Below are 60948 nucleotides of genomic sequence, written 5' to 3'. Positions count from 1 at the left end.
AGAACTCATAAGAGTCTGAGAGGCTGAGTGATATTCACGCTATTTCCATTTGCAGCCATAGAAACTTCTCACAGGACTTTTTTCGAACACTTGGTGAGCAACACAACCCAGCTCTAATATCAAAAATGTTGGGAAAAGAAATTAAACCAGCAACAACAAACAACTTTAACAAAGAATAAACAATAAGATATATGGGAGAAATCATCAAGAAATTGGCTTTATGTTGATCTGAAATGAAAAAGCCTATTTATAGGCTTACATAGAAACTAAAGGACTTAAAAATTAGAACATGATCTGCCCACTAACAAAAAATATGCCCACTATCAGATATTGCAACTAATAAATAAGAGAAAAATAAGACACTAAGTAAAGACCAAGTCATAAAACACCCAGCTGTAATTTTGAATTAATATTCAACACCAAGCTCATAAGTGGGTTCTACAATAGCAAAATCTGCACAATAGTTTGCTAGAAAAGCTTTGGCATAAGGTTTCAAAAAGAACGCAGTTTTAATTTTTCCACTTGATATAGCCTTTGCAGTGCCAGGAATTGTGGCTATGTTTTTGACATTATTTAGCTTGAACCCTAAAACTCTCACAAAATGTTGGATAACAAAGGAACTTCTATCACAGCCAACAGCAGCATTTTCCATCTTGAGCATATTAATGTCTATTCTAGATGGTGTAGAATGTGAAGTGATCATTATAGAAGTAAGACTTTCTGTGTAAGTTGATGTAACTACTAGCATCAAGAATAACCATGGTGCCAGAACAAATTGTGTTAAACATCTAGTGGTGTAGGAGGGGGAGCGTGAGGCGAAATATCATCCACTATAATTATATAAAATGCACCAGTTAATGCTCAAGAAAGATGTTGGAATCACAATGGTCTCACTTAAGTATCACATCCTTAGACAGCATTTCCTAGACATGCACTTCATACAATCCTTATAGAATCAAACCACTAGTAAATACTGTATTCCCATAACACTCCCACGGTATTAAGGATTTATGCCACGAAGGTATAGATAGACAGGAGTCGCCACCAGGGTAAAAACCGGGACATATTTAGTGTTTCTTCCGAGGGTCATGGATGGCAACTTACTCCTTGCAGAGTTTCCACAACCGTCATTACCATAGCCCAATGTCTAGGTTTGGAATAGTGGGTACGTAAGGAAAAGGTGTTAGGCACCCCTTACACCTGGTCTAACCTCGTTAATTCAAGTGCCAATCTTCTGCTAATATTTATAGAAGTCTTGTTTATTATTTCTTTATTAAACTTTATCCTAAAATTGCAATTCTAATCCTACACACGCAAGTAATTCACAAAAGGGTTGTTGTTTACAAATAATTTTCATGCAAAAGTAATTTCAGTCTATGGGGTTGCTAATTATTTAAATGATATTTATCAGATGACTAAATTTAATTTATTATTGAGAATTTAATTTACAAGCAAATTCAATTTCAAATAACCCTAAGTTTCTATTTAACCTAATTAATTAATTTTTCACCAAGTTACCATAAGGATAATTAAACTAAATTAATTATGTACATGTGTAATTTATTCTAATATCACATAAGGTCCAAATAATCACAACCTAATAAAGATTTCTAACATGCAAATTTATTTTACAATTACTAAGTGCTAAATTAAATTTATTTTACATGCCAAGGTTAGTTTAATTTATAAACAAGATTAATTTTAATTTACAAAGTATTTATTTAAATTAATTACATGCAAAAGTCAGTTAAATTAAAAATAAAGTTAATTTTAATTTACCAAATAAAAATCCTATTATTACTACAATTTCATGCCAATGGTTATTTTAGAAATTTATGATTACTTACTTGTTAGTAATTGTAGTTGTCATTGGGGCAAACTACTCTTAAAAAATGGTCTTCTCTTCTATTATGGCAATGATATCCCTAGCTTACTCCCGTTTAGCTCCATGTAAGCTCCACGCAAATATCCTTTTTGGTACTTATCTTAGGGCTACTTACCAATTTTGTTTGTAATAAAAATAAAGAAACTAAAAAGTAAAGAAACTAAAGAAAATAAGAAAATACTAATGGCAATTCTTGTTGGATTCTAACTCTAATCTTCTAAGGGGTTAAAATTCCTAATTAGTTAGAACTATCTAAGGGTTCAGGTCTTCTAACATGATCCAAATACTTCATAACACTTATTGAATTAAGAGAACTCAGAAAAATAAATCAAATATCAATTAGAATTCAAGAACACACAAAAACATACATAAATATATAATTCTCAAATTCTGCCAGATTGTAGTAGCAAGAAATTTAATTTTTGAAAAATAGTTGGACATACCTAAAAGTCATGCAAAAATTACAGAAGATAGCCAAAACATCATACAACATTATAAAATTCATAGATTAATCAAAGCCCCAGCCAAATAATCTATACATATCGTAAATTTTCCTAATGATAGAATCGTACTACTTTTTTGTAAAATTCAAAACTCACCAACCATAACAGATATGAATGCAAAACTAATTGAAAAAGATTCATAAGATTTATAAGATTCCAAACTTAATTTTAGACACAAGATTTACACAAAAATATTAAAAAATAAGGGAGATATGGGCTCCACAAGTTGGGTATCCTGCAAATCAGATTTTATAGGAACCCTAAATTCAAACAGTCATAACTTATAAAATATTAAAGCTTTTTTAGTGATTATTGAACCTAAAATTAATAGAATTTTGTGTAGAATATGAATATAATTTTTTCAAACTTTTTACATATTCATAAAATAATGAAAAATAATAAAAATATGAGAGATAGAAAAGTGAATATGTGCAGAGTTATGTATCCCTCAAATTAAACATGATTACATGATTCATATGAACATATAAAATAAATTAAAAACAAGGAACATAGAATTAAACATTATATAGCATAGATCTTGAAAAGAAAATAAAAGAACTAACCTTTAAGAAATATCGCAAGAAAGAAAGAAGAACTAAAAGAATTTTGACTATTTCTCTCTTTAAATTTTTTTTTTTTTTTTTTGTCTTCTCCTCCTCCTCCCTTTTTTTTTTCTTTCTCCAGTAGGGTATTTATAGGGTTTTGGGAGAGAGGTGTGATAGGGTTTGGAGTCCTAGGGTGATAAAATTCAGATAACTTAAACAATTAGAATTGCAGAATTTGGGTGAGACTGAGATATGGATAAGGTGTTTCAACCAATAGGAAGAGAGGGGAAGGGGAAGGCACCAATAGGGAGTGAGAAAGAGGTGTGGTAGGGTTTGAAGTCCTAGTGTGATAAGGTTCAGGTAAATTTCAATAACTTTCCCTGAACTTATATGGTTGTAATACTACAGTCCTTAAACTTTAAAACGTAACATAAAACCCCCTAAACTTTCAAATTTTGCATAGTAAAATCCCTTTAACTTTCAATTACTGATTTTTCAGTTGAAAACTAATGTGAACAGCTCCTGCATGGCTCTTAGTCAATATTTTTCTCTCCTTTCTTATTTAAATTATAAAATTATTCTCTCTACACTTAAAAAATCCTTCTGCTTACAGTGAGAAAAATGATTTAATTTACACATAACTTGAGAGAGAAAAGGAAAATATTGACTAAGCTCTACGCTAGAACTGTTCAGGTCAGTGTCTAATTGAAAAATCGACAATTAGAGGTTAGAGAGATTTTACTGTACAAAATTTGAAAGTTGAAGGAGTTTTATGTTACATTTTTAAGTTGAGGGACTATAATGTTAAACTATATAAGTTCAGGGACGATTGTCAAAATTTATCTGATAAGGTTCAGATAACTTAAACAACTGCGATTGAGAAATTTGGGTGAGACTGTGATATGGGTGAGGTGTTCCAACCAATAGGAAGAGAGGGAAAGGGGGTGACACCAATAAGAAATGAGGAAGAGAGTAGGGCCAAAATGGGAGAGAGAGTTTGTATGGGAGAGAGATAGAGAAAAAAATATTTTTTTATTTTAATTTTCAAAAAATAAATTAAATGGGTCATATTTAAAATTACTAACTAGGTTTTCTTATACCCATGAGGCTCAATTAAACTTAATTAGGTACATTTAAAAACTACCCATATTAAATTTAAACAAAATAAAATTTTATTTAAATTTAATTAAATTCATTTCCAAAAAAAAATATTATTTTTTTTAAAGATTGTGCCACGGAATTAATAATTCAGCTCCATACTTCCAATTACATCTTACAGTCGTATAATTTTTCATCATCGGGTTTCTCACAGTCTTAATACACATACTTATTACAAAATAAGAGTCTACAATTGGGTATTTCTCCTACGAAATAAAGTCTATATAATTCAAGAAAAATTTATCCATAATGTACTTGAAAGGATAATTCAGCAAAAGATGGTAGATTTTTTACCCTGCCCAAAATGGAGGGCTGCAAAAACGAACGATATAACAGTTCCAATTTGTTTGGGAGGTGAATCCCTACTTTCACTACTATGGTTTTGATATTCAATAAGCCAGACAAGAAAACCAGTGAGCAAACTCATGGCAGCCATGATAAACCACATCCCTCGAGTGAAGGGGCTCATGAACAACCAAGGTTGAGATTTATCTGATTTAGTTGTGACTACCATCAGAAGTCCTGTATCAACATATGATTGCGAGAATTCTACAAGCTGATACCCTTCTGCTCTTATTACTATATCACCAATAGCTGCATCAAAAGTCTTAAGACAAACAAAAAATTTTCAATATTTTTTCTTATTCTAGAGTGAGTTTTACATAGCATACTATTTTCATCAGGATAATTCTTGGTTAATGTTATAAATATTGAATAATAAAAAGTAATGATGGCAAAGATCTGACCTTGAGAGCAACTTTCTTAAGCAAATCATCATAATCACCATAAAACGGAACTATTTCAAAACTCAATTTGTAGGATAGAAGCTTGACAGCTGCTTCAAACACATCAACTGTAAACCTAGTGATTTGTTTTTGAACAGAATGTTCTTTTACAGATTCCTTGAAAATTGATCTCATTGGTAGGCCAATCTTTAATCATTTCTTTTCGACGTTGTTCATTAAAGATTTTCCTGATGAAAACCGAATATAATATGTTTCATGGATGATGCACTTGATTTCAGATTCATAACTGACCAAAGAATTTGGATTATATTCTCTCCTCAAGCGACCTATCAAATATCATATTCTCCAAAATTGTTAAGGAGGCCTTTGCAGATAAATTAAGATAATCAAGAAAGTAAGTGATGGTATTTGTTATATAACCTCTGCTGCCACATGGTATTGATATCAGTACGTCTGGTACTCCTTGCACCAACTCTTTATCTTTGGTTGTGTTTGGAAGTGGAAGATAATTCTCTAGTTCTGTACATATTTCAGTGAGAAGTAAATAAATAACTAAACAAACTTCTAATTACCAAATAATTCATACTATCCAGTGGTTTAATGTGTACTGTGTTGCTATGTTTGAATACCAGCAATATAAGATTATTCCATCATTCATTCTGTTATTTTTTTCAACTCATTGATCACAGCTTCTGAAATAAAATCTAAATTTAGTTATTATGAGTTTCTTTTTTGCTTGGCACTGACATAGGAGAGTAACCAAGGAGAATGGGTTCATGATCAATAGTCAACCAAGATGGACATGAAAACACTAGAATTGAAATATTGAATCATTACGGTAAGTTCACAGGTCTGTTGTAGGGAATAAAGCAGGATAAATTTTAACAACTATCTATTATAATCCTTTAACTTCAAAATGTAACATAAAACCCTATAAACTTTTAAATTTTGTACAGTGAAATCCCTTTGACTTTCAATTATTGATATTCCAGTTAGAAACTGATGTGAACAGCTCCCATATGGTGTTTTGTTACACGTGAAAAATTATTCTGTCTATAAATAGGATAATGATTTAATTTACACATTGCTTGAAAGGGAAAAGAGAAATGCTGACTAAGTTTCATACTGAAATTGTCTAGATCAACGTCTAATTAAAAAACCAGTACTTAGAGGTTAAAGGGATTTTATTGTATAAAATATGAAAGTTGATGGGGTTTTATATTACATTTTTAAGTTGAATGACTGTAATGTTACAATTAAATAAGTTCAGAGACGATTGTTAAAACTTATCCGAATAAAGCATTTATGTATTCAAATAGCTTTTAAAGATACGAAAAAAAAGATTACTTAAACCTGATTCATTATGCACCAAAGACACATTGTGAGTCCCACCCATCAAGCATTCTTGCTGGTAACAAGTAGAACAAGACGTATGAGAAGGAGCAGCTTCTATTCCACATTGTAACGATTGTGAAAAAAGAGCGGTAAGGAAGAAGCTAACAAAAAGAAAATCCATTGGTTTTTCTGCAGAAACTTGTCTTTTAAGTTGTTAATTCCACAACCTGTAGCCTTGTTTTTTATCCATAGAAAAGTCTTATAACACGGTATTTTCCTCGTTAGCGTTATGGCTATTTTTTCATTTTTGTACTTTCCTGGAAAATTCTCAAAACTAGTTGACTTTTGAAAAGCCACTGCAAGGACGGAGGACCCACACACAATCGCAAGAGATGAGAAATTATTAAGTTTACCAGGTGTATATACATTATCTCACACAATTACATGAGACCCATTCTTCATATTATAAGAATGGCTCATTTTCTGTGAAATTTTACGCGCTTTCTTCCCAAAGGACCTACATCACGACCCTCTGTGGAGTAATTCACTATATTTTCTAATATTTACTGGAAAAAAGTAATTTTGAATCAGTTTCATGTAGGTCCGATTTTGAGGACTTTCTACCCCATTCGCATGATGCATTAAGGATGGAATCTTAATTAATTAAAAATATTATATTTTCACTTATTATACTAATTCTATTGGATTAAAAATGTAATTGGCGTAGTACCACTTTAAGATATCTGAATGTATAGTTTGGACAATTAATAATCGAGACACGAAATATCTTATGATTTAAATTTGTTAATGATTCAGCTTTGAAGTGATATGATCTGAACACTAATAGATACGTCTAACTTAATGATGGAATACAAATTCAATACAAATATTATCCATTGAGATAAAGATATATTCAATTTATCTGAATTTCGAATTCTTTAGATTTTTTTTTTTAAATAAAAATTTAATAATCCTAATAATAATCAAAATTTATTCATATATCTTTTTTGGTCATTTATGTCATATTGAAAATAAAAAATCATTTATGGTCAATTGTATATCTTTTTCTCCCTCTCAATGCGTATGTATGGACATAGAAATAATATAAAAGATGGAATAATGAATTATTTTTTTGAATTTAATAATCTCTCAATATGTCACACCCAAGTAGTGCTAAACGTAATAGGTAAGCAACTTTTATTAAATAAAAATAAAATTAAGTGGTAATGATAATAAAAAATTGAGGTCATATAATTTGGAAAAAAAAATCTATATAGTAGTCAAATCTGATAATAATTAAAAAAATATAAGTTAATCGGTGTTTGCTTTGACTTATGAATTAAAAAATTACTTAAGTCAAAAGTTATAAGTAATAATATTTTTATTATGATTTATTTATTTATTTTTAAATTTATTTTTAATAATTATAATACTTAATGATATATTATTTTTAATTATCTTGATAAATTAAGTTTATTTTAAATTTTTTTAATTAAACACTTAAATTATTTAAAATTTAATTTAAAATATTTTTATTAAATAATTGACTGGAAATTAAAACTTATGTTACGATGCTTTCAGGCAACACACATCAATTGGCAAACCCAGTTAGTGGAATAAATAGCTAACCTTAAATAAAAAATAAAAAAAAAAACTTTGCTTATTGCAATGATATTATGCACTGCAAATTATTAGATTTCTTCTTTATAGGTGTTATGTATAATAAATCTCTATATCATATGGATCATCATCAAAATTAATACCATGCCATATCATCATTTCTTTAGGGAACATTAATGCCATATCATAATTAATTTGGGTCACTTGGAAAATTTTTATAAACATCTTGTCATGGGAATATAAAGGTAGAGATGGTAACCCATCAAGTAATTTTAAGTATTTAATACCATCAAATTTTATTAAGATAGATTTAATATTATATAATTGAATTTAGAATGAATTTAATTTAAATAATATTTCCATTAATTTAAATTTTATATATTCCTTATTTTAAATTATTTATTTAAATAATTAATTAAATATAAAATATATATTTTATAATATATAAATTTTTATATATTATATTTTAAATAAATAAAATTTAAATATTTTATAGAATTATTAAAATTTTAAAATATAAATTATTAATAAAAATATTTTTTTATATAAATTATTAATTAAAATGTATAAGCTAAACAGGTTTAGATATTGTAAGGTAATAATAATAAAATATGAGACGGATCGCACAGTGACAGCCGTTTACTCATTTGGTGCAGTGATGGATAGTATTAGGTAGGATGCAAGGAAGATAAACGTCAGTGCTCTGTCTTGCTTTGGTATCTGGATAACCTTTGCAATAATTCAAGCACCAGTTAATAGTGAGAGCGGCAAAACCCTAGTTGGTGGAGTAAGCAATAATAGTTTCCATGATTTCTTTTGTAATAATTCTAATGTTTTGGTGAACCGTTGTCCTCCCTTTTTTGGTTATTAATTAACATGCTTCAACACAGCTAGTTCTTCATCTTCATCCGCAAAAATGTAATGATTAATGTTAAGATCAGAATTATCAATTCCTTTCCATTATTTCAATTTGACATGGGAATAATAACTCCTCTAGGCTCTGACTTCGCGCCACCATTTCAAGCTATTACCATTTTATGAATTCTTGCAGCATACAATTTAAGGTACTAGGAGTCTGAAAGGTAGTGCAAATCTTTCAAATCGAAATATACTAATTGCAAAGGGCCGCTTGCCAATAGAAATTACTAGGCATGAGCTGCGAGGATACTACCTATTTCTATCCTGCAAATTTAATAATGTTAAGATACAGATACTGCATTTCTTTTTACCCTTCTCTTTGAAGAATTGCCAGCTGAAGTTCATTTCTTGTTTGCCTTGCAGTGAAAGGGGTTGCCAACCATATCCAAAGTCCTCTACCCATTAATGCTTCTCCGATGTTTATCATTCTTTCCCAATGTTGTCTTGATAGATGAATGATTGTTATTATTAATGCAATTCCAGAAGCACTGCCTGATATATTGAACAAACCTATAAAGGGTTCAGGTCCTAAACTTTGGCTCTGGTTTGCGTCAGAACCTGAAGCTGAGCAATTGAAAGAGGAGAGCATTTTTTCCTCTATTAGCTGCAATTCCCCACTTTCCTTTAATTTCAAAAATGCTTGTGACATGTCTGATGCTAAATCAGAACCTTTTTGAAACGCCTGCAAGATAAGAGCAAGAAAGTGAATAGAATTATACAGAGTAATGAATTTGTCAGTCTAAACAAGGGAAGTATATGAATCACATTACAAAGCCAAATCCGCCAAGCTCATAGGTGGGTTCTACAATAGCAAAATCTGCAAAGTATCTTGCTAGAAAAGCTGTGGCATAAGGTTTCAAAAAGAACGCAGCTTTAATTTTTCCACTTGATAGAGCCTCTGCAGTGTCATGAATTGTGGCTATGTTTCTGATATTATTTGGCTTGAACCCTAAAACTCTCACTAAATATCTGATAACAAAGGAACTTCCATCACAGCCAACAGCAGCATTTTCCAGCTTGAGCATATTAATTTCTATTCTAGATGGTTTAGAATTTGAATTGATCATCATAGTGGTGAGACTTGCTGTGAAAGTTGATGTAAGTACTAGCATCAGGAGTAACCATGGTGCCAGAACAAATTGTGTTAAACATCTTTTGGGTGTTTCTCCTGCAAAATAAAATCTATATTATTTAAGAAAAGTTTATCAAGAATGAGCCATTGGGAGGATAATTAAGCAAAAGATAATAACCCTTTGTTAATTATCTTACTCTGCCCAAAATGGAGAGCCGCAGAAAGGAATGATATAATAGCTCCAATTTGTTTGGCAGATGAACCCCTACTCTCACTACTATGGTTTTGATGTTCAATTAACCAGACAACAGTACCAGTGAACAAACTCATGGCAACTATTATAAACCACATCCCAGGGGTGAAGGGACTCATGAACAACCAAGGCTGAGATTCATATGTTTTAGTTGTGACAACCATCACAAGTCCTGCGTCAACATATGGCTGTGAGAATTCTACGAGCTGATACCCTTCTGCTCTTATTACCAAGTCACCGACAGCTGCATCAAAAGTCTTAAGACAAACAAAAAATTCAGTATTTTCATTTCTACTTGGAGTAAGTTTTATAGGGCATAGTGCTTTTCATCTGACAATTCTTTCATCAATTGGTTAATATTATAAAATATTGGAATAAACAAAAGTAATGAGGACAAAGATCTAACCTTGAGAGCAACTTTCTTAAGCAAATCATCTTCATCACTGTAAAAGGGAACTATTTCAAAACTCAATTTGTAGGGTAGAAGCTTGACAGCTGCTTCAAACACATCAAGTGTAAACCCAATGATTTTTTTCTGCACTGAAAATCCTTCTATCGATGGCTTGAAAATTGATCTCACGCCAATCTTTAATCGTTTCACTTTGATGTTGCCGATTAAAAAATTTTCTGACGAGAACCATGAATCAAATGTTTCATGGATGGAGCTCTTGATTTCAAACTTATAATCAAACTAGGAATTTATGTACTCTCCTCCAGCGGTCTGTTATATTCTCCAAACTTGTCAAAGAGGTTATTGCAGTTAAATGAGATAATTAAGAAAGCTAGTGACGGCATATTTGATATAACCTCTTTTCCTGGTTCCCGGCAGCCTTTCCCGGTGGGAGCCATGCTCCAACTCTTTATCCTTTGTTGTGTATGGAGGTGTAAGATACTTTAGTTCTCCAAATATTTCAGAGTGAATTTAGAGAGAAGTAGGACTTCTACAAGAACTTCTACACATGTATTCAAACAGCTTTTAACTACAAAAGCATTCTTGCCGAAAACAAGTAGAACTAGACGTACCAGCAGAAACAGCTCCTGCAAGAGTTGAGTTGCCTGATGAATATTGGAGAATCACCGTCTCCAGCGAGTTTAGAATCATCATAGTCGTCTCCGGTGAGCTTATCTCAGTGCAGACGAGGACAATGTTGCTGGAATTCATATCCACACCAGCAAAGTCAATGGACTTTGGTATTCTATCTTGTAACGATAGTGAAAGACGAGTAGCAAGGAACAAGCATATAGCAAGAAAATCCATCGCTATTTCTGCACAAAATTTTTCTTTTAAGTTGTAAACTCCAGAAAATCTAAATTATATACAAAAAGAAAATAATTTATATATTATTTTAAATCGAATGAACCAAATTTGATTATCTCATCGAATATAAAAGGCTGCAACCTATACCAATAATGAGCTTATTTAGTCCTCCTTAAATATATAGATAATAAGCAAGTAGAAATACAAATTCGTTTCTTTAAGCAGAGAGTTGAGATTGGGTTCTTAGTTTACTTGGTGCGCAATTGCCTACCATATGCTATAGGGACTACGTCCGGTTCAACCCATTTTGTCTTTTTGTTCAAGGAAGGAGAGCATCTAATTTCATCAAGCATTTCAAATTTTAACTTACATGAAGATAAATAATTAAGAATTTAAAGTTTAATAAATTTTACTAACGAGTCTTAGTGATTTTCAAGCGGTTTTTTAAATTGTGAGTTCTTAAATTTAAATTTTAATAAAAATAGTTATACTAAAAAAAAAAATCTAGCAACTTGACTCGAGTCAAGTGATCGGAACCCTAACTTGGGAGTAGCAAAAAGCTTGGTAGACCATGAAGATCCCTCACTCGAACTCGACACTCGCCTGAATGCTTCAAACTTGGCAAGACAAGTTGACTTGGAAAGAGTAATTCATAGCGACCACATCCTCAAAGAGCGCGAGACACTTGGGATTGATTAGTAAGTCGTCAAAATGACGCCAACGCCTATAATGAGACAATAAAAAGAGCTAAAGGCCGCCGGACAAAGTAAATTTTTGCATCTAACAAGAAATTCCTATTTGATGTCCCAAAATATGTCCAAGAGGGGGGTGAATTGGACTTTAAAAACAATTTTCGGTTCTTGCTCAAAACCTTTGAAAATTGCAGCTAAGTTCAACTTAATTAACTAATGCTAAATATGAACAATATAGCTCTATTGACAAGTTGACTCAAGGTTAAGCTGTATGCAATCAGTATACTGATATAACAGACTATATAAGCATTCAGTAAATATATCAGTAAACTGAATACGTTTTTATCACAGCAACTAGAGCATTATACGGATATCCTATCCGTAAAGACTGTGAGATAACCAACAGAATATATCAGATATCAGCAGATTTTGCAGTAAACTATTTTTCTCAGATAGCAGCAAGATCAACAGCATATGATATCAATTTTCATATCAGCAAAAGTATATCATTCATAAAGCTAAATTGCAAAAATGTAAAGAGCAAGGGTTGAGAAAATGAACACTGGAATTTTTATAGTGGTTCGGCTTTAACTAGCCTACATCCACTCTCTCAAAGATCCCACTTTGAGTCTTCACTCCACTATTCTTCTCTTTTCAAGGCAAGAGACAAAGCCCTTTACAAATCTTCTCAACAAAGCTTTTACAAGTAGCTTCACACTTCTACCAAGTGTTATCCCAAACACTTATCACAACTAAGCTTCAATAGGTGCTTGAATGACCTCTCACAAATGATAATAATGTGTTGAAAAAACTCACTCTCACTCAATTACAACAGCAACTATAAAGAAGAGTTGAGTAAATAAGCCAATGAAGAGCAATAAATCACTTTGAGCACTTTGAATGAAAGCTTTAAAGATTTTGAACAAGAGAGGACTTTCATTAAGTGCAAAATGGCCAAAGGAAGGTGTATTTATAGCTTTGGAACGTTTTTACCGTGCAGAACTCATTTGAACGTTACGATACGAATTTCAAGAAAATAGCCGTTATTTTGTCGTTTCTGCGATGTTGTGCAGAGTTGAAACGATTAGCGATTTGAGAAATTAGCAAACCAGTTAGCGTACTAAAATCAGTAGCAAACCAGTTAGCATACCAGGAAAACTTTTCTGCATAACTTTCAAAACTATAAAACTTTACACCAAATCATAGTCAAACACTTTTTAGGCCAGTAATGATATTTAAAAAGAAAATCTTTTGAGGGATTAAAAATAAGCATCATTGACTTTTACTCCTCAATTCTTTTCACAAGAAATCCTAAGAAATAAAACTAACTTCTATACTAGATGTACCTTCAAATCTGATTTTCAATGCAGCCTTGGAAGGTAACCTTTTCTTCTTTTATCTCTTTTGCTTCGTCTTGTGTTATCCTTAGAATGTCATCTTTTCTTCATAAGGACCAATCCATCATAAAATCCTTTTGTCCTTCTTCTTTGAGATACACAACACTTAAAACAATGTTAGTTTGATTCTAGTTGAGTTTTGGTATCATCAAAATCTATGCTCCTTTGAGCTTGTGGGGTCAACAATCTCCCCCTTGATGATGACAAAACTCAATTGAATCACCAAGTAAATGTCAATAAGTGTGAGTATGTGTATGAATGTGTATGTGAGAATAACTCCCCCTATGTATGTGCTTATATCAACAATTAATCACAAATAACTCCCCCTTAATAATTTCAATAAAACATTCATAAGCATTTTCTTAAGGAGTCAAGTGTGACTAAAGATACTAACTAAATATGCACAATATACACACTAATCACAAATTGTATATATCATTCACAAGTGATATCAATAATATGCACACCATAAAATTATATCAACAATATGCTATTCACAAACTATATCATGCACCATTAATCACAAACTATATCAAGTATCAAGATTACCATTCATTACTTTTCTCCCCCTTTTTGTCAGCATCAAAAGAATATGGGAGAAATCATGCATGTGTGAATAAGTCAAAATTCAGTTTAAGTGCAGTGAATAAACAGTCAAAATAGTAACTGATATAGCAAACTAATTAAAAGTTCAGAAAAACCAAAAGTAGCAGACTAAGTAGCAAACTAACAGACAGACTGTTAGACAAAATTCAATTAAAATTCAGTTCATCCTTTCAGCCTAGAACTTCTTCTGATTGGTTTTGGAGCACCCATTTTCAACTTTTTGGGCTTGATAGGTTTGTCACTCAAAGTTTGAAGAATTGCAGCAGCCAATTCAGTCCCGGGTGTCAAAGGAACAATAGGCCCAGCTGCTAACTCAGTAGTACTGCACTCAGTGCAGACTTTTGCCGCTTTAGTCTTTTTGCGGTGGGTTTACGATTTCCTCTTTCTGTTTGCGTCTTTGTTCTTGTTGAGCTGTTTTGCCCTTTCCTTTTGCAGGAGCAGCAGGAGCAGGTGTCTCTGGTTCTACTTCAGACTCTGAGTCACTCTTATCTTTTCTACTTCCCTCTTTGCTGCCTCCAGTACCATTCTCATCATCAGATTCATCTTCATCTTTTTCTGCTTCAGCTTCTTCCTCTTCCTCCTTTTCTTCCTCTTTCTCTTCTTCTTCATCTGTTTCTTTCTCTTCTTCTTCTTCTGATTCTTCTTCCTCTTCCTCTTTTTTTTCTTCTTCTTCCTCTTTTTATTTCTATTTCTGCTTTTCTGTCACTTTATCGGCTAGAGGAACAGATCCAAGAGCAACCTTATCGGTTTCTCCAAATTTCGATGGTTGAAATACCCAAATGGACTTTGATTTTAAACAACTCTTCAACAATCTTGTACATTAGCATCAAAGATCCATCAACCTTGGAGTCAAGAGCATTCATAAGAATAGTTTGAAAACTTCTAAATTTTTGTAGCTCTCCAAGTTCCATCTCAACAAATTCTCTCAAATTGTTTACTTCCTCCAAAATACCTTCAACATTTAAAGTGCCACTTGCACTATCTTTGGAGTTAGCACCTTGCTCAAATCTAAGCTTTCTACCATCATCATCTTTTTGCAAGCTAGTGATTGGAATCATATTGGTCCTAAGTTTCTCGGATTCCAAAGGTATCCCAAAGTCTCTAAATAGACCATTTAGAAGATGAGCATATGGTAGCTTGTAGGGTGGCTTCCATTTCATGATTTGTTTCAGCATAAAATAGGCAAGATTAAACTCAATTTGGTTCACTATATGCCAAATTATGCAGAGGTCAAGGGTACTCAAATAGTTGGGACTGCCGGTTCTAGGATTCAACACATAAATAATAAAACTATGCAGAATTTTAATGTGTTGATGAGCATGAGTAATGCTTGTCTTATCCTTCACTTCTCCTTTAAACACTTCACCCTCAAAATCCCTTTTGTTGAACCCACCAACAGCAAAAACATCTTTGTGGGAGCAGATTTTGTTTCCACTATTTGGAATTCCTAGGGCTTTAGCTAATCTAGCTACTGTCACTTCATAAATTGTCCCTTTCATTTTCACTTTAAAGGACTCATCTTTTTCAGAATCATCAACCCTCAAATTTTTATAGAATTCTTGCACTAAGTCCACATACACTCCTTCAGTATCAGAACACAGTTTATCCCATTTTTGATACTCAAACAAAGATTGCAAAGGAACGGAAATTTCAACAAAAGCAGGCCAGTGAATATACCTTGGCTCATGAATAGCCCTCTCCATATGCACAACTGGAGCTTTTAAAATCTTTTTCTTTTTGGTTCCCCTTTCTTGAACTGGCTCACTTGTTCTTTTCTTGGTCTTTTCTTTTGGTTTACCAATTATCAGAGGAGCATCCTTTTGTGGAGGTGGTGACGCAGGGATACTTGCGTCAGTTGAGTCTGAGGATGAATATGTGGTGATTTTGGCTTTCCCTTTTCCTTTGTCTCGTGCCATAACCAATCTTAGAAATAAATTAGGCCGAAATGACAGAGAGAACTGAGATTGTAAAATAAGTGATGTGAGCAGCCAATATATATATATATATATATTTATATATATAATCAATTTAAGCATATCAACATTCATTTTTCACAACAGAGCGCAATGACAAAATAGAACAGACAGCAAAAAAAAAATATTAGAGTTCTTATAAATCCATAGCTGTCGAGTTAATATTATGTATCATATTTTACGAAACGTTAATGCCCAAAAATTAACAACAGAGCGCTAGAACAGAACAAACGACCGAGAGCAATAAAAAAATTATCAGCATATTACAAAAGCAGAGTAAACAGACAAGAGCAAATCAAAATATCAACCTATTACGAAGGCAGAACACACAGGCATAGACGAATATGGAACACGATTCCATTAAAGGTTTAAGCTTTATACCTGAAATATACTGAAACAGAGAGTGCGAATCGACAAAGAAAAATAACCAAAGCCAAATGATTTCTTTCGGCAGATTTAACGGAGACGAAAAACTTTGGGGATTTTCTTTCTGTAAATAATCGATTTAATCGATTCACTGTCAAAGGTTTTCGGAAGTATTTACGAACGATGAAGGGAGACGAACGCTTGAAGTGGTGCGACCGAAACGGGTTAGCAGGTGAAAAGAAAACGGTTGCTCGGTTCTCGGGGAAACGAGGCGACGGAAAGAAGGGTTTTGAATTTTAAAACTTGAAAGGACACAACTGTAGGTTTTGCAGGGAATAGGTAGCGTGTAGCAGAGGAGAGACGGCGAGAAGACTGATGGTTCAGAAGAAAAAATTAAATCCCGCGCAAATCAAAGTGTTAAAAAGTCCATTTTGCCCTTAAATACATAATGATGCAATACTTTAAGTAGAGGGGTATTTAAGTCATATGGGCTTTAAACATGCAGAATAGGCGCTTCGAGAAAAAATAATTTTAGAGTTTTAGAGCAATCAGACCTGACTTCGGTTGCCAAATAAAAAAGTAGGAAGCGATGGTAAAGCGTTTAGCAAACAAGAAAATTAGCAAACGGATTAGTATGCCATCGAGAGCAAATTCGCAGACATCGCTCATATCCGATATAACCTGGAATTTTTCAAATTGCACCAAAATATCGTAATGCATTTTCAACATCGCAAATAAACATATATCACTTCATTTTCATATGGAAACATGAGAATACATCAAAACTTAATCAAAAGCATCAATCATACCAAGTTCTCTTCTTATTTTGCAAAAAATTTCCTCACTAAGTGGCTTTGTGAAAATGTCAGCAAGCTGTTTTTCCGAAGGGACAAATTCGATTTGAATATCACCATTTTGAACATGATCCCTAATGAAATGATGTCTAATTTCAATATGCTTGCTTCTAGAGTGTTGAACAGGATTTTTTGATAGGTTTATAGCACTAGTATTGTCACATCTTATGGGAATGTGATCAAATTTAATTTCAAAGTCTTCAAGCTGTTGTTTCATCCACAAAATCTGTGCAACACAACTTCCAGCTGCAATATATTCAGCTTCTGCAGTAGAAAGTGCAACAGAGGTTTGCTTTTTACTGTGCCATGAAACTAATGCATGACCTAAAAATTGACAAGTTCCAGAAGTGCTTTTTCTGTCTAATCTACTACATTCAAAATATGAATCAATATAACAAATAAGATAAATTGATTCACATTTTGGATACCATAAGCCAATATTGTGAGTGCCAATAAGGTATTTAAAAATTCTCTTAACTGCTACTAGATGAGATTCTTTTGGACATGATGAAATCTTGCACATAAACATACACTAAAATGAATATCCGGTCTAGATGTTAAGTAGACTAAAGAACCAATCATACCTCTATAAAATTTGTTATCTACCTCTTTACCTTTTTCATCTTTCTCCAATTTAATTGTTGAGCTCATGGGAGTTCCAACACTTTTCATATCCTCCATTTTGAACTTCTTTAACATATCCTTTATGTACTTGGACTGATTTATAAAAATTCCATCTTTCATTTGCTTAATTTGCAATCCAAGGAAGAAAGTAAGTTCACCCATCATACTCATTTCAAATTCACTTTTCATCATGTTGGAAAATTTCTTACAAAGAGAATGGTTAGTAGCACCAAAAATAATATCATCTACATAAATTTGCACAATAAGCATGTCTTTTCCAATTTTCTTAATGAAAAGAGTAGTATCCACTTTTCCTCTTTTAAAATCATTTTGAAGCAAGAATTTACTAAGTCTCTCATACCATGCTCTAGGAGCTTGCTTTAAACCATAGAGAGCTTTAGTAAGCTTGTAAACATGATTTGGAAAGTGAGGGTCTTCAAAACCAGGAGGTTGAGCTACATAAACTTCTTCATCAATATATCCATTTAAAAATGCACTTTTAACATCCATTTGATAAAGCATGAAATTCTTAAAACATGCAAATGCACATAACATTCTAATAGCTTCAATTCTAGCAACCGGGGCAAAGGTTTCATCAAAATCAATACCTTCCTCTTGGTTGTATCCTTGAGCTACTAGTCTAGCTTTATTTCTAACTACATGTCCTTTTTCATCCATCTTATTCCTAAATACCCATTTAGTTCCAATAACAGTGTGCTTTTTAGGTTTAGGAACAAGTGTCCAAACTTTGTTTCTTTCAAACTGATTTAATTCCTCTTGCATAGCAAAAAGCCAATTTTCATCATTTTGAGCATCATCATATGTTTTGGGTTCAAATTGAGAAACAAAAGCAACATTACCAAAATATCTTCTAAGTTGAGCTCTTGTCATCATTCTTTGTGATGGACTATCAAGAATGTCATCTTTGGAATGATTTCTATGGTACCTCCATTCTTGTGGAATATCTTGATGTTGAGGTTCCTCAATTTGTAGTTCTTCCACATTTGGTTGGGAGTCATCTTGAATTTCAACATTTGTGGAGCAAGGGAGTTCTTCTTCTTTATCATTTTGATCATCCTCCACTGGTTCTTTTGATTCAAGCTCATCATTATTCGACTTCTTTGAATTCAGAATCTGCTCAATTTCATCATCACAAGAATCTTTCCTTTGCAAGGAAGTGTTAGCATCATCAAAAAGTATATGCATTGATTCTTCCATGGTCAATGTTTTTCTATTGAAAATCCTATATGCTTTGCTATTTGTTGAATACCCTAGAAATATTCCTTCACAAGATTTAGCATCAAATTTCTTAAGATTGCTGTCTTTGTTATTCAAAATGTAACATTTGCAACCAAAGACATGAAAATATGCAATATTGGGTTTTCTTCCTTTCCAAAGTTCATAAGGAGTTTTCTTTAAAATAGCTCTAATGGAAACTCTGTTTAAAATGTAGCATGCTGTATTTACAGCTTCTGCCCAAAAATATTTTGGTAAACTGTTTTCATTCAGCATTGTTCTTGCCATTTCTTGCAAAGATCTATTTTTCCTTTCAACAACTCCATTTTGTTGTGGAGTTCTAGGAGCTGAAAATGTATGATAAATACCATTTTGAGAGCAGAAATTTTCAAACAAATTATTTTCAAATTCTTTTCCATGATCACTCCTCAAAGATGTAATGCAATACCCTTTTTCATTTTGAGTTCTTTTGCAAAAAGCTTCAAATATATCAAAGGTTTCATCTTTATGAGCAAGAAAGAAAGTCCATGTGAATCTTGAAAAATCATCAACAATTACAAATGCATATGCCTTGCCTCCTAGACTTCTAGGTGTAATTGGACCAAAAAGATCAAGATGCAACAATTCCAATGGTCTAGACGTAGTTACAACATTTTTTGATTTAAAAGATGATTTTGTATGCTTACCAAGTGCACAAGCTTTGCATTGAAATTCTTTTTCAAATCTTAGCTTTGGAAGTCCTCTAACAAGGTTCTTTCTAGAAAGTTTAGCAAGTGTACTCATGCTAGCATGTCCTAATTTTCTATGCCATAACCATGCACTATCATCTGAAGTCATAAAACATGTTTCACAATTTTCTTCAAGACTTGTTAAATCAAGTAGGTAAATATTATCTATTCTAGCACCAGCAAACATAACATTATTTCCATGAATTTCACAATGTGTTGAAGTAAAAATGACTTTAAAACCATTGTCACACAATTGACTAACACTTAAAAGATTATACTTTAATCCTTGAACTAATGCAACATTCTCAATACAAGGATTTTTACCAATAGTTCCACATCCAACAATTTTAGCTTTACTTTTATCACCAAATTTCACATAACCTTCTTCTTTCAAGGTAAGAGAGGAAAACTTGCCTTTATTTCCTGTCATGTGCCTAGAGCAGCCACTATCAATGTACCAATGTTCTGTTTCCAGCATACTCCTTAGGCAGACCTGAAATCAGTTAACTGTTCTTAGGTACCCAAGCAACTTTGGGTCCTTGAATGTTAGTAACATTAGGTAGGGTTCCTTTAGGCACCCATACTTTCTTTGCCTTAAAGGTTCCTTTCCTAATAGGACAAGCATTAATCATATGACCATTGTGATTGCAATAAAAGCATGTAATACTTGGTTGAGAAAAGGATGTAGCTTTAACAAAAAATTGTTTGTATTTTCCATACTTCATAAATCCATCATATCCAATTCCAGATTTTTCATTTGTAAATCTTTGATTCCCAAGAAGTATATCAAGTGTTTCTTTTCCTTTTGTAAATTTAGATAAATCTCTTGTCAAAGATTCAACTTTTTCCTCAAGAATTCTGTTTTTCTCAAGAAGTTGTTCACATACTTCTTTTGATCTTTGAAGCTCATCATTAACTTCCTTAAATAATTTCATTTGAGATTTATAAAATTCATTCTCTTTTGAAGCCATACTCAAGGAAATATTTTCTGATCTTAAAGCACAATTTTCATGAACTAAAATTTTGCATTTCTTTTTAAAAGTTCTATATTTATCATATGTCTTCACAAATGCAAGTTCTAATTCATCAACATTAGAAAGTTCAAGATTTACCTCATTTTCACTATCTTCGATGTGTGAGCTTTCACCTTTTTCTTCAATTGCCATCATACAAGTGTTTGCAGCCTCTTTGTCACTTGTTTCATCATTTGATGAAGAATCACTGTCACTCCAAGTTGCTGCCATTGCCTTTTTGCTTTTGTCCTTTCTAAACTTATTTTTCTTCTTCAATGTAGGACATTTTGGCTTAATGTGGCCTGGTTTGTTACACTCATAACAAACTATTTCACTTGAATGATTTGGAGTCTTTGGAGCATATTTCTTTGTGAACTTCTTGTATTTGCTTCCACCTTTTCTAAATGCTCTTTTGAATCTTTTGACTATCATAGCCATGTCTTCATCATCATCACTTGAAGCACTTGAATCCTCACTTGAACAAGCTTTAAAAGCAACATTTTTCTTTTTCTCATCTACCTTTTCGGATATGAAAGCTATGCCTTTCTTTTTCTTTTGATCACCTTCATTCTCATCTTTCTTATAAATCATCTCATGTGCAATGAGAGAACCAATTAGCTCATCATAGGTGTATTTTCTGAAATCCTTGGTGTCTTGAATAACAGTAGTCTTTGCTTCCCACGTCTTCGGAAGAGACCTCAAAATTTTCTTTACAAGTTCTTGTTCTTCAAATCTCTTTCCAAGAGCTTTAAGTAGATTTACAAGGTCTGTAAATCTAGTACTCATCTCAGCAATAGTTTCACCAGGTTTCATCTCAAATAATTCATAATCACGGATGAGGAGGTTTGCCTTTGACTCTTTTACCACATCAGTTCCTTCATATGTGACTTCTAGTTTGTCCCATATCTCTTTTGCAGTTTGACATCCTGAAACACGATTATACTCATTAATATCAAGAGCACAATGCAGAATATTAATAGCCTTGGCATTTGTAGAAATTTTCTTCCAATCATTATCATCAAATTCAACTTCAGCTTTAGGAATTTGTACAGTTCCTTCACTGGTTTTATAAGGAATATAAGGACCATCTTTAACTATTCTCCAAGCATCAATGTCAACAGATTGTATAAAGTTTCTCATTCTAGTTTTCCAAAAGGAGTAATTTGTGCCATTAAAAAGTGGTGGTCTAGTGATGGAATAACCTTCACTAAGAGGCGGAGTATACAGTGAAATTTCTAGATGAACTAGCCATGTGTGTGGATCACTCTAAGGGGTTTAATCCTCAAGCAAGAGAGACAAGCTCTGATACCAAATTGATGTCCCAAAATATGTCCAAGAGGGGGGTGAATTGGACTTTAAAAACAATTTTCGGTTCTTGCTCAAAACCTTTGAAAATTGCAGCTAAGTTCAACTTAATTAACTAATGCTAAATATGAACAATATAGCTCTATTGACAAGTTGACTCAAGGTTAAGCTGTATGCAATCAGTATACTGATATAACAGACTATATAAGCATTCAGTAAATATATCGATGGCCGAATACGTTTTTATCACAAAGAACTAGAGCAAAGATACGGATATCCTATCCGACAAAGACAACAGATAACTAGCAGAATATATCAGATATCGCAGATTTTGCAAGAAACTATTTTTCTCGGATAGCGTGAAGATCAACAAAGATATGATATCAATTTTCATATCAGCAAAAGTATATCATTCATAAAGCTAAATTGCAAAAATGTAAAGAGCAAGGGTTGAGAAAATGAACACTGGAATTTTTATAGTGGTTCGGCTTTAACTAGCCTACATCCACTCTCTCAAAGATCCCACTTTGAGTCTTCACTCCACTATTCTTCTCTTTTCAAGGCAAGAGACAAAGCCCTTTACAAATCTTCTCAACAAAGCTTTTACAAGTAGCTTCACACTTCTACCAAGTGTTATCCCAAACACTTATCACAACTAAGCTTCAATAGGTGCTTGAATGACCTCTCACAAATGATAATAATGTGTTGAAAAAACTCACTCTCACTCAATTACAACAGCAACTATAAAGAAGAGTTGAGTAAATAAGCCAATGAAGAGCAATAAATCACTTTGAGCACTTTGAATGAAAGCTTTAAAGATTTTGAACAGTAGAGGGACTTTCATTAAGTGCAAAATGGCCAAAGGAAGGTGTATTTATAGCTTTGGAACGTTTTTTACCGTTGCAGAACTCATTTGAACGTTCTGAATACGAATTTCAAGAAAATAGCCGTTATTTTGTCGTTTTCTGCGATGTTGTGCGAGTTGAAACGATTAAGCGTGCTTGAGAAATTAGCAAACCAGTTAGCGTACTAAAATCAAGAGCAAACCGGTTAGCATACGGAAAACTTTTACGCATAACTTTCAAAACTATAAAACTTTACACCAAATCATAGTCAAACACTTTTTAGGCCAGTAATGATATTTAAAAAGAAAATCTTTTGAGGGATTAAAAATAAGCATCATTGACTTTTACTCCTCAATTCTTTTCACAAGAAATCCTAAGAAATAAAACTAACTTCTATACTAGATGTACCTTCAAATCTGATTTTCAATGCAGCCTTGGAAGGTAACCTTTTCTTCTTTTATCTCTTTTGCTTCGTCTTGTGTTATCCTTAGAATGTCATCTTTTCTTCATAAGGACCAATCCATCATAAAATCCTTTTGTCCTTCTTCTTTGAGATACACAACACTTAAAACAATGTTAGTTTGATTCTAGTTGAGTTTTGGTATCATCAAAATCTATGCTCCTTTGAGCTTGTGGGGTCAACACTATTGATCACTAAAATCCTTTGATCTCTATCATTCTCTAACTTAAAAGTTGAAGTCATTGCCATTAAGCTGCCGACTTCATTTTTTTTGAAGTAAGAAATATATATTACTCAACAAAAAGAAAAAAACAAGAAGGAACTAAGTAGAGGATCTATCTAAACCCCGGTCAGCAGACCGTCCCCGTACACCCAAACCTAGAGACCCTTGCTCAAATCCAGAAATAGAATCCGAATAAAGCACATGAGAAAGTAAACTAGGAACATCAAACCATAATTGAAAACTTGCATAAAACTTAACTACCCTTGCTAACGAATGAGCCGCTAAGTTGGCAAGTCTACTAGTCTAATGGAAGGACAAGCTCAAAAAACTGTTACGAAGAGCTAAACAATCTTGAATTAAGCTGCCCACCTCAGAAAAAATTCTCTTCAACCGACGATAGACCAGTAAATAGAGATAAGCAGTCCATCTCGACGTCAACATGATCCAATCCTTGATTGTGCAACCAAAGAAGCGTTTCGCGAAGAGCTAAGGCCTCTGCCACAGGAGGAGAGAAGTTGCCACTTCGAAAACCAGACATTTCAAGGACAAAATGGCCTGTATCATTGCGAACTACAGCTGCGAAACCTGTTAAATTTTCTCCTACAAAAATTGAAGCATCAAAATTACATTTAATTCTACCCAGCACCGGCTTCTGCCAACCTTCAGCTCTCCCACCCATATCCGCTACATAGAAAAGTTGCCAATCGTTACTCTTGACCAGGTTCCATTCTTGGCGTAAAGTGGAAGCCAAATGAAGCACGTGAGCAGACTGATAAGATTTACCACGCCAAAGAAGAGAGTTACGGTGCTGCCATAAACTCCACGCCATCGAAACAGCTTGCAAAAGTGCAGAAAGATCATTTGTTCCAGCAAACCTGAAAGAAAATCAACAAAAGAAAAAGATTGCAAGTTAAAATTTAAAATGTCCTAACACTCCTTAGCTTTTGGGCAATTCAACATCACGTGGTTAATATCCTCAACAGCTCCGCAAGAAAAACAATTGCTATCCGCCAAAACACCTCTGCTAATAAGATTGGACTTCGTAGGCAACACATCCCTTAAGGCTTTCCACATAAAAATCTTCATTTTCGGAGGGATTTTTAAACTCCATAATCGTAGCCGCTTCCCTGGCACTGTATATTGGAGAATATTTGAATAATAATCAACAGCCACCCTATATCCAGATTTAACCGAATAAGTACCATTATTCGAATAATGCCACATCCGCTTGTCATAAGTTCTTTGCAAACTCAAAGAAATAGCTTGAATCCTTTTCACATCTTCCACCGAAAATAAAGCATGCAATTTAGAAACATCCCACAAAGCCTGATTAGCAATCATCAAATCACACACCCTAACATGCAGAAACTCATTACTTACAGGAGTTTGCACAAAAAAATTTCCATCATCAGCCAACCATGGATCCCTCCAAACATTCACACAAGAACCATCCCCAATCTTCCATCTACTGTCCAACTTAAGCAAATCCTTTGCCCAAACTATACTCTTCCAAATGAAACTCAGAGAAAAACCCTCCTTTGCATCTAGAAAATCCCTTTCCGGATAATATTTAGCTTTGAAAATTTTAGAAGGAATAGATTCCGGATTGGTTAAAATTCGCCAACCCTGTTTAGCAAGCATTGCCAAGTTGAAACTATGCAAATCTCTAAAACCCATCCCACCCAATTTATTCGGCACACACAACCTTTCCTAAGATAGCCAATTAATACTTCTACTCCCATTCGGTTTATTTCCCCACCAATAAGAATTCATCATTCTTTGAAGCTCCTCACACGTGGAAATGGGAATCTGAAAAACACTCATACAATACGTGGGCAAAGCTTGTGCAACAGTCTTTAATAAAATTTCCTTACCTGCTCTCTATAAAAATCTATTTTTCCAGCCACAAATCCGCTTGTGAAGAGAATTCTTAATATAAGAAAAAACTTGCTTCTTCTTCTTTCCAACAAGGGACGGCAGCCCTAAATATTTCCCATGATCCAAAGCCGAAAAGACCTCCAAATTCCACTTAACATGATCCTTACTATCCTCAGTCACATTAGAGCTGAAAAAAATAGCAGATTTCTGAAAATTGATGGCTTGACCAGAAGCACACTCATACTGAACTAAAATATTCTTAACAGCTCTACTCTCCTTGTCATTTGCCCTAAAGAAGAAAAAACTGTCATCGGCAAATAACAAGTGTGAAACACTAGGACAAGCAGAATTACAAATAACCCGACTCCCATAAACATCTCCCCTCCTCTCCGCTTGTCTAAACAACTCAGAGAGCCCTTCACAGCACAAATTATATAAATAGGGTGATAAGGGATCACCTTGTCTAAGCCCACGCTTAGGAGTGATAGGACCCACTTCTACACCATTAAACAGCACAGTATACCTCACAGTAGTAGCACACATCAACATAAAGTCTACCCATTTCCTATCAAAGCCTAGTTTCAACAACATAAACTCTAAAAAATTACAGTCAACCCTGTTATAGGCTTTGCTCACATCAATTTTCAAAGCAGCTTCCTCTCGTCTCCCTCTAGTTTTTATCCTCATGTGGTGAATAATCTCAAATGCAACCAACACATTGTCAGTTATCAGTCTACCGGGCACAAAAGCAGATTGAGATAGACTAACAATTTTAGAGAGAATTCTTTTCAATCTATTAGCTAAGACCTTAGAGAGGATTTTATAAACTACATTACAAAGAGAGATCGGTCTTAACTCTTTCATTGAAGAAGGATTCTCTTTCTTAGGAATAAGAACCACGAGTATCATTTAAACAAGTAGGAAACATACCTCGTTGCATCCACAAGCTGCAATTCCAAAAAATATCTTCACCCACAACACTCCAGAATTTTTGGTAGAAGCCCGGATTCATACCGTTAGGTCTAGGGGCTTTATCTGGGTGCATCTGAAGCAAAGCTTCTTTGAATTCTTCAATATGAAATGGCTCCAACAAAGAAGCATTATCTTCCTGGGTAACTCTAGAAGGCAAATTCGAAAAGACATGCAACCCACTACATTGAGACGCTGAAAAAAGATCCTCAAAATATTTATGAACCACCCCACACATCTCATCTATTTCGCTATGCCAATTTCCAGCATCATCAAGAAGGATTGTGAGATGATTAATTCTCCTTCTAGCATTGGCTTGAGCATGAAAATAATGTGTATTAGAATAGTTATTTTCTTATTTGCATGCAGGTTATTCAAGTAGGGAGACCCGAGAATTCACGTTAACATCTATTTTCCCCATTTAAAATTTAAAATTTTATAAGAATTCAATTAATTTTTTTTTCTTAATTCTCATATTTAGGATGAAATAATACAATTTTTTTTAACTTAAAAAAAATCATTTTCAAAGAAATAGAAAATCAAGTATGATTGTGTAAGAATTCAATTAAATTTTTTCTTTATAAATGATTTATTACAAATGAAACAATTAATAATTTAAATTTTAAAATTTAATAATCTTAAAACATTTAAATTCTATTATCTAAAATATAATATATAAAAATTATAATATTAATAAATTATTTATATAAATGAATTCAGTTAATAAATACTTCATATATAAAATCTAAATTCGATAAGGGTTTTATTTCTTAAACATGAATTCGTCTCAAAACCCGATTATATGTTACTTGAACTTATTCTAATAAAGTTCAATTAGGTCAAATACTAAAAAATACCCAACTTATTACCATCCTTAATTGAAATTGAATTGATTTTAGACAATTTTAATTTAGGGCTGAGTTTGGTCTGAATTAATAATTTCAATTTGACATAGTTTCAGTTTTAATTTTGTCTTTACTTAAATCTACTTATGTGTATATAAGTTAGTCCTCTGTTTTCAAGGTGAAAAAGGTTAGCTCACGGGATTTGGTTCTTGTAACAGAATGGTTCCTCATCCAAATTTGATAAATGATTTCTTGTTAATTACAGGTTACATGACCAAAAAATAACCTTATCCCTATTTCCAATTTGAGATTTGAGGGATGTAAATTGTTTTAAAATAAAAAAAAGGGTTAAAGATATTTTGATTATTTAATCTATAATAAATAATGAAACTAACTAAATTTAGACGGAGGAATTATTCTGGTTACAGAATTAACTCGTAAAGACTACCGTTAAACTGTACAATTCTTCCACTCAAATGCAATGCCTTCTGGGTTCTGGTCGAGGAGCGGAGCTACTCTGTCTCCAATTGAATTGAAAGCTCAGTTATCTGTTTTCTGTTAACCAACAATGGACAAGTTTTATACCCGCAAATGCTGCTTGAATGTTGATTATACTGTCCCAATGTCGTCTCAATAGACATATCAATGTGATTAGTAAAGCAATTGTGGATGCACCTCCTGACATAATGAACAATCCTAAAAATGGTTCTGGTCCTAAACTTGAGGTCACATTGGCATCAGATAATGAAACAGAGCAATTGTTAGAGGAAAGCATGTCTTCCTCCATTCGCTGCAATTCCCCACTCTCACTTAATCTATAAATTGCTTGGGACATGTCTGATGCCAAACTATAACCCTTTTGAAACACCTGCATAAGAAATGAAGAATCAGACCAGAAACTCTGCAAGCATTAGAGTGGAAAATCCAAAAGAGGGGTGTGAATCAGGTTACAAATCCAAAACCGCCTAGCTTGTAGGTGGGTCCTGAAATGGTGAAGCCGCTGCAGTATTTTCCAAGAAAAACTTTGGCATGAGGCATCAAAATGAAAGCAGCTTTAATATCTCCACTTGCTAGAGCCTTTGCATAGTCATCACTTGAAGCTATGGTTTTGATATTCTGTGGCTTGAACCGTATAACTTTCACCAAGTACTGAACTATAAGAGAACTTCCATCACAGCCAATCATGGCATCCATTCTCTTGAGCACATCAACATCTGCTGCTGTAAATGGTTCAGAATGTGGGTTGCTCAATACGGAAGTGAGGGTCGCTGTGAATGTTGAGCTAACAACTAGCAACAAGAATAACCATGGGGCTAGCACAAAAATAGACAAACTATTCTTTGGTGTTTCTCCTGTAAATTGAAGACAATAATATGTTATAAAGAGGATAAACACAATATAACAGTCAAATATTGATGGATGAAATTAATATTGGCACGGTTGTACTACAAATTTTTAAATAATCAAGCCTGTAACCTGTTAAACTAATGTCCTCACTAATTTTTCTGTAAGTTTTAAAATCCTAGGATTTAAATAGATGAACACGTTCAAATTCCATAATGGAAATTCAACAGGTTCCATATCATTTTGAAAATTGGGAACATCAGAAATTTCTTTTTCAATTTTTGAAAAAGTAAGCACATAATTTACAGCTTTCTGCATAAAATCCCAAGGCATGCCTTTATAAATTACATTGATACGGATTCATATGGTGTAGTTCTCTTACTCTGGCCAGAATACAGAGTGGCAAAGGATATCCATAAAACAGTTTTGATTGGGCTGGCAGGTGAACCACCATTCTCTTCATGGTTTTCCTTTTCAATAAGCCAGATGACGAAACCAGTGAACATACTCATGGCTGCCATAGTAAACCACATCCAAGGGGTAAAGGGGCTAATGAAAAACCAAGCCTGAGATTTATTTGTTCTAGCTTTCACCAACATTGTGAGTCCAGCTTCCACATATGGCTGTGAGAATTCCACAAGTTGATACCCTTCTGCATTTATTACTATATCACCAGCTGCTGCATCCAAAGTCTTCAACAAAATAGGTAAAAATCTAATCAGCATTATAGTCTTTTTTTTTTTTTTTTGGTTTTTCACTTTCTTAATTTATTGCCCTTTGGTAAAGCATCTATCAGCTCCTTCAAGCTATTTGGCTTTATTCTCAGCTGTTTTCCTAGAATATGTACCTATGATGGTATATTGGCATTCCATAGCATAAATTGTTTGATCAACATATCAACCAGTTATGTCTGATCTATAGATTATGCATCCCATTTCACATACATTTTCTTTTTCATCAAGTGACAAATGTGGAACTCAACAGCAACAGAAAACAATAAAAAGTAAGAGTAAACAAAAACCTTACCTTGAGAGAAACCTCCTTAAGCAAATCATCATTAGAACCATTAAAGGGAACCATCTTGTACCTCAATTTGTAGGGTAAAAGCCTAACAGCCGCTTCAAACACATCAATTGAGAATCCTCTAATGTTTTTCTCATCAGGACTTACCTCCACAAATTGCTTCAAAGTTGATCTCATTGGAACACCAATTTTCAACAGCTTCCCTCTAGATATTGGAAAATTCTGGCCATGAAATTTGTTATTTAGCTGTTTCTTTCCAAATGCAGACTCCTTGTGCTCATTCGCATGTTTCATTGATAAAGCAAGCGGAATTAGACTCCTTGCATTTGCCTGAAAATCATTATGCACTGAATTGTATGCATGATTTTCCAGTCTTCTAAAATGAAAACCATTTGGCAAGGAGGCCGTTGTAGAAGATTTAACAGAATTAAAAAAATCACGGCCCTGCTGGGCTGTTGAAAGCCCTCCCTGCATACATCTTATTTTCTTCAACTCTTTGGAGTTGGGATCCACGAAATGCTGTTCTTGCTCTTGCTCTGCAAAAATAGTTTGGAGAGAACTTGAGAAAAAGGGAGGGCAGACCATTTCAACAACTGGTGCAATCTTCTGCCCTTATAAAACACGCAACAACTGACAAGGTATCATAATTTCTCTATCAAAACATCTCGCAGAACTTGAAATCATCATGACTAATTAATGATTGTAATCCACAACACGAAAAAATAAATACAGGTGATTAAAATATTCGTACCAGCAGAATGTGGTGGGATATTCAGCGACGGATAATAACCATCTGTGGCATGGAAAGCTGTCTCTGAGACATCTTTCTCTACCCTGGTACTGGAATTCAAAATCACAGCAGCATCAGAAGCAGAGCATATCAACTTAATGATATTAGCTCCATCTTTTATCTTCCCAATACTCCACATTAGTAATAACAAATTCAAAAGGCTGACAAACAGTTGCAGAAGCATAATCCATTGCCCCTTTTTCTCCCCAAACATTGCCTTCCTCTTTTTTTCTTGTCTAACTCTATGCTTCTGTTCAAAGTTGGAAATTTCTTTTCATTTTATCAACAAATGGACGCGTATATTATTGACTATCTATATATATATATATAAAGTTCAAATGGGAAAATTCATGGCATTTTGAATTTTTCGGTCAAATTAACTAACAATTTTTTTGTAAGTTTAAACAAATTTAATTTTTGGTTTATAAAAAATAAATTTAATTTTTGACAAAAAATTAAATAATAAATTTTAATTATAATAATAAAATATAAATTTTATAATTTTAAATATTAAAAATTATTTACTATTTTTAATCAAAATAAAAAAATAAACCATTGTTATTCCCTGAAAAATCCCTTTCCCTCTTTACAATCATCTTTTACTTCTTTCCTTTCTATATGCACCAGCAGAATACCCAAGCTATATACGGTAATATATATATATATATATATATATATATATATATATATATATATATATATATATATATATATATATATATATAATTTTTCAGTTGAAATAATTTTAATATTATTATTTAAAATTTTAAAATATTAATAATAAATTTTAATTAAATAAATTAATAATTATTTTTAAATCAATGAATTTAATATTCATAATTTTTTTAATAGCCATAAATTATTCTTCATATATAATAATAATAATAATAAAATTATTTTAAAATAATAAAATTAAAGTAAATTAAATTTTATTAAATACATAAAAAGAAAGAGAAAAAACTTTTAAATATTATTTTTTTAAGTAAATATGAGTCTTGATTTTATTATAATTAATTTTTTAAATTAAAAATTAGGAACATAATAACATGTAATAATTATATTTAGTAATTATATTACCTCTGTTTAAAAATGTCGACTTTTTTCTTTTAAAAAATTAAAAATTAATGAATCAATATTACCTTTAATAATTTGACATGTTTAAAAAAAATAATTATTAATTTTTTATAAAAATTTAAATATGCTTAATTGTAATTTAGAGCAGATATTTTAAAAGAAATTAAACTTTTAGTTGTAGTGATAATTGAATAATCATTATAATATTAGTTAAATTTTAAAATTAAATGTCTTGAATTGTCAAATTATTAACAATTAAATATTAAATTTAATTATAATAAATGTGTTAAAAAATATTTCATTTTCTTTTAAAGTAACTGCTATTGACTTTTTAAATTAAAAAGTAGGAAACTTATAATGAATGACAATTATATTTAGTAATCAATATTTTTTCTATTATTTTAATTTGAAATATCAAAATAATTAAGAATCATATTTAAAAATAAAACTATATAATAATTATATATTACAATTATTTAAGAAATATAGAAAAATTATTATCAATAAATTTAATGAAAAATTACTACTTGTTATAAATGTGACAAATTTAAAATCCTATCTTCTTGAATTTGTTTTATAAAATCTGAACAACCTCTTTATCAAAAAGCAAATTTAGAATATACATAAATTAGTATACGTGTGTTCATTCAGTATAATTAATAAATTAATATGATCAACTCTCAATTTTTCCTATTTTTAATTAAATTAAGCTTTTCTATATATTTGTAATAATAACAATAACAACAACAATAATAATAATAATAATAATAGCTACTTATTATAATATTAAAATGTAATAATTATATAATTTGTAACTTACATATACATAATTAGAGAATTAATAGCTTAATCATAATTTATAGAAATTGTATTATTAATTAATTTTTTTAAATAACAATAAAATAATATAACATAACATGATTAATATTAACTAAATTAATAATATTAATTATTTATTAATATACTATAAAAAATATCAAAAAAAATAATAAAAATTGAATATTAATATAAATTTATTGTATATCATAACTATGAAAATAAATTTTTATTTCATTTCATTTTTTCACAATTCATTTTATATAGCATTCAATATACAATTAAAAATATGTCTTTATTAAATGGATACTAAAATAAGATAAATAAAAATAAAATAATATTAAAGTAAATTAAAAATTATTAAATATATAAAAGAGAGAGAGAAAAAAAAGTAAAGTATTTAATTTCATATGACCACATTCATAGCATAATTTTAAATTATTTTATTAATTTTAAGATATATATAATTCTTAAATTTTTATAATTAAATAAAATAATTAAAAATTTAAGAATCATTAAATGAGAAATTTATAAAATTATTAAAATATGTCTAATACTCAACTCAACTCAACTAAGCCTTTATCCTAAAAATTTGGGGTTGGCTATATGGATTCGCTTTCTCCACTCTGAACGATTTTAGGTTAAATCCTCAGAAATGTGTAATACTTCTAGGTCATGTTGTACTACTCTCCTCCAAGTCAATTTAGGTCTATCCCTTTTTTTCTTTCTATCCTCTAACCTAATGTGCTCTACTTGTCTAACTGGAGCCTCCGTATGTCTACGCTTTACATGACCAAACCACCTCAATCTCCTTTCTCTCAACTTATCTTCAATTGGCACCACTCCTACCTTTTCTCTAATACTCTCATTATGAACTTTATCTAGTCTAGTATGGCCACTCATCCACCTTAACATTCTCATCTCTGCAACTCTTATCTTAGATGCATACGACTCTTTCAGTGCCCAACACTCACTACCATATAACATAGCCTATCGTATGGTCACATGCGGTAAAATTTTCCTTTCAATTTATTGGGAATCTTACGATTACATAAAACTCCCGTGGCACGTCTCCACTTCAACCATCCGGCTTTAATCCTATGACTAACATCCTCCTCACATCCCCCATTTACTTGAAGGGCTGAGCCTAGATATTTAAAGTGATTACTTTGGGGCAGTATCACTCCATTCAAACTAACTCCTTCTCTATCACCAGTTTGGCCTTCACTGAACTTGCAATACATGTATTCTGTCTTCGTTCTACTTAACTTAAAACCCTTTGCCTCTAGAGTACTTCTCCAAAGTTCTAGCTTTCTATTTACTCCTTCTCGTGTCTCATCTATCAAAACAATATCATCCGCAAACATCATGCACCAAGGAATACTCTCTTGTATATGTTTCGTCAGTTCATCTAAAACTAATGTAAAAAGATAAGGGCTTATGGCTGATCCTTGGTATAATCCAATTGAGATCGAAAAATCTCTTGTGTCCCCTCTCACTGTGCGCACAATAGTAGTTGATCCTTCATACATATCTTTCAATACTTGTATGTACCTAATAGATACCCTCTTTTGTTCTAACACATTCCATAAGACCTCTCTTGGAACACTATCATAAGCCTTCTCCAAATCAATAAAAACCATGTGTAGATCTTTCTTCACATCTTTATATTTCTTCATCAAGCTTCTAATGAGAAAGATCGCTTCCATAGTTGAACGATCGGGCATGAAACCAAATTGATTGAGAGAGATAGAAGTATCATGACGTAGTCGATGCTCAACAACTCTCTCCCACAACTTCATAGTATGGCTCATGAGTTTAATTCTCCTATAGTTTGAGCAACTCTGTATATCTCCCTTATTTTTATAAATAGGTACTAAAATACTCTTCCTCCATTCATCAGGCATTTTCTTTGAGTTTAGAATCTTATTAAATAATTTAACAGTTGGTTGTAGATGTAGCATAGCCCGAATGCCAGTGGAAGTACTAGTTAGAGTGGTCAAAGAACCAATTCTGAGTAACATCAAAGTGCAGATGACTTGGTAGGGACAGTGAAAAGATACAAATTTCTAACATGACAATCATGTTAAGAAAGAGAATAGAGCTAAAGAATAAAATAGTCAAAGTTTGGATTTAAGTCAGATAAAAGGAGTTGGCTAACGAACAAACTGAAAGGCCCAAATTAGGATAAGAATAGAAAGAGTAGAGTCAGGATATAGAGGAGAATGCTTGTCATGATATGGAATCAAAAAATGCAGAACTCAGAACAGATCGTAATTGGTGTGGTGTTAGAAGCTAGAACATGAAGCTCAGAGTTATAGGATTTAGAATAGACTTTATCTATTTCCTGTCCCTAAAGTAGAATAAGGGACAATGCGACAAGGACTTTTTAGATTGTTAATAGTATGAGGAAAGTTAGGTAAAGTATGCAATCAAAGTAGGTAGTAACCAGAGGGTGTGCAATGGCAACTTGAACTGTCTTATCAGACAAAGAAGCAAAGTCAGTAGATAGTAAGTTGAATAAAACTCAACCTGATGGATTCAAATATGCGTAATGAGCGAAAAGAATGAGGGATAATGACACAGAGATTTAATGTTAGAATTTAGAATAGTGAGACCTAGAGTCTGTAATCAGGAGTTAGGCAAGTGTTTTCAGTGTGACCAACTGGGTAACTTTGCGAGGAAACATGAATGACAGTTTGATAATAGGTAACAAAACAGTAGTAGAGGACAAGACAAGTATAAATGTTACTCACAAATTACTAAGAAGTACAAAGATCAAAGTAACGAAAGTAAGACTAGACATAGTTCGGGAAGGATTTGATAGTGAGAGGTATCTTCCAAAATACCGTAGAAGACAGGGGGCACAAGATAATGATGCTAGATATAAAATACAAATGGAGTGTAAACAAATATAGTAAATTATGAGATTATATGCTAGGCAGAGCAATGGTACAATAAGGAGTTTGAGCAGTGAAATCCTGTAGATATAGTATAATAATTGCAAAGAGATGATGAAAATTAAAGAGGAGAATCAAGAGATATGGGTAAATTTGAGGCTAAAGTCTGGAAAGCCATAGGTAATAAATGTAGCTATATTAAGAAGAATGAATGCATAAAGTATCTTGTCTGAGATGCAGTACAACACTCATTTCTCACTATTATGATAGTTCAGGTAGAAATTATAGGTTCAAGAATACCTATCTAACCATGAAGAGTAATTCCCTACAAAGGATAGTAGGGAACAATAATGTTTTGATGGTCATGTTAAGAAGAAGATACAGGAAGAATCATCCATAGTGAATAGTCTGTGTTCTATGAAATGAGTAGTAGGTTAGTACTATAGTATGATACTATATGGTGGATGTGTTGGTGGAAACTAATCACAGGGTTAAAATTTTGGAAGTAATGTAGTTAGCAATCAAGTTAGGATTAAGAAATAATTAAAAAGTGTATTTCCATATTCCTGGAATGGAAGAGTTTAGCTTTGATGATGACAGGATTATAGCTCCATACAATATAGTGTCAGTCATTAGTGCCAAAAAGATGTTAAGGCATGACTATCAAGGTTATGTGGCGCTAGTGAGGAACATACTATTGAAGGTACTTGTGTGGAAAATGTACCTGTTGTTAGGTAATTTATGAATGTTTTTCTTCAGGAGTTTCCTAGGATGCCACCTGATAGGGAGATTGAATTCTGCATAGATATTGTGCCCGGTACAAACCCTATTTTTGTACTGCCCTACAGGATGGTGCCAGCGGAGTTAAAAGAATTCAAAGAATAGCTGCAGGAGCTTCTGGACAAGGTTTTTATCCAGCCAAGCACATCACCTTGGGGTGCTTCTGTTTTGTTTGTAAGGAAGAAGGATGAGTCATTGAGATTGTGTATTGACTACAGACAAGCTGAATAAGGTGACAGTTAAGAATAAGTATCCATTATCTTCGATTGAATACTTGTTTGACCAGCTACAAGGAACAAGATACCACTTTAAGATAGACCTACGATTGGGCTATCATTAGTTAAGAATAAGGAGTGAGGATGTGCCAAAAATAGCATTTAGGACTAGGTATGGTCATTATGAGTTCTCGATGATGTCGTTTGGATTCACTAATGCACCAGCAGTCTTGATGGATCTAATGAACAAGGTGTTTAGACTATTCATAGATCGCTTTATCATTGTTTTCATAGATGACATTTTAGTATATTCCTGGATCGATGCAGAACATGCTTGGCATTTAAGGATGGTGTTGTAGACCTTGAGGAAGTATCAGTTGTATGCTAAGTTTTCGAAGTGTGAGTTATGGTTGGAAAATATTTCATTCTTGTGACATGTGGTCTTTAGTGAAGGCATTCAAGTGGATCTCAAAAAAATTGAAGCAGTAATTGATTGGCGTAGGCCTACTATAGTCACCAAAAATTTTCTAGGCCTAGCAGGTTATTACAGGCGCTTTGTACAGATCTTTTTCAAGATAGTAGCTCCTCTAATACGGCTGGCTCGAAAGAATGTCCTGTTTTTCTGGTCAGATGAGCATGAAGAAAGCTTTCAGAAGCTTAAAGACTGTTTAATTTCAGCTCCTGTGTTAACTTTCCCTGTGAGTGGAGAAGGGTATACGGTATACTATGATGCTTCTAGGGTTGAATTAAGCTGTGTTTTGATGTAGCATGGTAATGTAGTGGTAGATCCTTTAAGCATAAAGTCTTTTGGTAGCTTGGCACATACAACAACAAAGAGGAGACTATTGATAAAAGAGTTGCATGAACTGATGGATCAGGTTTGATGTTGAATATAACTTCTTTGGGTGCACTTTTGGTACATTTCAGAGTACGGTCGGATTTGTGGGACAAAATTAGAGTTTTTCAACACAGAAACCTACAACTAATGAGAATTATGGAAAGGATGCATCAGGAAGAAGATTGTGAATTTGGTTTTGATGGAGATGGTACCCTTATGCAAGGTTCCAGGGTATGTGTAACACCCTCACTGTAGCAATTCTGTATATTCTATTGTTCCGGTGACTAATGTCAGTCCAGACAGCTAGAACATCTAGAAAAACATTTAAACTAAAGTGAGGGGCCATAATTAACTTAAATAATAATAAGAAAAATTTAGAAAAAAATTTTAGAAATAAAATACAACTAAGTTAAATGAGTCGGTGCCCTAGCGATGAGTAACCCAGTGAGAAGTTGCGGTCTTTGCAGTTAGGAGCCCTAAACCCGAGAGAAAATTCATGAAATAATTTTTTGGACTCTAGAGAAGAGTCATTGAGGTTTCTATGGTATTAGAATGCCATAAAAAGGCTTAGAAAAAATTTTCAATCGGTACAGACGATTTTGGCTCAATAAGCCAAACAGAGGGCATTTTGGTCATTTTGTCTTCGGATATGATTTTTAACCGACTTTTCCAGTTAAGTAAATAATTATTATGATCTAAAATATTAATAAATATTACTAAAAAATGAATTGAAAATGAGTAGAAAAGAAAAGAAAAAGAAAAAGAAATAAAACTCAAATTATGACATCATTATGATGTCATTAAAAACCTTCCACCAATCATATTGCAACACACACCTTATAAACTAATTAAAAAGGGATAAAATGAGTTAAAATGTAAAATATCAATCTGCTATCCATCACCTTCTTCCCATTAAAACACACCTCCCTCTCTCTTCCTCCATTAAAGCATCACCTAAGCTTCATTTCTCACTCAACTACACCATAAAACCTCATAACCTCTTCATGAAAAATTGATCTTACACCTTGGGCAAGTTAGAGGCAGCAATTTGAAGAGGAAAAAGTGAAGGAAAAATTGAAGTTAGCTAAGGGAAAATTCTGCTCATAATGTTAGTGCCATATTCTTTGCTTTTACATCTTTCTAAACATGAATTTAAGTTAAGTTAAGTTGAAAATTTGATAAAAATTAAATTAATGAGGCATGATTATGTTCCATGAAATTTTGGCAGCCTTTACATTAGTTAGGGTTAGGAGAATTCTTTGATTTAAAGTGACATATTAGCTATCCCTAGTATAAATTATATGATTAGTATAGCAAATTAGGAGTAAGATGCATGAATTGGAGGCTTGGTCAATTAGGGTTAGGGTTTTGAAATTAAATTTTGGGAGTAGATGAAAATGGACATAAACTAAAGTTGTAATGGTCAATTAGTGACCATTTGGCTATGATTAATAAGGACTTGAAGTGATTTGTGCCAATGGAATTGAGGTTGGGTGTGCTGGCTTGAGTACCCTGCAGATCTGGATGTGAGTCCAGCATGTTTGGGCAGCTCTAACTTGGGTTCTATAAGTTCAATTGGTGTAAGGCCAATTGGACATGAAATTGAACACATAATAGCACAATTTTGGTGAAGGAACTCTGTCCAGAAACTAAACATATGATGCCCTAAAAATTGATCAAATCCGGGTGACTTACATTTTGCCTGGGCAAAATGACCAAATAAACAGTGTTTATTTATTTAGTCATAACTCAGTATAGAAAAGTTCAATTGACCTAAATTTTTACCAGTAGAAAGCTGAGACATAGCCCTACAACTTTCATGAAGAAAACAAACCCAAATTTTGACCATAACATATCCAAAAACTGACCTGTACTCAGTGTACAAAAGCTGTAGAATTGATTCTGCCCAGAAATTCTAGAAAAATTACAATCCGGTCAGTTATGGTGTTTAGGCCATAACTTGAGCTACAAAACTCCAAATGGAGTGATTCAAAAAAAGAAATGTAACTAGACATAATAAAGAACAACTTTGATGAAGAACATTTGACCAAATTCTCACTGTAGAATGGCTTAATGGAATAGTAATCTCTAGCCTCCAAAACTAAAATTTCTAATTTATTCACCATTGGTTAGAAGTATGGGTTGGCAACTAATGCCAACACTTTTGAAAACCAAAATGTGGTAAATTTATGTGATTAGAACTTATGTAACTATTATACATTGGAAAGTCAATAATTTGACCTAAATAGTAAAATAAATAGTAACCTTACATGTAAAGCATGAAAAATTCAATCAAAAAAACTTGGAAATGTGCCCTAGTACACCTAGTAAGATTAGTTTGGATAGGTTGGCATGCCAATAGGGTTCAGTTAGCAGTACTGCACATGGCATTATGTCGTTCTGTAATTTTATGGCTTTTAGCCATTCTGATATTATGATGATACTTGGCCTTGTGCCTAATGTTATTACAATTTATCAGCTATTCTGTTGCACACCGGGAGACACTATGTGACCAATGGTGTGACTGCCCGAGGTACTTGGTACCTAGTGCTAGTTTACCCGTTTATTCAGTCCAGTCATTCAGTATAGGTTACTTGGGCAACCAAAAAAATGGAAGTTGATAAATTTAATGAAATCATTGATATAACAAGTGCCAAATAAATATACTACAAAAAATTACCAAAAATTTATCCGCATGAGACATCAATATATACACTGCATATTTATTTTATTTCAGTTCTTTTTATTTTATTATTGGCACCACTAAGCATTATTACTTAATGTGTCGCTTTTTGCCAAGCATAGGTTCTGAAGAGACAGATAGAGAGCCCAGCAGACCACAGACTGGGTAAGGTTACAGATCTGCATAGAGTCAGAGTCACCTCTCGTCTGCAGTGCATCAGTGGTAGGACCTTTAGGTTCCTTTTGAAATTTTGTTTTTGTATTTTGTAATGGGTAGTAGTTGGTGGTTTGTAAATTATGAACTTATGTAAATAGTAAATTTATGTAATCATATGTTGATGCACCTATTTTGTAAAATTTCGTTAATTAATATAATTTGAGAATATCTTCATGAAATTAAATTTGATTTTGGATTTGAATGAAATTGTGGATTCATGTTGAAAACTTGAGATGGTTGTGAATGTTGAGAATTGTTGAGACCATGTTGATGGTTATTGGAGTTTGAGTATGATTGAAAATGTATAGGAAGTATTTTTCACAGGTTCCGAAGAACTGTTTTCTCCATTTTTAGCCGGTACTTTGTCGAATTTTCTATAAAATTTTTGGAACCTCAAATGAATTTATAATTTCAATAAATGACTTAAATGAGTTAAATTTCACAAATTGCACTTCATAACCATGAAAAAAAAAATAAATTAAGGAAGGATAAAAATAATTGAGATCAAATATGGTGTTTCGATACACTGTGTGGCATATCTTACTCGGCTATAATGTAGATGGGTAAGGGGTGTCACAGTATGTGTGTCAGATGTAAACAACCTAAGAAATGAAATTATGTAAGAGGCATACTATACACCTTATAGTGTTCACCCAAGATGTACGAAGATGTAACATGATGTGAAGGATAGATACTAGTGGAATGGTATGAAAAGAGACATAGCCGACTTTGTATCTTAGTGCCTAACTTGTCAGAAAGTAAAGTTTGAGCATCAAAGGCTATCAGGGAAGTTTCAAGAGATCCCCATCCCTGAGTGAAAGTGGAAAATGGTCACCACGGACTTCATGACTGGGTTGCCTTGTACTACCTAAGGGTATGATTCTATATGGGTGATTGTGGACCGTTTGATCAAGTTAGCTCTCTTTTTGCCTGTATGGATCACCTATTCTGTTGCTTAGTATGCAAGGTTGTACATCCATGAGATAGTCAGATTACATGGGATTCTTGCTTCCATAATATCTGACAAAAGGCCCTAGTTCACTTCTCGGTTCTGGAGGAAACTTCAGAATGCACTTGGAACACAGTTAAATTTTAGTATGGTTTTTCACTCACAGTCAGATGGACAGTCTGAAAGAATGATTCAGACATTGGAGGATATGTTTTGCATTTGTATCATGGATTTTGGAGGTCAATGGAATGATCAACTACTATTAATGGAGTTTGCTTATAATAACAGCTATCATTCCGGTATTAGAATGACACCTTATGAGGCATTAAATGGCAGGAAGTGTAGGTCCCTTCTGTGTTGGATAAAAGTTGAAAAGGCAAGAGCACATGATTTAGATTTGGTATAGTACACTTCAGAGATCGTTCATTTGATCAAGGAACGTTTAAAGTCACCTTTCAGTAGGCAGAAGAGTTATGCAAATCCAAGGAGGGAAGATGTAAAATTTGCAGTGGGTGATTATATGTTCTTAAAGGTCTCTCCTATGAAAGAGGTTATGAGATTTGAAAAGAAAGATAAGTCGACACTCCGCTACATAGGACCTTTTGAGATCATGAATAGAGTGGAAGCAGTTGCTTATTGGTTGGAGTTGCCATCAAACTTTTCTCATGTCCATCCAGTATTCCACATTTCTATACTTAGGAAGTATGTTTCGAATCCTTCTCATATGCTGCAACCAGACACAGTAGTGTTAAAAGGAGAATTTGACCTTTGAGGAGTAACTAGTAGCCATAGTAAAATATCAGATGAGATAGTTTCAGTCAAGGCAGATCCCTATGGTTAAAGTTTTGTGGAGGAGTCAATCTATGGAGGAATACACTTGGGAGTCAGAGCGGGACATGCGCAGCAAGTACCCATATTTATTTGATATGTAACTCTGTGTCATTATTCTGCCTTATGTAAAATTTGAAGACGAATTTTTTTTAAGGGAAGAAAAATGTAACACTCCGAATTTTTAAATAATTATTTTATGTGTAGTTATATAATTTTTTTTGACATGTTTGGCGAGCCTAGGAGAGACAATGTGATAATTTTGTGATGTGGGCCAGAGGCCATTAGATTTAGAAGTATCGTTTGAGTTATCTTGCAAGTTGGGTAGGTCCTAGGTACAGGGGAAACTCTACTAGATTTTTGACATAAATTAGGGTGTCTTTTGACTTTTTAAAGTCTTATTTTGAATTAGTGCTGATAAATTTATAATGTAATAGTTTAGGTGATCAGAGTCAGCTATCCTCCTCTACTCAGCCACCACAATGATTCCCAGTGTACTGTGAGTAGATATTAATTTTATTTATAATTTTAATATTATCATACATATAAGGCATGCTGATACATTTACTTATAATTATATATATATAGTTATTATAGTTATAGGCACGCTTTGTGTTACATAATTATTTGATGAAATTGATATGGGTGTTGCCCTAAGGCAATTTGAAGTTGTGTGCGTGTGTCGGTGTGCGTGAGGTGTAGTACTGGATATGGGTAGGAGGGGCAGATTGGCTTGAGCTAGTCTTGCTTAGGACCCGATCTTTTTTGTGATAAGTCAGGGTGAGTACGGCTTTTAGTTGATCTCACTGACCATCGCATTTGGATTATTAAGAGAAAATTTGGCTCGAATTGATCTCGTTGGCAGATGTTGGAATTAAGAGAGCTGTGTAGGGGATCAGCTCCCATATATATATTTGATTGATGTGATATATGGGTGTGTAGGGGATCAGCTCCCATATATATATTCGACTGATGTGACATACGGGTATGTGAGTGTTCTAAATTATTCTTTGTACGAATATTGTATTTCAGCCTTAGGGATGCATTAGCCCTAGATAGTTATAGAAATTGTATTTAAAATCAATATCTTACTCTATGAGTTGAACGCTTACTCCTATTTACCCTATTTTTTCTAGTTTACAAGAGATTCTCTTTCTTTGTGATTAACCTGCTTCCTTCCTCGCAGGTCTATAAGCAGCAAATATCAGTATTTCATAGTATTAATTAAAAATTTAGACTCTGCATGTGTTAGGAATATTGTATTTGGCGTGAGACTGTAAAAGATTATTTCTTTTGAAATTGTAAACCTATATTTATGCATGTGTGGTTGAATAGGATGAATATATACCATGGATGAAGGAGCTGAGCTCTCATTTGATATAATTGTTATGTTGAGGATTGTAAGGGTAAGCAGAGCTCCCAAAATTTATATATTTTGTGATCACAGGTCGGGTGAGTTAAAACTCCCCGTTGAGTATTCCAGTTTATGAGTGGATTCTGTCTAGTTTATTTCTTGAGAATGGACTCTAGATATGAACTTGATAGTTGGGTTAAAATCAATTGGGTTTATTATGGATTTTGAGGGCCTTATGTTAATCTAAATCCTAATGCTGGTCTGGCCATAATTTAGGTCGTGACAACTTACGTCCACAAATTGCTTCAATTTTGATCTCATTGGCATGCCAATTTTCAACAATTTCCTTTTATTTAGCTTTTTCTTTGCAACTGCTGAGACGAGCTCAGTCATTGCTGAAGGAGTGGAAGTATAAAAAACATAAGTTTAGATCATTGAATTCAAAAATTTTTCATCCAGGGTCACATGCATCATGCAAGATTCATTTTTATCTATTTGATTTCAATGATAAACAGCATATTAAAACTCTTTTAATATATTTTTGGATATACATTTGCCATTTAAGATTTTAGAATTAACAGATTAATTCATTAGAACCCTAGATTAGATCAAGAACAAGTGCACTAACCTTTTTAATGCACTGCAGTGTGTTTGGCACCTTTGAGATGTGCCTAGGACACCAGATGTTGTCCCTCTAGCTTGTCCACACCAAGATCACCAATGGCAGCCCCTTGAACAGCTTCTAAAGCTTTTCCAATCAATTAGAAAATCAGGTTTTGCTTTTTGAGAGATTACAGATATAAACAGGACACTAGAAACGATTTTTAGTATTTTTAATTCAAGAGATTGTTGGCAAATCTCTTTGAATTGTTGAGAGATGAAGAAGAAGAAAGGAAGAGGTAACCAATGGTGGCGGCACCAAAGAGAGAATGAGCAAATTGTATTTTTTCTTTTCATCATTTCCCTTATATAGCTAGGTCACCAGTTAAAACCCTTGCCACATGTCACCTGCTGATTAGCTCTAGGTTTAATTGACCCAATCACATTGTGCCAAGTGTCAAACCTATATTTAATCTTGACTTTGATCATCTTACATGATTAAAAGACATATGGCAAGCTTATGTACAGTGCCATGTGTCACCATCTCATGGTGCCACATGTCATCTTGTGAAATGATCAAAATACCTCTGTGTCTTAATTTTGAATTCTCAACCCAAAATAATTATTTCCCTTCTTCTAATTAATTTATATCAAATATAAATTAATTAATTAATCTCTATTAATTAATTTCTCATTAATTAAATTCATATTTAAACACTTTAAATATAAATTTAATTTATACTATATATCCAATAACCTAGATTTGGTTTCAAGCCATGCTAGGGACTTTGCAATCTAATTGCAAATTAAACCTATTTAATTAATCAATTAAACTCTTTAATTAATTAATTAAATCATATTTAATTTGATGATTACTTGTGTATGTGTGTGACTTACTAGGCTCATCACTAATTGACAATGAGATATGATATCAACTTTTAATATCATTAGAACTCTTTCTTACCATAAATGATTTCTCTAAATCATTTTAGGTAGCTCATAGACTATGGTTAACACCTAGCATACCATGCCATAGCCACCCAATCAGTAATAAGGTTTACCTTAAATGAACCTATAATCATATGTTACCATGCACTTGAATCTCTCTGTTACAAAATCCTAATTCGAGCTGGAGTCATAGTTCATGTCAAACCCCGTTTGCTATGAATATTATGTTCTCTTTTAATTCTAGTTCTTGATTAAAAAGATTTTTTCATTAGAAACTCTTTTCTGAATAAATCTATCTGTCCTGACCAGGAACTTGAAACATCAAGAACAATTAAATGAACATAGGATTTTATCCTTATTTACTTAGGGTAACAGATTCCATCTTGATCAACACCTACCTCCATATATAACTAGTAGGAGCCAACACATGCCCATATACCCATACACAGTACAAGTATGAAAACAGTATCAAACTCAAACCACCTATATACAAGATAACTATGCTATCTCAGGTCTAAAGATTATATGCATTGATATGATTTATGACAATACATTGACAATAGTAAACTCCATATGCTTATCATAAATGTCACTGGTTAAGTCTACTTATCATGTATAAGTGCCTATCATGTTTGTTATATGGCATAAGACTCACCATTCTATCTTATTTACATCTCATATAAATAACTTGGGAACAAATATGATTACAATCTTTCTAGATAAGTCATATCCTTGTTGTGAAGTATCCTCGATTGTGAATCTATTTATGATATTTTGTGCTAGAAATACTATCACTCATATTCTGAACAACTTAAGAATAGAATTTCTAACAAAATATCAATGAACCTTTTCTATTACATATAAATATATTATGTAAACAGAAAAGTGAAAATGTCTTTTATTAATAAAATATATACAAAATATATATTAAATAATATGCTCTAAGGTATGCTACTAACAATTGCAACTGCTGACACGGGCTCAGGCATACTTCGCGAAATTAGACTCCTTGCATTTGCCCCAACAAAATCAAAGTGCACGCAATGGTGCTTTGCAAAAGTATTTAGGAAAGAACATAAGAAAAAGGGATGGCAGACCTTTTCAACAGGTGGTGCAATCTTTTGCTCTCATAAAAATAACTGACAAGGTATCATAGTCTCTTTATCAGAACATATTGCAGAACTTGAAATCATCATCATTACTCTAATTAATACATGTAATCCATAATGCAAAAAAGTGAATACAGGTAAATAAAATAAATGAAAATTTGATACTGTTAATCATCCTAAGTGACTGTATTGATGCTACTCGGCCGAAAGACATTCGCCGGTGGAACACCCACGAATCATGATCGGAGAGTTTCATGTCCCACTCAACATGTATAAAGGGTGTTCGGACATGGAGGATGTCACTCTCCCAAGACAGAATTCCGAAGTACTTAATATACTCACATCACATACTCACATGAGGATGACTCTAGCAAAATTCAAATACACGTACCAGCCAAGTAATAACCATCTGTGGCAGGGCAAGCTGTCTCTGGGACATCTTTCTCAAAACTGTTACAGGAATTAAAAATCACAGCAGTATCAGAAGCAGATTAGGTCAACTTACCTCCATCTTTGGTCTTTCCAGTACTCCATAACAGTAATAACAAATTTAAAAGGCCGAGAAACAATTGAAGAAACATAATCAATTGCCTTTTGTTCTTCCAAGACATTTCCTTCCTCTTTTTTCTTTGTCCAACTCTATGGTTCTGTTCATAGTCAGAAATTTCTCCTCATTTTATCAACAAATGGACGCGTATTCTATAGACAATTAATAAATGCGGTAGTTTATATATTTTTATAAACAAGATCATTCCTAAAAATATTTATATTAATAAAATAATCTTTCTAGTAAAATTCTCTGTTAATAATTTAAAAAGATAATAATTTAGTTTTATCACATTTTACTTTTTTTTTTTAATAATTTAGTCTTTATAGTTTTAATATTTATAAAAATTTAATTCCTTAAATTAAAGTATGGTCAGTGATCTTTTAAAAAATATTATCTTATTAATAGAAATATATTTCATAGATTAATTTATTTTTCATAAAAAATAAAGAGATTAAATTATAATTTTTATCATGTTTCACTTAATATATATTAAAGGTTGGTTTTAGAAATAGGGGCCATTCGTTTCTAGGCCGTATGTCTATACTTCGACACTAGTTAGATTGATTCTAAACCAAAATTGGTGATTAAGAATTGAAAAATGAATGAATTAGAATTAGCTATAACAATGATAGAGTATTGAAAAATCATCCATACTCAAATTTCAACTTAATTATTATTTTTAATATTATAATTCATCCTAAATTTAATTAAAATTTATATTAAATTATACCAACCGTCGCAAATTTAATTATTAGTGCATGAATGATATACAAATTCAGCTAAATTTACATATTTTAGTCAATAATTTATATTTAAAATATAATATAAAAAAATTATAAATATTATGAAAAAAATATATTTTATAATTAATTATTTATATAAATGAATTTTAAATAATAAATGCTCAACATATAAAATTTGAAACCGATATGAATATTATTTTTCAACTTTAAATCTATTCCCAAACCTTATTATATATTATTCAAATTGTCTTAATAGAGGATAACTGAAAATACTTGCCATCCCACATTGAAATTGAATTGGCTTTAGCCAATTTTCATTTGGGAATGATTTGGTCCAATTTAATAATTTGAATTTGAGGTGATTTTGGTTTTGATTTTAAACAATTTCATCTGATTTAGTTCAAATGGCTATTTCTGCATTGTCTTTTTTTTTTTTTTTTTCAATATGATTCGAATTAGATCAAATCGGTGATCTAACCGGTCCTTTAAGGCGAATTCAAACCTATAAGTTATGGATCAGGGCCTGGGTAGGTCTACATATAAGGAGACCCGAGGGACCTCGGGCTCATATGTGGACGGCCCAGATCTAAAATCGACCCTTGAAGAGCTCGAGCCAAGGTTGAGCCACAAAACAAAACCTGAAAAACAGAACAGCTGCAACTTCTTGTTGCTTGCGATCGCTGGAAGATTAGGGTTTCCATAATTGCGAGAGAAGATGTGGCACGAAGCGAGAAGATCAGAGAGAAAGGTTCACGACATGATGGACGCAGCTCGGAAGAGAGCGCAGAGGCGAGCCGTGTATTTGGCGAAGAGGAGAGGCGATCCTCAGCAATCTATTCAGGTCATGGGCAGTAGATGCCGCACCTACCGCGACGATGGTCTCTACCAAGCTACCCAGGACCAGCAGGGCTTGTATGTCCTCTTTCGTTTCAATGCTTGGTGGTTTTATTTTACCCATTGATTGGGACTCTATTGAATTATGCTCCTTTTTATCAATTTGATGGATATTCGTATTTAACTGAATTACTGAATAATTGAATTTGATATTGTGTCTTCAGTTGAAGTTTTAATCTGGTTTTGTTAAGTATATGTGGGTCAATTGTTGTTGCATTTATCACTCTTTTTCGTTGATTTTACACTTAGGAAACTCAGTTGTTGATTCTTAGAATTGTGTTTTTTGAACATGCATTTAGAAATTCACTTGATTTTTCCTGTATAGACTTTCAGTGCCTTAGCATTTTGCTGAATATTTATCTTCCATCTGATTGAAACTGAGCCTTAAAATTTTCAGGATACCTTGGAATGGGAAACAGGATGTTCTAATTGACAGGTTCTCTCTCTCTCTCTCTCTCTCTCTCTCTCTCTCTCTCTCTCTTTCTCTGGTGCATTCTTACTTAGTTTGGCTATTTGTCTTAAGATTGAGGAATATATGTTTCCTTATTGAACAGATTTGATGGTCGTGCCCTGCTTGATTTTATTCGAGAGTCTGATTCGAGACATTTTCGGGCTCCAGATAAATCAGAAGAAGAAGAAGAACTAGAAGAGTTTGTTAATTTTGAGAGATATCGGGATTTAATTAAGCACCGACGCAGAGGATGTCGGTACTTTTTTATTGGTTGATTATGTGTTTAATTATCACATCCACTTTGTTTTCTCCATTCCCTTTTACTTATGACAAAACCATTTAAGGCTTAAGGTTATTCACCTTTGGAATTTAATTAGATGACATGAGATCACTTTTATACAAGTGTAAATTTAAAAGTTAGAAGTTATTGATGAAGAGAGTTTTTAATTGTAAATTAACAGTTACTGATGAAGAAGGTTTGCTACATGTAACCCAAGAGATGGAGGCTAAGGCAGTTATTCCATTTGCATCAGACAGGTTTGTCCTAGCCCCCCTTTCCGCTTTGTTTAGTTTGTTGATTAAGTTTCATTTTGCTTCTGCTGAGGTTATAGCTAAAAACCTGAACTCTGAAGAATGTTTACAATGTAATTTTGTTTACATAAATGTTCATGTTCAATAAATCTGCAAATAATTCTTGCATGTTTCAAGTAGTTTTGATACACATCCACCTTTAACGTGATTATTCATTATTGTATAACCAGCTCGTGTGTGTGTGCATTTATGAATGTGATGACATTAAATTTTCAATCCATTTGAATTCCTCAAGGATGCTTTTGTTGATTTCATGAGACAATGCATTTGCAATTTTTGTTTAGTGGAAGACTTTTTTTTTTTTTTTTTTTTTTTGAGCATAGAATACCTAGCCATGTGGTATGATTAGGGCCCTTTTAATTTCTCAAAGAAACAACTTTGGCTCTATTTATAAATGGCTTAGGAAGGCTGTTGAAATTTAAACCACTTTGATGTATATGTTTTTATCTTAGGATATAGCAGTTGCTATGGTGAGGAGGAAATAACATTTTTATCATGTAAAATCCAATGATGATTACATATTATCTCATCTATCTTTCTCTTCTTCTGTTCTTTCTTTCTTTCTTTCTTCTTTTTCAAAATGAAAAATCCAGTACATCTCAGCTGACACAAGCTCCTTCAAGCAAGGGTTCATATTCACAAGTGGGTTTCTCTTATGATGGTGATGTAAAGGAGGAATCTCAATTTTCAGATGGTGATGATAATGAAGAGGTTGATGAAGATGATGACGATGAGGATTTTAATAGTGATGATAGCAATGATGAAGGAATGGACATGATAGCAAAAGAATTTGGAGTAAAAAGGTATGGGTGGCTCGTTTATATGGATAAAAAGGCAAAAGAGGAACAGAAAAGGCAAAAGGAAATGATCAAAGGAGATCCTGCAATTGTAAGTTTGGCAACAGTGCCTTTTGGATTTTCCCCTATGTTGCTGTCAATAATAATAGTACAAGGTTTTCATTTTTGATCTAAATATGCAGAGGAAGCTGAGTCGCAAGGAAAGGAGGAAAGCTTCTCAGATAGAAAGGGAAAGAGAAAGAGAAGCTGCTCGGATAACAGGAACTCGAGTGCTGCATCATGATCCTTACCGGTAGAAAGACTAGTTTCTTTTATACAAAATTAAAAGCAACTAGTTAGAAAATGTTAAGTGAGTTCATGTTATTTTGTTTATAATATTGATTCTTCATTTTGTCTGTGTAGGGAACCCAGAAGAAGTCCAAGTTATGAAGCTTATTCTCGCTCTAGAAGGTTGTTCATGCCTTTTGCTCACTTAATGCTTTCTTTTTAGTTTACCATTTTCATTTCTTTTCCCCCATTTCAGAAGATCTGTTCTAGATTTTCTTTTTCTAAATGCCTCTGTATTTCTAGGTCAAGATCACGATCGCGCTCATACTCACCATCACATTCAAGGCGATATGCTCGAGTAGGGCATTCTGATGAAGTTCATCGCAGCAAGTCAAGGACTTCTAAAATAGAATTTATCACTGAATTTGGGGGTTCTGGTGATGGGGACGAACTGAAGCTTGAAGGATATTCTCCACCATCTTCTCCTCCATCCCAAGCTGATGTGTTGAGCCGGTCGGAGCACTCAACCTTTAATTATTGCAAAAAGATAGATTGGACAGTCTTTACACTGCTGCAGCTTACCCATTTTTTTTAGCTGAAGAAAACTTTTGTGGTTTAGATTAGATCAGGTCTAGGTTACCTTCTTCATAAGCGCCGAGATGGAGGGGGAACAAGGCTTCTTTTCTGAAGCTCATATTTTCCCTCTGATGGATTTAGTATAGTCGCTTCCAAGTTGTGTGGAAGCATTGGAATGGCATCTAATGCTTATGCTGTTCTGCAGGCCATCTTCTGTTCGTATACTTGAGGCATTGTATGTTGATCCTGCATCTGGTGTATCCCTTGATAAGGAGAAGATCACTAAAGCAGTGAAACCAGTGGTAAGGTATGCAATAATATCTGGATATGTTGATGATTCTGTTCACACATTAATGTTAGATAGAATTTGAATTAGTGGAAGTGTTTTATTTTAGCCCTCATCGTCATGTAATTTATAAATTTATGATACTTGTCCTATTTCAACAGCACATCATCAGCACTAGCAAAGTTAACCAAGTCAAGTACTTCTGGGGGTCCCTTGAAGCAGCAGCCAGGGGAGAAAAAAGAAACTCCTCAGGAGAGACTTAAAAGGATCATGAGCAAACAGCTAAACAAACAAAGTATGATCCAAAACACGAACTTCTGCAATTAGTTCAACAAGTCCTCCTTTGATCCATATCCAAGTTTGGATATTGGAACAAATATAATTTGTAAATTTGCATATGGCCTGCCTTGGGGAGAAAATTGTGTTTTAGGTGGAGGAAGTTGTTGGGTCTGCTTTATTCCCTCTTATCTTTTTGAGTTCCTAATATTTAGGTTTTATTCCTCTGCAGTTAAAAAAGATACTGCTGCTGAAATTGTGAAGAAACGAGAACAGGAGCGTCAGAGGCTAGAGAAACTTGCAGAAACAAACCGGCTATGTCATTATAGGCGGCGTAGCCGTAGTAGGAGTTATAGTCGATCTCCACCTAGGTATTTATTGTGTTTTGTGCTATTAATAACTAATGGCATACCCATATAGTTTTGTGATAGTTCACTGACTGTTTTACATCCTCTCAATGTCCGGTCATTCTATTAATTTTAGGTTTCAAATCTATATTTTTTGGGTATTCTATTGTGTACATCCTGTTTGGGTCAGCTTGTCACCATTTTGTATTTTCTGCTACAAGGGTTGGCAATACTGAGTTTGTCTTTACTATTCTTTTTATCCATGCAAAGGCTGTCAAAAAAAAAAAAACACTACTTAGGAAGGAGGTGAGATTGGCCATCTTATAGCTAATAACATGGTTCGGATGTACCTCCTCCTGATAATTATATCGGAGCCATTAAATTTAGAATTACTAAAATAAATCTGCCCAAAAATTCTTGGATTCATTCACTCATCTAATGAGCAAATGCAGAAGATACCGACACAGAAGTCCAAGTAGAAGCAGTTCTCGAAGATACCATTCCCGCTCCCGTTCTCGGTCTCACTCTCATTCTCGCTCACGCTCGCGCTCTCATTCCCGCTCACCAAGGTGATAGGGTGGCATTTTTTTTTATATTGTTACCTTATATGGATCACTGTGAAGTCTAATTAGAGAGTTTTGCATTGCAGGGTTAGAAGCCGTTCAAGGCACTCATAGTTACGCTGGCATGGAGAAAACTTATACTTGAGCATTACATTCTCTTTAAAACTACCAGAGGGCCCTTTTTTTTTTTCTTATAGAAATTATATGAGCCTTTTTGTCATATCATGTCATATACTCTCTTTGATTCCACTGCTTAATTGCATCTACCAATTGTGTATATTGTGCAAGAAACAATGAAAGATTAAAAGTATGTAGTAAGTATGAAGAGATCATCGCAGATGCAATTGTGGAAATTTATGTTTTTAATCAACATTGGTGAATGCTAAGTTATGAGATTGTGAGTTCACAGAAAAATGAAAAACGAGCAAGGGTGTCTTGAAATCCTTAGTGAAGTGGTCAGTCCATAAGTTTAATTAATGCTTTATTTCTTTGTTTGACCTAAACAGATTAATGAAGTATGAAATAGCAATGCAATTTGATTCACCTCGATTAGAGGCCCTAGACCGCAAACTGTTTGTCGCGAAGAAAAGGTCCTATTGTTTTGTCTGTCTGAGTCCACATTGAAGAATTCCCTAAAACAGAAGATGGTTCTTAGGCTGATGTTGGATTATCCAAGGTCGGCCGAAGCAACCTGTTCTGCTTGAATCTTTTCTGTGTGATATATGTAAAGATGTGGACCAGATGGGTGATAAAGTTTCAAATTAGCATATAAGAGCGGCAGAGCCTAAAGTCAGGCAAATCAGATTAAAGCCAATTATATTGGAGATTGTTGGAAACTTTATGTCAATTTCGATCACAAATTGAAGATATGGTGATAAGAAAACGATAAAGATAATAAAGTAGTGATAAAATCCAAATTTTCCTTGGATGCATTATGTCTCCCCAAAGCAAAAAATGAATGAGGAATATCATGATTATTAGGATCTTTTGTAGCTGCAAATTCTTTCGGTTGGGGGTGAGAATACAAAATATTATCAACTCTCAGTTGGGATATCACCGCTTCATTAGCCCAGTAGCCCAAGAATCTGAGGATTTGTTACATCAGATAATAGTAATTATAAAAATTTTAAAATAATTAGATAATTTTTTAAAACTATTTTTAAATAATATTAAAAAAAAATTACGTGAATAAGAGATTACTATAATTTTTGTCATCCGAGGCTTGGACCACAAGCTGCTGTGAAGAAAGTCAAACAGTTGTTTAGTCATCATGTAAAAGAGGCAAGTGACCCATGAAATATGAGTACGATTAAATGAGAAATCCCACACAATAATTTAAAGGAATTAAAAGTAGTGTAGAAGAATCCAAATTGCTTTAGCCTTTAGAGGTTTCTTCTCTTTTGTAATCCGTGCAGTGCAGAACAAATGATCTGTTCCCATTAAAGCAAAAGGCTATAAAACAAACTTCTAAAACCTCACTTTCATTTATATTCCAATTTTCAAGCTTTCTCATTACCCATCAAAGAGACCGATCGATGCCTATTGCCTATCTCTACGGATTCAAGTAGAGAGCAAAGAATCATTATATTATATTAAAATGAAAAAAAATGAGACCACCACACGAGGGGACATTTTTCCACTATCTACTTAAAACTTTTAATCTTTGCATATCAAAATATCAAGACTTTCACGTGTCACCAGAAGCTTCATTTGTCAGCAGCTTCATCATGATGGCTACTGAACTCCCATATTTTTTTTAACACCATATCATCACCACCTCCTTATATTAACTTTCCCCCTTCCTAAGGTTTGCCTATTCATAATGTATGTACTTGCAAAGAATCATCCACATTGCCCCATATTTGGTGTTTAATTTATTAAGATTCAAACTCAAGATTGTATGATTTTGGATATGATTTTAATGTCTTTGGGTTAAAGCATACTGATATCTACTTTGCTCTATTTTCATTGCTCAAGTATGGGGATTAATAGAATTCTATAAGGTAGATGGTCTATTTTGATCCTTAAATTTATGGTCAATAGTCACATTAGTCTCTAATAAAAAGTTTCTGTCAAATAAGTCTTCTTCACATTTTAATTTGAGCTAAATAATTTAAAGTTTACAACATTAATAAATTGTGATAAAAAAAATTAATAAATTTTTTTATATGAAAAATTTACAATTTAATCCCTAAATTTTACTCTATATTCAGAAATTAAAATATAATATAATATAAAATTTAATCGTTAAAAAATTATTACTCATTTCACAGAGTCATGCTCATATTCTAACTCCTTCAATCCTCTACTCTCCAAAGCTAGCAAAAGTTATATGCGTTTGAGTTTGATGACATATGAGAGGAGATTCAAGATGACGCCTCCTTCTCTTCCTTCTTCATGTTGCAATTTTGAAAGTGACACTGCTCCCGTTCGCTGCGAGCTACTCCACCATCATTTATGGTGTTGAATGTGCTGCAAAATTGAAGATATTGCCACCTCAAAACATAAATTAAGTCATTTTTTAAAAAATAAGTACTCCTCTTGATTATTTTTTAAATTTTAATAATTTTATAAAAATGTGAATATATATATATATATAATTAATTTAATATTATAATCTAATAACAAAAAATAATTTTATATATAAATTATATTTTGTAAATTATATTATAATCTAATAAAATTATTAGCCCTAAATTAAAAAGGTTAAAATGGACAATTTTTCAAATTCATAAAGTAAAACATTTGAAAAAAAAAACCGGCTAATAAATGAATCCTTAAGAAACAATAATAACAAAGTATAATTGTTACCTTTATAAATTTTAACTCTCGTTAATGTCATTTGAATATTTAAAGCAGAATAAATTAAATTTTTATTTCATTAATATTTATACTTTTTGAGATTAAATATTAATTTTAGAGAGTTTAAATTAATAATTACCATTCTTAAAAGTTAAAATTTATAAATGTAACATTTAACCTTTAATTTTTTATTAAATACATTCTTATAACTAGTTAATTTAATATTTATTTGACTTTATTAATATATATTTTTTGAATGAGACTTTTTTAATTCCTATTAATTTATCACTTTATAAATAATCCAGTTGAAGTAGGCTTTACCCACCCATGATTCCTACAAAGACTAGCTTAAAGCACTTGTTTTATAAGTTATTAAAGAAAATTATTATGAGGTTGAAGCAGCACATGGGATGGTGTATATCTTTCTTGATTTTCTTAAAAGGTAACAAATTAATGCAATCTTTTAACTCAAGAAAATATATAAACAAGATGAGATAGGTTAGATATCCTTGCCATATGTAAAAGATTTTATTCTTTTACCATGCATTTCCCATCTTATTTATTATTTAACAATTCAATTTTTTTTTTAATTTCCATTATAATCACCTCTAATTATTATGTATATGAAATCAAACCCTCTGATATCTCCATAACAGTAACATCACTTATTATTATTATGCAAAAAGGAGATTATATCTAAATTTGGATGAACATGAAAATAAATTGATAATATGATAATTGCATCATATTTTACCTTGTTTGGTTGTTGGAAATATGTTTCGAGCTATTCATGTAGATCAATTTGGATCCATTAAATTTAAAATCTAAAAGTCTTATACATTATCAAAAGGTGGTAAAATTTAAAAATCATTTATATTGGTTAAAAAAATTAACTGTATGAAAAGATATAATATTTTTAATAGTTACAAGCATGAAGAGATATATCATTTAATAGTTTAGCCTGATTCTTAATTTTTAGAAACTCTCATTATAAACAAGTTGTTGTGAAGTAATTTATTTATGCAAATAAAGTAAACATCTAAACTATGAATTATTTTATGTAATTTATTATAAACATGTAATTACATAGTGAATTAATGAAACAAATACGGTGGAGATTTAAGGTTGTATGAATATAGATTAGAATTCATATATTTAAATTCATTTGTTGAATATATTGAATCATTTTCATTGTAAAATGGATGTCCTTAAAAAAAAAAAATAATAAGTTTGCTTCAAAAATTATAGTGCGCAAATAGGAGAATCGTGTGCAAATGTATCATTATAGTTTCTCTCTATATATATAATAGCACACTAAATGGACTTTAGATTATAGGTGGACAAAGCATGCAGATAATATTCCACTACAAACTACAAAATGGGCAAGCCTAGAATCAACTTTTCAGATCAAATATTTCCTTTACTTAAAATATTTTTTAATATTCTTTTGGAAAGTGATTCAAATAAATTATAACTAATTAAAGGGTTTAATTAGGAACATAAATATCCAATTAAATTAGTCCTTAATTAGCTTTCTTAATTAAACTCTGCATGAACCTGGTTTTGTGGTGAAGTATTCCCATAATTAAAAACTTGCTGAGTCCCTATTACAGTGGGTCTCACCTCATTGTGAGGCTGCTGCATATGGGTTATTATTAATTATTTATGTCCATGTAAAAATATTTTCTGATTAGTCATTAGTCGGATTCCATTGGTGATCTTCATGTCCCCCTAATTAACTTGCATTGTCCATGACAATGCCATATCCAATAACAATTCTATGGTGGGTGTGCAATTGGAATTGGTCAATACTCTCCTAACCAATCAACTGACCTTTCTCGTCTCGGACATGGGTTAGGGTTTGGGGACCAGGCTAGAGTATGGTACAAAGCAGCCCCTACAAACCTATTCAAATCCATGACACATAATTAATGTAGCATATATATATATATATATATATATATATATATATATATATATATATATATATATATATATATATATATATATCAAACACAACAAATCGAGAACAAGACTAAAAATCTAATTAAAACATATTTAAGCACACAAAAATTTTGTTAATTTTTGAGTAATTCAGATCAAATTTTTTAGATCATTTATAAATTTGTAATCTAAGTCATGTCAAAGAATCATCAATCATCATAAAGCTAAATTATATATCAAGTAGATCAATCCAAAATATTGCATATTCTAGAAATTAAAGGAGAACTGATATAAAAGAGTACACTTTCATGCATGATTTAACCAGTAGATGATCTTTAGTAAGAGAGATGTAGCTCTTGCTATGGGTTTTAGAGACCATATGTTTACTCATTGTCTCAGTCTTATCATTTTCACATTCGTATAGTCTCCCTCTATAAATCTAACCATCAACTTCTCTCATTTTTCAGAACCCCACCATCCATTTACCTTTGTTAATTAATGTGTAATTAATGAATCCCAATTCGTTTGTTTGTATTGAAAAAAAGACCCCTAATTAGGCTTTACTGAGCTATGATTCATCTAAAACCTAAACTAATTAATGGAGTCAGTTTGTGATCAATTATAAGTTATTTTGTGTTAAAATATTTAAAAATAATTTTATTTTTTTAATTTGTAAATCAAGATTTAATTAGTTGATTAAATTAATTGAAATGATTAGTTTCAAGTTGAGTTGCATTGTTATTGGAAAATTAATAAAATTATTTTCATTTAATTATTAAAAATTTTCTACGAATCTGCAGAGGACACGTGTGCGCATATCCTTTTCATTAAGTAGCTGAATTAATTATGAAACTTTCATATCATACAACAAATTTCTACATGGATGGCTTGACTAATCGGTACTTAGGGAAACACAGTGCAGGGTTGAGAGGAAGACAATGGAAGATGTAATTGCCCACTATGTCCACGTGGACCCCCACAATTAGTGAATTTCCAAATGCAGATGGGCCTAGCTATTAATTTCAGGGGCAAAAGGGCCATTAAGATGAAGGGCAAGTGCCCAATTGGTTCCACATTAGGACGACCATTTTGTGACCTTCCCTATACTTCGTTGATTCTGGGATGGGTTAGTGGCCTCACAAGCCCTACAAATCTAATCAAATTCAAATGTGATTTAATCATCTCTTTGTTTGCTCCATGCAAAATCCCACTAATCTTATTTACTTGTATATGAGAACCCCTTGTCGACATTTGCCTAATATATTTATATTTTTTTAATTTTTCTAATGGTGTAGATACGCACATTTAAGATTCATTTAATGTTATAATTTACATGAAGAATTACAATTTGCAGTTGATTAAATATAATCTATATTGATTTAGTTCAGTTTCCTATATAATATGTAAGTAAAATTGAAATTCTCCATATAATTAGAGTTAAATAAATTTTAATAAGTGTATATTTACAGTCATTAAAAAATCTTTTTCTTTGCTTAATTTTGTCTATTTTTATTATTATTTTTTAAAATTTATTTTTTTAAAATTATATGTCACTTTGAGACAATTAAGGTGCATTAATTTTTTTTATAATTTTACCCTTATTTTTACTAAGTACAAAATTATTTTTATAATTTTATATAATTAATCTTGTTATCTCCATCTCTCTTAATTAGATAAGATAAAGAGTAATTTAGTTAAATTATAAAAAATTTTATTATAAGTTAAATAATTTAATTATTTTTTCAATTATCATGAAAAACAGTAAACAACAAATAAATAATTAATAAATATCTATATGGGCATGCATACCACAAAAAGTCATATTTATTAATATAAATAAGAGGAGTTTTGTTGAGTGATATACAAGTACTTAGAAACTAATTAAAGGTGCAAGTTGGTTTTTTTTTTTAATATATATATAAAATATATTGGGGTTAATAATTTAGTAATCAACTGTCTATTTAATATTACAATATATTAAGATTGAAATTCTGATAGTTTTATTCTCATTTAAGGATTTTCAAGATTCATACTCCACAATCAAACAGATAAATCTTAACCGACCAAATGATTAAGCCTTAGTTAAATCCAAATTATCATTTTTCCTTGATCAAGGGCATCCTCACATGTTCCTTAATTTAATTTAAGAGTTTATGTTATTTTTATATAAGATTAAATTTATAATATTTTTTGTTAATAGATTTGACTGTTTAGGTGGAATTCACTTGGAAAATGGATTGGTATATTTAATATTTGCCTTTCAACTACAGATTGAAAGGAATGTGTGGGAGTAAATATATATAGAGGTGAGTAGATGGGTTGGTGAAGGTTTAATCAAAGTTGAATCCCTGCAGGGTGGCTTTGAGGTTTTATTATTGGTTTGCCTGCCTACACATCAATCCACTTCCTTAGGGTTGGGTTTTGATTGCTCAACTTTATCAATGAGTTCACTATTCATTTCAAGTGACAACCTCTAATTAATGGTCAAAATTTTCTCTTGTTATCTGCCATTCCCACTTCTTGCAAACCCTAAAATACCTACAATTAGAAAAATTTCCTAAAAAATTATTTAAAAGTATAATTATATCAAAGGAATGTGAGTCCAAGCCAAGGGATTGACCAATTGGCAACCGCCGGCCGTTGGCTTCCTTTCCAAACACACCCCATAATATATACTTACTATTCCTGTCCTCATCCATCCATACACATCGTCTTCATCATTTCATAATCCAACGAGACTAAAGGTTAATCTCGTCCTTAGCTTCTGTAATTTTTTTGATATGCCACCCAAATGCCACTATCTTGATAAATCATAAATATAAATTTTTCTATTTTAAATTACATACTCAATTATTAAATCAATAATTTTTTTTATAATTATAATTAAGCCAACAACCAATTTTATTATTATTATTGAGGAAGAACATGAAAGATTTACAATTTTCCATGGTGGGTTTTTTTTAAAAAAAAAAAAAAAGAATTAGTATTGCATTTAATCAAAAGATGTTGTAGTTGCAACCTCTCAACCGCATCCACTACTGGAAAGAAAAAGATTAATTCTAGCTCAGGCAGCTCGTGAGTCTATTAAGTTTACATTACTCTTAAATAAATGAAAATGACTTGGAAATTAAAACAAAATGCCCTCAAATCACATGTTCCAATTTCCACTTTAATTAAACTAATTTATAACAAAAAAAAATTATTTAGGCAGATATTTTAGTTTCTTTTTTTTTTTGGCCTCCTAAAAAAAGTGAGTGTAATGAGTAGACTTTTTATAACCTAATTAATTAATAAGAAAGCACAGTAGGGCACCGAAAACAGCAGAGATATCTTTGCTAATATTCTTGCGAGGATATCCAATGATTTAATTAACTTTTTTTTTTTTTTTACTTCTATAAAAAAAAAAATAATAAAAAAGAAAGAAAGAAAGAAAGCCGTTAACGTTAGCATACAACTAGGCGCCATTATGATTGTGTGCTTCTCTTTATCTCAGCTGTCAACAAAACCTATGATTTCTTATGGGCCACAGATTATTCATACCTCAAGCAAAACACCACATTCCAAAAGCTAAACAGTGTTTAACGTTTATTATTATATTTACAAATAAAATTAACCACAGAGATAATCGGATGCTAAAATCCCGTTAAAAAGTGATGTTTCTCCTCCCAACATAATCACCACCCAATTACCATACTTTTTCCCCTTTAAGGAGCCGTTGTTCCACTCTCTCTTTCATTACCGCACTTGACCCTGTAATTATCTAACCTTAACCACTTAATTATCATTAAACATCCGAGGTTAATTAAGGGAATTTGCATGCGAGTGCAACCCACCAGTTTCCAAAATCTAACAAGTGGGTTCCACTCTTTTACAGCTATAAATACCAATCCTTTATTTACACCGTAACCTCCTTGCCCCTCTCTCTCAAAAGCCACTCCACTCCAGCTGCTTTCGCTTTTCTCGATTTGCACTTCACTTCTTCTTCGTCCTCCCTTTCTAGCAATCAAAGCATACGCAAAAGAAGCCTCAAACTCTGAGAACTTCAGTTTCTTTTCACCCTCCGGAGACTGTAAGTGCAGTGACTTAC

General features: G+C 32.5%; 4 protein-coding genes and 1 pseudogene across 8 annotated transcripts in view; 2 read left to right on the top strand and 3 right to left on the bottom strand.

Moving 5' to 3' along the window:
• Nucleotides 1-4359: 4359 nt before the first annotated feature.
• On the bottom strand, nucleotides 4360-5011 carry LOC110646851 (glutamate receptor 3.2-like). The gene is made up of 2 exons (XM_021800425.2): nucleotides 4838-5011; nucleotides 4360-4698 (listed from the first exon to the last, which is right to left on the bottom strand). Exons 1-2 carry the CDS (start codon nucleotides 5009-5011, stop codon nucleotides 4360-4362), a joined length of 513 nt encoding a protein of 170 aa, XP_021656117.2.
• A 4038-nt stretch (nucleotides 5012-9049) lies between these two features.
• On the bottom strand, nucleotides 9050-10285 carry LOC110646853 (glutamate receptor 2.8-like; annotated as a pseudogene).
• Nucleotides 10286-27682: 17397 nt separating this feature from the next.
• On the bottom strand, nucleotides 27683-30741 carry LOC110668910 (glutamate receptor 3.2). Of its 3 annotated transcripts, none has more exons than XM_058154492.1 (5): nucleotides 30426-30741; nucleotides 29678-30210; nucleotides 29034-29343; nucleotides 28259-28659; nucleotides 27683-28175 (listed from the first exon to the last, which is right to left on the bottom strand). In XM_058154492.1, exons 1-5 carry the CDS (start codon nucleotides 30676-30678, stop codon nucleotides 27852-27854), a joined length of 1821 nt encoding a protein of 606 aa, XP_058010475.1. In that variant the 5' UTR covers nucleotides 30679-30741; the 3' UTR covers nucleotides 27683-27851. The 3 variants fall into 3 exon arrangements, with proteins under 3 accessions (XP_058010475.1, XP_058010476.1, XP_021685999.2); XM_058154493.1 differs by having other exon boundaries at nucleotides 29678-30304; nucleotides 30426-30567; XM_021830307.2 differs by having other exon boundaries at nucleotides 29678-30280; nucleotides 30426-30565.
• A 16935-nt stretch (nucleotides 30742-47676) lies between these two features.
• On the top strand, nucleotides 47677-52468 carry LOC110662929 (uncharacterized). Of its 3 annotated transcripts, none has more exons than XM_021822104.2 (13): nucleotides 47678-47979; nucleotides 48359-48397; nucleotides 48516-48664; nucleotides 48874-48949; nucleotides 49597-49891; nucleotides 49983-50092; nucleotides 50203-50250; nucleotides 50371-50580; nucleotides 50849-50950; nucleotides 51091-51224; nucleotides 51438-51576; nucleotides 52008-52121; nucleotides 52202-52468. In XM_021822104.2, exons 1-13 carry the CDS (start codon nucleotides 47783-47785, stop codon nucleotides 52227-52229), a joined length of 1641 nt encoding a protein of 546 aa, XP_021677796.2. In that variant the 5' UTR covers nucleotides 47678-47782; the 3' UTR covers nucleotides 52230-52468. The 3 variants fall into 3 exon arrangements, with proteins under 3 accessions (XP_021677797.2, XP_021677796.2, XP_021677795.2); XM_021822103.2 differs by having other exon boundaries at nucleotides 52005-52121; XM_021822105.2 differs by lacking the exons at nucleotides 52008-52121; nucleotides 52202-52468 and having other exon boundaries at nucleotides 47677-47979; nucleotides 50849-50945; nucleotides 51438-51663.
• Nucleotides 52469-60771: 8303 nt separating this feature from the next.
• Nucleotides 60772-60948, top strand: part of LOC110662930 (uncharacterized) — a 1656-nt gene continuing 1479 nt past the window's right edge. Inside the window, exon 1 of the mRNA XM_021822106.2 lies at nucleotides 60772-60948. This exon is cut by the window's right edge and continues 1479 nt beyond it. The gene's annotated coding sequence lies outside the window, so the exon portion shown is untranslated.

This window comes from Hevea brasiliensis, chromosome 10, assembly GCF_030052815.1.
Source record: "Hevea brasiliensis isolate MT/VB/25A 57/8 chromosome 10, ASM3005281v1, whole genome shotgun sequence".
In the NCBI taxonomy this organism is placed as follows: Eukaryota; Viridiplantae; Streptophyta; class Magnoliopsida; order Malpighiales; family Euphorbiaceae; genus Hevea; species Hevea brasiliensis.
Note: the sequence above shows the minus strand (reverse complement) of the source record. Positions and strands in the feature narration are given on the sequence as shown.

Bases quoted from the DNA above. Each gene is read 5' to 3' on its own strand.
- LOC110646851 (XM_021800425.2), bottom strand. From the start codon at position 5,011: ATGAGATCAATTTTCAAGGAATCTGTAAAAGAACATTCTGTTCAAAAA. The intron at 4,699-4,837 runs GTCAGATCTTTG...GTTTGTCTTAAG, and splicing joins TTAAGAAAGTTGCTCTCAAG to ACTTTTGATGCAGCTATTGG.
- LOC110668910 (XM_058154492.1), bottom strand. From the start codon at position 30,678: ATGTTTGGGGAGAAAAAGGGGCAATGGATTATGCTTCTGCAACTGTTT. The intron at 30,211-30,425 runs GTACGAATATTT...CTATTTTTGCAG, and splicing joins TATCCCACCACATTCTGCTG to AGCAAGAGCAAGAACAGCAT. The intron at 28,660-29,033 runs GTAAGAGAACTA...TTCAATTTACAG, and splicing joins CACTCTGTATTCTGGCCAGA to GAGAAACACCAAAGAATAGT.
- LOC110662929 (XM_021822103.2), top strand. From the start codon at position 47,783: ATGTGGCACGAAGCGAGAAGATCAGAGAGAAAGGTTCACGACATGATG. The intron at 47,980-48,358 runs GTATGTCCTCTT...TAAAATTTTCAG, and splicing joins ACCCAGGACCAGCAGGGCTT to GATACCTTGGAATGGGAAAC. The intron at 48,950-49,596 runs GTTTGTCCTAGC...TGAAAAATCCAG, and splicing joins ATTCCATTTGCATCAGACAG to TACATCTCAGCTGACACAAG.